Below are 70,178 nucleotides of genomic sequence, written 5' to 3'. Positions count from 1 at the left end.
TAGTAGACAGGGGTGGTAGGTAGACCAGTGTTAGTAGACAGGGGTGGTAGATAGACCAGTGTTAGTAGACAGGGGTGGTAGATAGACCAGTGTTAGTAGACAGGGGTGGTGGATAGACCAGTGTTAGTAGACAGGGGTGGTAGGTAGACCAGTGTTAGTAGACAGGGGTGGTAGGTAGACCAGTGTTAGTAGACAGGGGTGGTAGATAGACCAGTGTTAGTAGACAGGGGTGGTAGATAGACCAGTGTTAGTAGACAGGGGTGGTAGGTAGACCACTGTTAGTAGACCGGGGGGGGGGTGGGATTCTTTTCACAGAGCTGTGTACATTAATCAGACAACAATCACACAGTTATACAAAGAAACATCATTAATAAAGATGGTCAACACAACTTTGCTGTGAGGGACAACACAGTGCCACAGCCAGTGACAGTCCCTGAACTGACACACCCTCTCAACATTCCTTGCTGTTTGTCAAGGGACTGGACTAACTGGTTGGGCTTAGTAAAGAACTTCTGTGAAAGAACAAATGCTTGATTTCACTGTTCATTTGGAATGCATGTCCTAGTCCCTAATATTCACCTGTTCATTTACATGTCCTAGCCACTAATATTCACCTGTTCATTTACATGTCCTACCCCCTAATATTCACCTGTTCATTTAGAATACATGTCCTAGCCCCTAATATTCACCGGTACACTGAATTTGCGTTTACCATAAAAATCAAAAGAAAGACAAAGAGTTTGACTTTGGCTTCTCATTCAAATTGTGAGACTTGGGCCATCTCGTTACAGTCAATGGGAATTAAAAATCGTTGTCCTATAATTGTCCTCTATCAAGCACAGTTGTATGCTGTGTATAACAATCATCAAAATGTAGGTTGTCGAAAGGGCAAATTCATCATGATAATTGGAAAAGGTTGCTCTAGCTCAGGAGTGCTTTGGATAAACTGCTATATAAGTGCAGTCCATTTACCATTTTATGCTGTGGTTATGTGGTCTGCTTGGCCATCATTGGAGTAGCATAACGTAAAGGGTGCATGCATGGGTATTATTTATTTACCATCCTGACCTCGCGAGCTGACATTCTGTTCCACTCCACTCCGATAGAGAACCGTTTTGGCCCAGTCAAAAAATGACTCATGGGCACATCAGACTTCTAAGAGGAAATGCAAACAGCTGGGCGGGTCTGGTGTGACGACAGTTAGGAGCGGTTGACGTTATCAGATGGTTCATTCTATCTGCTGCCAAGTATTTTTGTAAGTGCCTGCCCTTTTCCAGACAGTTTCCAATGGAGGGTTTCCAGATGGTCAAGCAAAGCAAACAATCTGGTGCGTCAGGTTAGCGTAGAGATGTGTAGCCACGGCTATTCTCTATGTTTTTTTTAATGCAACGTTTGATATAGGCTACAAACAACAAAGGCAACAATATGTAGATAATGTAGGCCTACACGTCAACATATGAGCAGTATTAAACAAAGAAAATAAACAAAGTAAAAAAATATATTAAAAAAAATACTTGACCCAAAGAGGTTACATTCCCCCTCGATGTCACCGACATTGTAATCTAACTAAATGTAACTAAGGGCGGGGTGCCCCCTAGTGGAAATCCTATTGCTCACCTCCGCTTGCTCTCTGATGAGTTGCCATGGCAACTGTTCAGCATGTGCCCACAAAACAAGAGCTTCACCCTCCACGGTGAACAGCGGAGTCCAATTGACAAGGGAGAGAAAGACTCACACATGGGCGGCTCAGGAGGTACTATACTGTGCTGAGCTAGCCTATCAGCCTGTGTCTTTATGAATCATATCCTGTGTTTAACTGCCCAAGTATTATTGTAAACATATCATCTAGTTATCTGAGTGACTCAATGAAAGAAATCTCGGCCTGCTCTACCTGTCCTCAGAATATGAGGCTTTTAATGGAGATGAACTTTGCCGTCTGAGGAGAAGACTGTGGAGAACTTCCTTGGGCAGTGATGCATGCAGGGTGTCCTCCTCCTCTCATTAGTTTGACTGTTTAAATTAATTTATTAATTAATGTATTTAAATTAATTAATTTGTTGACTGTGGTAGAACAGTAGATCATGACTGTTGACTGTGTGGTAGAACAGAAGATCAAGGTTGTTGTTGACTGTGGTAGAACAGTAGATCATGGCTGTCGTTGACTGTGGTAGAACAGTAGATCATGACTGTTGTTGACTGTGTGGTAGAACATTAGATCATGGCTGTTGTTGACTGTGGTAGAACAATTAGATCATGGCTGTTGTTGACTGTGGTAGAACAATAGAGCAGTGGCCCAACCCCATGGCTGTTGTTGACTGTGTGTTTGCATGGGAAATCTTAATAATCACGCCCAGGGTTGTACACCATAAGTGAATAATTATAGTGTTTATGTATGTTAATGTATGTCATCGTTGTTGGAAGTGGAAAGGGCATGTGCATGAAGATAGGAGTGTTATTTCAGAGTTGTGGTGACCCCTTAAAACCAACAGGTGGTGCTACATATCCTGCCCAACCCCTATGTCCCAGTCCAAGCCTCTGCTGCTCCAGTCTTGTGCGATTAGAATCACACCTTACGTAGCAACAGATGTAAAATCTTCCATTGGCTGATGAGCGATTATTTAATGTCATGTCTTTCAGTGGAGGGGAAGCTGGAGGTAAACACCCTGCTGTAGCAGCACTGACTGGCCCTGAGATGAGGGCAGGAATGAGGAATTTTGAAGAGATACAGACAGATAAAGCCATTTCTGACCATTGAAATTTCTTTCTGGACTTCAACATTATTCATACACTCAGGGGGTGATTGGGTTTCTAAGTACAGTAGTGTTTGACCAGGTACGCATACACACATTCATACTTTACAAACACACACACACAAACAGACATGCATAAACCTCCGCTTTCTTTCTCCCCCATCTCTCTCTCTCTCTCTCTCTCTCTCTCTCTCTCTCTCTCTCAAGTGTTGAATTAATCCATGAATGCACAGAGAGAACCACAAAATGGCTGTTCAAAATCCCCCGAAAAACAGATTGCAAAATATAATACATGAATTGCAAAATGTTGTAACAAACTAATTGTGAGTAAAACAAAAAATTATTGGCCTCATATTATACTTGGAAAATGTTGAGCATGTTTCTAATGTTGGCTCAAAGTGATCATAACAGCTGGCCATCAGTGAAATTATGTGAAAATATTTACAATTCACAAATGTCACAAAAAATAACACTCAGTGAATACAGTAAAAACATACCATAAAATTACTTTTGACCACTGCTATATACTATTGTATGTAAAATAACAGCTCATAAACATGAAACATATGTAAAAAAAACAAAAAAAACATTGCTACTTCCACAAAGTGTTACAATTATTAAACAATCCATTGCCTTGGGGCTGACATGAGGTTTCTATGAGAACGACTTGACAGTCAGTGTCTTTATACAGTCATTTTCAATGTGGGCCAAAAACGCCTCCAGTTGTTATATACTGTAGGTACAAATATGTTGTTTTAGTTCAGCTTCAGGTTTCTACAGTACTTTTTCTTTGCTGCTTGACTCCTCTGGACACTGCTTGTCAGCATTCCTTGGTTTCGGTGTTGGGTAAAGAGTCCAGCCATATCATTCAGTTTCACTTATACTTCTCTGTGTGCAATAGGATCATGTCTTTGCAATTCCATGTAAATGTCAACCTCATCATGAAAAAATAAAGTTATACTATACATAACGAAATCACTTTAAAATATATCATCAAGGTCTATATTTTGGTGTACTGAATTCATCTGATCAGATCATTTAAGAAATTGCATATTTCCACCCATTACAACAGGTATCAGAGTAATTAAAAAATAACATTTTCAGTTAACCTAATTGTATGAGTTGTTGAAAGGGCATAAGGGCCTATTTTTTCCACTCACACGGGTTCCACAGCCTCTCATGTGGTGATAAGGGGCTTGTAATGCAATATGTATAATATTGGGTCATTTGAGTTCATCCCTTTAACGGTTGAGCCATGTCAAGATGACGCGCTTTTACAGGACAGCCAATGTCACGTCCGTAACGTTTTTCAGCAAAAGTCGTTATAAAAAATATATTTTACATGCAATATTGCCCAAACTTTCTGTGCAAAGCTAACTTTCACTGATGTCATATATGCATCATATAGTTGTTCTAATCTCTTTCTAAATGTGTATTTTCTGCGTTACGGATGTGACCGTTATGGACGTGACATAAACCCCAACATTGCTGAGCGCAGCTTTCCCGTTAGAATCGCAAATAAACAAATTGCCAGTCCCGTTATAGCTTATTACACATTCTGGCTGGCATGCAGTCTCGACATCAGTTAAGTAAATTGTTATGATTTATTTCAAGTGAATGTCAAATTTGAGATCATTCACCGCATTGTCTATCATGAAGCATTTGTTAGAAGAAATGTTACATTTAAGAATTCCCACCGCAATGTCCATGAAGCATTTAGAGAAGCTCCCGTTTACCAAAATGTAGGCTATGATTAATGGCTACGATTATAAGGTCCATCGCATTGTTAAAACCAGGCCAGGTCCAGCCTGGCTTATGTGCGTGGTTGGCTTGTTTCTGTTCAGGACTGGTCGAACGGAAAGGAAGCTAGTCACACCACTGATAGCTGTGAATTGAAATGACATGAAATAATGTCTGATAAATTAAGATGGGTCTTGTCGCCTGAACACATCAGTTCCAACGCTTCCAATGCTAATCCAGCACAATAAGAGCAGGATAGCCAGTTAGCTCATGAAATCGCAACAAATAGCAGCAGCTTCCATAACATTAATGGTAGCGGTCAGTAGGGCTGTCGGGGTGAAGAAATGTCCCCAGCGGTACAAAAGGGTGGCGTTCAACCGCGGTATTATTGCGCTATTTTTTTTTCTTCCCCCCTGTGCTTTATAAATGAGATTTTTATAGTGTGTACTGTAGCCTACCTCTTATTTGTTTCAATACATTATCAAACGAAAACATAGGCTGCATTAAATAAATACTGTAGCAATATCAGTCAATCAATCAGAATTTTATTACAGTAATGCAATGGTGCCCTATAACACAAACAGGCAATACACAGAATACAAATTTAATAATAAAGCAAAATAAATAGGCTATAAAACAAATATTCTTCTTTTATGAAATGGTTACCAAAGAAAGACAAACTGTAAATTAAAGTAGGCTCTAAAAAATAGGAAAATCCGAACCATTTAGCCTATAATTAAACAATAGCCTAACAATAATACAATGAAAGACTTCTCTAAAGCACAACTTAACTTGTATGGTAGAGTGTAGGCCTACATGAGAAGGCACTGGCTATACTGAATTAGACAGGGGTTTTCATGTCCTTGTTGCACTGAATGAACACCAACATATTTACTTTGTGTGGTTTCAGTGAGGATCGGAGTGGGGTAACAATGTTACTGGCAGCACTAAACTCTCTCTGAAGATGTGTTGTTGCACAAATGCACATATACTTGCGCGCGACTTTAGAGAGCAGGTGAAATCTAGCTTTGTTTTCGCGCCACCAGGCGAGGGGAATCCCCGTTGGGGTTGAGTTGTTTGGATGACAGAACTACGCTACGTGCTAGATCTTCTTCCATATAGCCTTCCTCTCGCAATGGACTCGCAAAGTGTAGTAGGCCTACCTGCAGGTGCCATAGGCTACAGAAGGCATGCGAAAACCCTTACATTTCAAATAGTAGGCTAACCTTTGATTCACTGGTGATAAAAATCATGATTGACAAAAGGAATTAACAATCAGACCTCTGAAAGATGTTATGAACCTAAATCTGTTCAGAATTATTATGCACGGAATCATAAATACCTCAACATGGATTGGAAGCGAAATTGCGTCTATTGAGCAAAAAAACAATATGCGTGTCCCATTTATTTATCACTTATCTACACAGCCTACTGACAAGTGTAAGGCCTGATTGTAAATACATGCTTCGGAAATTGATTTACAAATGGAAATAAATGCTTTGGAAATTGATTAACAAATTTTGAATATCTGTCTCAACTCCGTGTAATGCTGAAGACACGGCCTGTCGGAATGGTGTGTTTGTTTAGGGTAGGCTAAGTGAGAAAAAAGCAAGTCCATACCTGATATTTATTTGACAGCTCTAATGGGAAAAGCCTCATGAAACATAAGAACAAAATGAAAAAACGTTAGTTACCGCGGTTGATGCGGTCGTCTGAGGAGTAGCACGTTTTTTTTCACAGTATCGCAGTCGTGCAATATTGCGGTAACCGCGATAGCCCTAGCGGCTAGTGGCTAAAGCAGTTACACTGATGATTCCTGTAACGTTAGCTATTTTGCTGCAATTGGTTCAACTTCTGTTTCTGGACAAAGGTAAGAGATAAAACGATTGGAGTGAAAAGATGAACGTGTGGAGGTTTGGGGTATAGTCCCATAAAGTCATCCCCACCAGGGCCTTGAACCCCCGTCTCCCGGGTGGGAGTCCTATGCTTTCACCGCTACTCTACTTGTGCAGTAGAGATCGGCAGGTTGATTTTGGTGTCCTTCTTTATTTTGGTGTGCTGGGACTACTGCCTCTTGTGGTGCCAACAGAGAAATGCAGGTCAACATTGACCGGAGGGAGGAAGGGATAACCAGACAAACACTATTCTAGGTGTGTTGGCTTACAGCCATGCACCAAAAAACACTGCCTCTTGTGGTAGCAACACAGAACTGCAGGTCAACAACCCGACGGAGGGAGGGAGGGAGGGAGTGACAACCGGACATTTGCTATCTTTGGTGCGTCGCCATGCACAAAAATGCACTTAGACACAATCCCCTCAATAGCCTACTATTTTGGGAAAACGACTGTCTTTTTTTTGTCACATCCATAACGCATGCCTTTTTGTCATTTTTTTTAACTTAAAAATATTTTTGAATTTTAATTTTTTTACCATCTGTTCTCCCCATTGTGTGGTCTGAGAATATGCATTACAAATGTAAATGTTCTAAAAACTTTAGTTTTACTGAGACATTTTGGTTGTCATTTTGAGTGCGGATGTCACATCCATAACGCTGGAATTGCCCTTCAGTTGTTAATTGTGTGGTGTATTTTCACCATGTTGGCAAGCGGTAATTTAATACAAACCACGCTAGGCAGGGAGTGTAGCATGCTTCACTTTTGGTTTAGTATTTTGTTCAGCACTGTGGAAAAATCTGTGAAACTGTGAAAATGATGTATGATTGACTGTTTGAATAATGCAGGGATATAATTTGATAGATTTATGATTGATGGTTTGAATGATGCAGGGATATTATTTGATAGATTTATGATTGACGGTTTGAATGATGCAGGGGTATCATTACGTCCTGTGTAACGTGTGGGCTGACCTTTGATGACCTCTAACCTGTACGGTGCAGTGTCCTGGTTAAACAAACACACAGAAATTATATTTCATATACAGTATACTCTCTCACACACACACACAAAAACACAATTAGAGGAGTTGATGTAGCTTTCAGTTATACACAGCTTCTCTTAGTAACTGGTGATGGAAAGAGTCTGAAGCATTTCTATAACATCTGACGATATTCTTCTGTCCAAAGTCGCTCAATAGTTTTATGGTTTCAATATTTAGGGACTTCTCCAGACTGGATTGTCTGGACAGGTTGGTTTCCAGGTTCAAAAAAAGAAATAATTCATCAAATAATTCAGAACCGAACAGTCAATGAATGCAGCTTGTTTCCAAGTTAGCTTCAGTGTGATGGATGTGAAAACTTGTTGCTTTTTCTCTGCCAGCCGGCCTGCCTGTGTGTCTGTCTGTTTGTCTACCTGTAAAGTCTTCCTGCCTAATATAGGAGCTGGATAAGTGGGTGGAGGGGCATTGAGGTGCACTTAAGCTGTTATGACCCCTAAGCCAAATAGGAGGTGCTACATATCCTCCTGCCCACCCCTTATGCCACAGTGCACGCTTGTTCTGCTCCTGTCTTGTGTGATCAGGATCACCTCACCTAGCAACACATGACATGGTAAGAACAACTCTCACATAAAATCTGCCATTGGCTGATGAGAGATTACTGAAGTGAAAGTGGAGTTGTGGGACTTTCCAGACCTTGTGTCTTTCAGTGGAGGGGAAGTTGGAGGTAAACACCCTGCTGTAGCAGCACTGACTGGCCCTGAGAAGAGGGCAGGAATGAGGAACAGGACAGACCACAGAACATGGAACAGACCTCTGTCATATCATCACACAGTGCAGAAACTCACACCATGGTGCAGGTTGAAGAATAGAGAAATTAAAATTAATATATCAAAATATCAGTCATTTTGAAGAGATACAGACAGATAAAGCCATTTTGCCGCTTGAAATTTCATTTTAGTCTTTTATTTATATTCAAGTCTCTTTGTGGACTTGTTCAACAGTATGCATACACTCAGGGGGTGGTTGGGTTTCTAAGTACAGTAGTGTTTGACCAAGTGCACATATTACCATCAGATAAAGAGTTTCCTGCACCTGTAGACTATGTTCACAGTGCACATGACTGTTTAAGACTACAACTACTGCTGGTTGGTTGATAAAGAAGTTTGGACACATGGCCAGAATTTAACAAAGAGACAAACTATAACCATATTGTCTCTTTACTGTATACACACATCCATACTGTACACAGACACACACACACACAATCACATACACACACAATGATGTGGATAATGAGGATCTCAATGCAAAGATTTCCATGTCAGAGATCCTGAGAGTGATTATCAGAGCCAAACCAGGGAAAGCTACCGGTATTGAAGATCTACCAAATGAGGTTCTGAAATCACCTCAGTTGATCCAAATAATCTTTGGCTTATTTAAAAAATGCTTTGAATCCAATAATTTACCATCAATCTGGCTCAGATCTGTTATAAATCCTATTCCAACCAGAAGGACGATCCCAGAGTCCCCCTGAACTACAGAGGGATCCGTTTAATGAAAACGGTTTATAAACTATATTCCACTGTGCTTAATGAAAGGTTGACAACATTTCTTGAAAAAGAACATTTACAAGTTGAAGAACCGAATGGTTTTCGTAAGAAGAGGGCCTGTATTAATCATATTTACACTTAAAGTATAATAGTCAGAAATAGATTACAGGAGAATAAACCATAACATAAACGAGAAAAAACAGAGGTAATGCATTTTAGAAACCCATGTACAATGATTAGTAAGTTCCAATTTTATTTTGTGGAAAAAAAGTTGAACCACACAAAATACTACAAATACCTAGGATTATATCTGGATGAATACATTCATTTTTTTAAATGGCACAACAGTTCTTTTGGAGTCAGTCAGCAGAGCACTTGGTGGAGTCATAGGCAAAACCAAGATGCTGAGAGACATTGGGTTTTCTACATTTACCAAACTTTATCAGGCTTGTGTGTGCCCTGTGTTGGACTATGTAGCAGAGATCTGGGGTTATAAAAAATTACCCTGTAAGTGAAACAATTCATAATAGGGCCATTCGTTACTTTCTGGGGGTACATACATCGACTCTAGCTGTTACTGGAGATATGGGATGGGAATCCTGTGAAGGGCACTGGAGTGTTTGTATGATGAGGTTGTGGAATAGGTTGTTGGGAATGGATGATAACAGATTAACTAAAATAGTGTTTGACTGGGACATCCAAAGAAATGGTGCACGGGCAAGGGATCTGCATGGTCTGTGTGTGAGATTAGGATGTGAAGGTGTGTTTTTCAATATGGTAAAACTTGACTTTAATACAGTTAAAGATCTGGTGTCACTTGAATCAAGAGAGAGATGGGTTTCCGGCATAAGGGGCAAGCCAAAACTATGTACCTTTTGTAACGGAAAATTATGTTAAGTATAACCTGTCAAAGAAAAAGAGGTGTTTATGTGCCCAGGTCAGGTCAGGTTTATTGCCTCTCCATATTGAAACAGGTCACTGGGTGGGTACCAACGAGGAGGATAGACTTTGTTGTTTTTGTGCTGTCAATGAGTTTGAAAACAGAATTCATTTTGTTTTGTATTGTCCTCTCTATCATGACCTACGACTGATGTTTGATAAAGTTAAAGAGAAGAATGTCCACTATATGCAAGACACAGATATGTTAGCATGGTTGTTTGAACATAAAACATATGCAGTTGCTGAATTTATAGAAAAAGAAAGATGCTATTGTACAGATGAGCCTCAGCTTGATATAAGAGTTTGCTGAGATAAGTTTGTTGTTAGAGTAAGTGTCTGTAACGATTTATTATAATTGTACTGGAAGTGCTGAAATGGTCGAGCATCGGTGTCTTGTAATCCTGTATGGGATGGGCCACGTGTGTGGCACGTCACGTAAATAAACTATTCATTCTTCTTCTTCTTCTTCTTCTTCTTCTTCTTCTTCATGTGGGTTAGATGTTATATCCTCTCCCCGCTAGGCTCGGGCCGAGGGTCTATCCTTTTACCACCCCGAGCCTGGGTGAGGGGTCACCCGGGCTATATATCCGGGCACACCTCCAGGAGCCATGTCACCGTTTCGTCATCGACAACCGTCAGCCCATGCATTCCGGTGGGTGTCCAATATATCGGACAGTCCTGGATGACGTGTTCAGCGGTTTGTTCCTCAGCGTCACACTTAAAGGGGAGCAGTAACAGCAAAATCAAAGTTGATAAGGTGTTTTTTCTCATATTTAAATATACTGATGTGAGGAACCTTGATTAAAACCTTACTGATCAATGAATATTGAGAAGAGAAATCTTTCTGATGTTTATTTAACAGAGAATAAGCATATATCAAAACACAATACAGCAACCAAGCTTTAGGCATGGTCCAATATATATTTGACACATAGCTTATTACAAAACAGTTATGTAACAGGAATAGACATTTTACCAGACCGTGACAGCAGACGAGCAGACTATGACGTGGACAACAGGTGGAGCTAGCATGCTAACATGCTAGCTTGCTAAGCTAAGCTAAAGCTAACAGCTTAAAGCTACAAAGCTTACCAAGTTAATGAAGCTAATCAAGCTGACACAATTAATAAAAGCTGCTCTTCACATCCGTTGTCTCCAGTTTATATATTGTTTACAGTGGGTGTGGCCAGCCTGCCTGCATGTCATGGACAGTAATCAGTTCCAACTTGTGATTGGTCATTCTAGGTTGTCCCTATCAGGAGCGACAAGTCTTGTATTCTGCCGCATCAACCTGATCCCACATCCAGATTAGACTCGGGGACTGACCTATCTCAAATGTCTGATTAAGCAACCGTACAGCTGTTTGTTGACGGCTCTTTGCTGACCAAGTAAATTGAGACCCCTCTGACCTTTCCTCAACTTCTATGACCTATTAGGTCACAACGTTGGGCAGCTTATCTAAATATACACTGATATCAGCCACTAGCAGAGCACGAATCAAACCTTATATGGTTTACTGAAACTGGTGGCATTCTGTCTCAAAAACCCCTTTACCGAAACCACATCAATACCTTGTAAATAAATTAAGCAGAAAAAATAATAAAAACTTGAAATAAATCACACTTCCAACATCGACATTTACATTTGTTGCAATCAGAGCACAGCCATCTTTGAATTACGCAATCGACTACATCATTGGCATGGTAGGCCAGCGCTTGACAGCTGAATTCTAGTTTGAACTCTTCTCTAACTTTTCAAAATTTGGCATGGTGACCATGTTGGCATGGTCTTTTGAACTCGTGAATGTACTGTTATACTATGTGTACAAAAATTAAGCCTCACCCACGCCGTTCTGGGTAAGTCCATCCTGGGAGGGGATGGACCGCGGCCAGGATGAAATCACAGAGTGTGCAGGTGGTTGCTTCCCACTCCGAATGCCAGATGTAATCCGCCCATCCTGCCTTACTGATGTTAAGATCTCTGCATTGCTGCAGGAGATCCCGTACGGCAGGCACATAAGGGTGTCTCGACTTGAGACGCAGAGGAGGCTCCGGGGTGGGTCTAGCGATTCATCCAGACAGATTGATGAAAACAACCGTTTCGCGGCAGAAAATAGATTTTTAGAAGCTGCATTCTCGTTGCCCCGATCACCGCCATTACATGGATATACTGGCTCGCGCTGGATTTTACATTTCTTCTACAGGCCTCCGAACTACACCAAAGTGATCTCGGTGAGTCAAACGTCTTATAATATGTCGTAAATAAGGTCCAGGTTGTCAAAAACGAGCATTGTCCTTTAAGTCATCAAAGTGACTTGATCTACGGTCGATCTCCAAAGTCAGAACTCGGCCTGCTCTTGTGGGAGCAGCCGGTCGATGATTGGTTTGACGCAGGCGTAGATAAGACGCTCGAGGATCTTGAAGGGGATACATAACAGAGAGAGATGGGGCGGTAACTTCTGGGGTCCCCTTCAGGCTTGTTCGGCTTAGGGATCGCGACAACTAGGGCTCTTCTCCAGATTTTGGGGATCTTGTCGCAAGCAGGAAGAGAGGAATGCTCTTAACCAGGACTTCAAGAAAGGCGCAGCATGGAGTATAAGCTCCGGGCAGATAGAATCAGGTCCCGGAGCTTTCACTGGCCTTACATGCTGGAGGGCAGAAGCAAACACCTCTGGTGTGAGTTCACCAGAGATGTTACCACCGCTAGGAGTTGTGGCCTTCCAGAGGTCAGACACTTCTTTTGCCACGAGACGTGACGATCCGCGGTCTTTGCCCTCGTATGTCCCACTTTTCACAAATTGTCATGCGATTTTGTTTGCAAAGATGGGGCAGTGATGGGGAGAGTGTCTAGACCTACCAGTGAGGTTGTTAAGGATGCTCCATGCCTTGCGGCTGGAGTGTGAGAAGTCGATGGAGTTAATGGCCTCCTCCCAGCGCTCTTGTCTCCTTCCGCTGAGTCTAGACAGCAGGGCTGAGGCAGTCTGTCTGACTCAGCTCCTGTGGGGGCCCGGAGGAAGGCACAGTAGAGACTCTCACACTCCGCATCCCAACACTGTTTGTAGCTATGGATTTTTTGGCCGCTTTCACCAGTATGCCGCAGAGTTCAACGCCTTGTCCACGTTGTTGGTGTTAGGTGGTGGGAGGCACCTTGTGGATCTATGGGTAAAGAGGCAGTAGCGTTTCCAGTTGGCCTTTTGAAAGTTCCATCGCTTCATCGGCTTGCTCGAGGTCCACAAGTTTAGGCATGGTTATCAGCGATGGTCGATGTTGGGACAGAGGGAACTTTCCTAGCATGCGTCTATCAGGAAGCCGGTTATCAACGCCGACACTCGGGAATGTCAAGTCAGGATTCGTCCCAGTTTTCCAGCTACCTGAGACAAAGCTGGCTGCGCCCTTGGGATCATACAACAGGGCCAGGTTGTTTGCAGACTTCGCTTCGCTTATGGTGGTTAATCGCAGCTACTGACCAAGAGAAAATGTCTGCCTCGCCACGAATGAACTATTCATTCATTCATTCATTCATTCATTCATTCATTCATTCATTCATTCATTCATTCATTCACACAAACAGATATATATAAACCTTCCCTCTCCCCATCTTTCTTTCTTTCTCTCTCTCTCTCTCTATCTCTCTCTCTCTCTCTCACTCTCTCTCTCTCTCTCTCACTCTCTCTCTCTCTAGTGTTGAATTCCACCATGAATGCACAGAGAGAACCACAATATGGCCATTCAAAATCCCCAAAAAGACAGATTACTAAATATACTACAGGAATTGCAAAACACTATAACATAAAGTAATTGTGAGTAAAATAAATTATTGGATTTATATTATACAAAAAGTCTTACAATAGGACTGACTGGCTTTAATAAAAAATGTTGAGCATGTTTCTAATATTGGCTCAAAGTGTTCATGACAGCTGGCCATCAGTGAAATGATGTGAAAATATTTACAATTCACAAATGTCACAAAAAATAACACCCAGTGAATACAGTAAATACATACCATAAAATTACTTTTGACCACTGGTATAGATTTACTCTTGTATGTAAAATAATAGCCCATAAACATGAAACAACAACAACAACAAAAACATTTCCACTTCCACAAAGTGTTAAAATGATTAAACAAGTTTTCTATGAGAATGACTTGACAGTCTATCTTTATACAGTCATTTACAATGTGGGGCCAAAAATGCCTCCAGTTGTTATATACTGTAGGTACAAATATGTTGTTTTAGGTCAGCTTCAGGTTTCTACAGTACTTTCTCTTTGCTGCTTGACTCCTCTGGACACTCTGCTTGTCAGCATTCCTTGGTTTTGGTGTTGGGTAAAGAGTCCAGCCATATCATTCATGTTTCACTTATACTTCTCGTTGTGCAATAGGATCATGTCTTCAGTTTTTAATTGTGTGGTGTATTTTCACCATGTTGGCAAGTGGTAATTTAATGCAAACGACGCCAGGCAGGGAGTGTAGAATGCTTCACTTTTGGTTTAGTATTTTGTTCGGCACTGTGGAAAATTATGTATGATTGACTGTTTGAATTATGCAGGGATATCATTTGATAGATTTATGATTGATGGTTTGAATGATTCAGGGATATTATTTGATAGATTTATGATTGACAGTTTGAATGATTCAGGGGTATCATTTGATAGATTTATTCGACGGTTTGAATGATGCAGGGGTATTATTTGATAGATTTATGATTGACGGTTTGAATGATGCAGGGATATTATTTGATAGATTTATGATTGACGGTTTGAATGATGCAGGGGTATCATTGTGTCCTGTGTAACGTGTGGGCTGACCTTTGATGACCTCTAACCTGTTCGGTGAAGTGTCCTGGTTCAACAAACACACAAAAATTCTATTTCATATACAGTATACTCACACACACACACACACACACACAAACACACACACACACACACACACAAACAATAGTAGGAGTTGATGTAGCTCTCAGTTATATGCAGCTTCTCTTAGTAACTGGTGATGCAAAGAGTCTGAAGCATTTCAGACTCTTTGAGCATCTGACGATATTCTTCTGTCGCTCAATAGTTTTATGGTTTCAATATTTAGGGACTTCTCCAGACTGGTTTGTCTGGACAGGTTGGTTTCCGGGTACAAAAAATGAAATAATTCATCAAATAATTCAGAACCGAACACTAAAGGAATGCAGCTTGTTTCCAAGTTAGCTTCTTCTGCCATTGGCTGATGAGAGATTACTGAAGTGAAAGTGAAGTTGTGGGACTTTCCAGACCTCATGTCTTTCAGTGGAGGGGAAGCTGGAGGTAAACACCCTGCTGTAGCAACACTGACTGGCCCTGAGATGAGGGCAGGAATGAGGAACAGGTCAGAACACAGAACATGGAACAGACCTCTGTCATATCATCACACAGTACTGAAACTCACACCATGGTCCAAGTTGAAGAATAGAGAAATTATTAATTATTAATTAATAATTCAAATCAATAAATCAAAATATCAGTCATTTTGAAGAGATACAGACAGATAAAGCCTTTTCTGACCATTGAAATGTTGTTTTTATTTAAATTCTGGTCTCTTTCTGGACATGTTCAATGTTATTCATTCACTCAGGAAGTGGTTGGGTTTCTAAGTACAGTAGTGTTTGACCAGGTACGCATATTACCGTATTACCGTCAGATGAAGAGTTTCCTGTACCTGAAGGCTGTTGTTATGCCGATTACTGTTTTAAACTGACTGTACAAATTACTGTAATATAAACTATAACTAGCCTACAGCTGGTTGGCTGATAAAGAAGGTTGGACACATGGCCAGAATTTAAAGACTTACTGTAGGTTAGAGGATAGGTACTTTGCCACAGTTATTGTTGTTTTAGGGAGGAAAACATTTGAAATAATTCATCAAATAATTCAGAAAAAAAGACTTAAGGATAGCAGCGTGTTTCCAAACAGACATACAAACCTTCCTCTTTCAGTCTCTCTCTCTCTCTCTCTTTCTTTCTCTCTCTCTCTCTCTCTGTAGGGTTGAATTCAACCATGAATGCACAGAGAGAACCACAAAATGGCTGTCAAAATATAAAAAAGGCATTATTAAATAAATTACATGAAATGCAAAACACTGTAACATGAAGCAATTGTGAGTAAAACAAATAGACACAACAAATAAATTGAGGATCTGCCCCTGTCAAGTGAAGTGGTGAGTGCTACCATAGCCTCCATCTTTTGATGTGCTGCTTTTGAGATGTATTTATTATTATGTATGTATTTTTGGTTTAGCTCCACACGTCATTTTTTCTGGGAAGGCGCGTCCTACTCTCCAGTTGTCAAATAAAGATGTTTGTTTGTTTGCTGTATCATTTGATTGATATATGATTGACTGTTTGAATGATACAGCCATATAATTTGATTGATTTATGACTGATTGTTTGAATGACTGCTGTGAGGCGACTGTACTACTGCACCACCTGTTTGAATGATTGACTGTTTTGAATGATGCAGGGGTATCATGTGATTGATTTATGATTGAATGAATGATACAGGTGTATCATTGTGTTCTGTGTAACATGTAGGCTGACGTTTGATGCCTTCGGTACAGGTCCTACAGTAGCTCACCAAACACACTGAAATTATATTTTATATACTGTACACGCACGCACATACTGTACACACATCTTCTGGTAGCTCCAGAATACGTTGTTCATGATCAGCTTCCATATGCCCACATACCCTCCAGAATAGTTGTTGTATAGATAGAAGCCTTCCCCTAATCTTTGGAGCTATAAAAAATCTGACAATATTCTTCTGTCCAAAGTCGCTCAATAGTTTTATGGTTTCAATATTTAGGGACTTCTCCAGACTGGTTTATCTGGACAGCCTGTTTTCTGTGATACAGTATCAGTGAGATTCTCATCCCAACAGTTTATGTAAGTGGATAGGAACTTAGCCCTAATCTTTCTTTGTTGTAGTTTTCAGGGGGTAGATTGATTCAATTATGTGTTTTGCCAGTACTTGAGCTATCATATTAATGTAAAAAGGTAAAATAATTAATTGAATAATTCCGTCATGCATTCTCACTTTTACATGACAGCCATTAGTCATCTAGTTCTACTATAACTAATGCATATAATCAGCCACTTCCCTAATGGCGTTATAGGCTTCATGTTATACTGTATACTTTCAAGTCCCCATCAATCTGATGATCATTATCTTCTTTTTACATAAAGACCTTTATGTGAGAAGCCTCTGACACCCCAAATCTATGTATTCTATCCCTGCGTTACCTGCTAAGTTCTCATTCACTGTGCATTTACACTACAAGCCTGAACAGCCATATGAGCGTCTACCTAGATACAGATGATGAGGCTGGAAATGACTCATCTGATTGGTCCAAGAGTCCTACACAAGACCGTTCAGAGAAAATAAATGTTCAGTTCAGTGTATAATTCAAGTCTTCTCAGTTCTCCTCTCTTTGAAGTCTGAACATGAAGGGGTCTGGAGCTGTCCTCTTTCTCTCCTGTCTACTCTGTGTCAAAGCACAAGGTACAGTAAATGCATCATATTCATATTCAATTAATTTATTAACTGGTTAAAAAAAGTTTTCTTACTTATAGAATGGTCATCAATATCAGCTGTAGAGATCAACTGACTAAGATTAAAGTAAACAGGTCAAATAAAACCTGTGAAATTCTTTCTCAGGAATTGATCACATGACGGATTATGTCTTGCTATGAATGTGTACAGCTTCATAACTGTGTTGTTTTCTGTCTCTTTTTCCAGTGATGCATGATGATGTGTATCTGAGTGGGTGCTCTGATACAGATGGAGGTAATATGTATGGACTAGATGGTGAAGAGCTGTGGTATGCAGACTTCTCCAACAAGGTGGGGGTACCGGCGTTCCCTAAATTTGCAGATTCAATGAGCTTCCCTGGATTTTATGAAGCAGCGGTGGGGGAACTACAGATATGCAGAGCAAATTTGGCCACCGCTAGAAGCGCTTATAAAAACCCTACAATTACACAAGGTAAGAGAAGACACAACTCTTGGTCAGAATGTATCTATGTTCAACAGCACAGAGGAAAGGCAGAACTGAGTGATGATTAATGTGTTCCTCTACAGACCCCCCCCACAGCACCATCTACACCAAGGACGCTGTGGAGCTGGGGCTGGAGAACACTCTCATCTGTCATGTGACTGAGTTCTACCCTGCGCCTGTGAGTGTCACGTGGACCAGGAACGGTGAGAAGGTGACAGAGGGGGTGAAAATCAGCACTCCCTACCCCAACAAAGACAACACTTTCAACCAGATCTCCAGGCTGACGTTCACACCTGAGGAGGGAGACATCTACAGCTGCAGTGTGGAGCACAGGGCCCTGACTGAGCCTCAAACACGGATGTGGGGTGAGGACTCATTCACCAGCCTCTCCTCAATAACAGCACTACTAGTGTAGTATCTGACTCACATTACGATCAATATTACTACAAAATCAAAATAAAGAGCTGTGTGTGTGTGTGTGTGTGTGTGTGTGTGTGTGTGTGTGTGTGTGTGTGTGTGTGTGTGTGTGTGTGTTGGTCCCCAGATGTGGAGGTGAGCCTGCCCAGTGTGGGTCCTGCTGTGTTCTGTGGAGTGGGTCTGGCGCTGGGGCTGCTGGGAGTGGCTGCTGGAACATTCTTCCTCATCAAAGGAAACGAGTGCAACTGAGACCACGTCTAGGACAGATGTAACTGAGACCACATTATGACATGGTCCTCTTCTGTAATCATCATTACTCACAGTATGTGTAGAAGAAATGTTTGGGACTTAATCTGGGCACTTATGTATTCCGATGTACTGCAGTTGATGCAAATAATTACTGCTTCAAACGTATTAACCACTGTCATGCTGTAAAAAATATATATATATATAAAAAAAAACTGCTTTTTTGATATGCTTGAGTTACATGTAAGAGATGACACGACTATCACACATTAAATGCTCCGCTTGTAAGTTTTATTGTTGTCTTATACTAACAATAAATATGATGCTAACACCAGAATTATGTGAACATATTAAACTATGCCAAAGACAGTTTTGCTCATCATCATTTAATGAACTGCTTTCACAACATTTTGACCAATTACATGCTTTGCTTGATCAATAAAACATTTTTGGTGGAAATACATCATTGTCTTTCGTCATAGTGTCTCAGGTTTGTAGTTTTCACACAGAAACACTTCCCCAGATGCAAACGTTTCCAGAGCTTGCTCTTCGACATCAGTCCCTCCCATATTGTAAACATGAATTATTTTCCCAGTATCTAATTTGATCCCAAGCACACGGTCCATAAGCAGATAGGCTTACACACATTGTGACATAGGCATAGCACGGATCAGCTCAGCACTTGTTTTGCTGAGGAAACCTTGCACGACTGGCAAAATGGCTTCTCAGGATGTTGTTGATTTGGATCTAATTGGTTAATTGAGTTTTAAGTGGTCAGTTGATACCTGTGCTATTCCTTGTGCTGCACTATAAAGAGATATATCTGTCTGTTGCTGTAACACTGTCAATATGGTTGGCATGGCTGAATTTAGGAGAACTGAGTGTGACAGCCTGAAGAGCCAAACATGATGAGTAAACAACGCTCTAACTCAACACAAAGTAAAACTGAATTAAATGTTTGTGAATGTTTAAAAACAATGCTGTATTTATGTAAATGACTTTGTTCTGATTGAGAATTAACTGTTAGTGGCCAACCATACAGTAATAATGAAAGTACAAAGTTTGACCTCTGCCTAGCAACATGTGACGTGTGTGTTTCTGAAGCAGACATTGGTTTGTTTGGTTAAGAGTCAGTTTATTTTCTGAGTGCTCTGCTCTCTTTCATCTAGTTGAGAAGTTGAACGCTGTCCTTTTCAACTGTGTTTTCCATTTGCATGGCTGTGGTTCTGTCCACGCAAAAAGGTAAAAATAGTAGGTTGCTATTTGTCCAATCACATCAACCATAGAGCTGCAAAATTTCTGCTTTCGACATAATTCCTACGAATAGTTCCTCTGTACTTCCTCACCTGGGTGGGATTTTTTTTCATTGTTGTTTTCATTATGTATTTCCTGTCCTACAGAAAGTTACCATCGCTTGAGGTTCATTTTATAGTAGCTATTTTAATCACTGATATTTTGCTTCTCTGTCCTCCTTGTCTCACCCCCTTTTCTCCCTCTCCCTCTCAGGACTTCATTGCTGATTCTGCCGTTTGGTCTAACTTCATTGCTGTACTCTGGCTCAAAGAGATATGGTTGGATATCACTTTCTAACAGTGTGTTGTGAAATACTACATCTCCTTCCTCTAAATCTGACAACAAATTAAATATGGAAAAAAGGCTTTACATTTGGGTGGAGCTATGGAGGAGCAGGCTGCAATGCATCATGGACTTTGGAGGCAGAGAACTGTGAACTGTGGTGGACCCTCTGTTCAAACACATATTTCTGTCAAAACACATTTCTCAAGATAGGGATATCGCAAAAATATAAGGAATGGCTTATTCAAGATACGTACTTATTCAGGATTCATGTATAGCTATTGGACAGTATACAATTGAAATGTATTAACGTATACAGATGCATCTCAGAAAATGTGAATATTGTGGAAAAAGTCGGTAAAATATTTCAAGCCTTTTTTGTTTTAATCTTTATTATTGTACTGTATGTTCATTTATACACTCAATACTTGGTGGGGGCTCCTTCTGCACAAATTACTGCATCAATGTGGAGCGTGGCATGTAGGCAATCAGCCTTTAAATATTTCACTACATGTGTACCGAATCTATAATATATGAAAGTTTCACTTTTTGAATTACATTACAGAAAATAATGAACTTTCTACAATGTTCTAATTTTCTGAGATGCACCCGTAGAACCCATTTTTACAAGCTAAAGAAAAGTGTCCTATTTACTCCCATTGTAAAGAAAGGCGTTTTATGCTTGTGTGACATCATACCAGCTGTATTTCTACCAACGTTATTGACCATAACTCTAGACACACTTGGTAACTGATAGAACATCGAGATGGACAAAAGAATGCAATATAACATTCAAATTGGGTGAATCATTCCTTTAAAAACGGTGCTTTTATTTAAGGAAGGTTAATGAGGTTTCTCATCTGACAAAGTGAATTAGGTCATTAACTGTTTTTGTTCACATTTTTGTTGCTTTCTTTTATCTATTTTTTTTGGGGGGGGTGTGTGGGAATGATCACTTCTCAATTCCTGAGCCAGTAGGAAAACAGTTAAATAATAATAACAGAGTGCATAAACAAGATCTAGACATCATCAAAATAAAAAACAGCTGTTCACAAGAGTCTCGGACAGACGTTTAAAGGTGGGTACAGTAACAGACAAGACTGTGACAGATGGATCTGAAAAGGCACTATGCAAACATGTTTTGAGATACAGTATCAGCCATATGAATGCAGTCCTTTGGTATCAAAGTATGGCTTACATTTACACATTATCCTGGAAATCAACAAATGGGCAGATATTCAAACAAGAACATGACAACTTTGCACCTTTATTCAACACACCCACAGAGAAAACCATAACAAAATATTCCAAAGGTAGAAAAATAGACACCACATGTAGTAACAGTCACAGGTGCTGTTGGTATCACAGCTCTACCTTGTCATTCTGTAAGTCTGATGTTGATTTAGGGTCAGTTTTAGGGACCTCTGGGACCTTTTTGACAGAGTCTTTCTTTGTCTTCTTTGTGGCCGGCTTCTGCTCCTTTTTGTCTGCTTGTTTCGGTTTTGTTTTGACAGCCTGTTTGCCGTTTGTTTTCGTTGCAGGTTTAGCTGATTTGGTCTTGTCTGACACTTTGCTCTTTTCTTTATCCCCTGCAGTGGCCGTCGTTTTAGCCGTACCTTTAGCCTTTGAGGCCTTGGACGGTTTGGCTTTAGTTTTGCTTACAATTTTCACCTGGGATTTCTCTTCCACTTTAACTGGCGTGTCCTCTGGCTTCTCTGCACTTTTGTCGGTGGGTTTTTCAGCTTGTGATTCTGTGGGTTCCTCAGGTTTCTGGTCGTCTGGTTTGTTGTCTGGTTTGTCTGCCTGTTCCTGGATTGTGGGTGTGGCCTGGTCAGGAGCTGTGACCTCAGGCTGTGGTTCTGAGGTTTCTGATTGGTCTGCTGGTTTGGCTTCCACCCCTTCATCTGTTACTATGGTCTGCCTGAACTCTGCGTCCAGAGGAGCAGACAACATCTTCAACAGCTCCTGAGCCTCGATCCTCTCCTATGGACAAGCAAATAACAAGACAACGTTTACTTGAATCAGTCTATGGCCATACAGAACATACAGAGCACAAATATTTAGACAGACCAAAATAGTGAGCAAATGTGTGTGCTAGTGTACCTTCTCCTCGTGGATGGGGTCCAGAGTGAACCAGAGGGCGAGAGCACACCGCTGACCATTAGTGACCGCTCTCACACCATGGGGGTTCTCCTTTCCTGCTCCGAAGCCAACCACACGACCACACTGGGGACGCACGGTTGCCTGGGGTGGGGTGGGGGCACAGTCACCCACAATAACACTCAAGATATAACAGATGAACAGTAATGGATAACTTTATCTTTTTAAAGGTGCAGTGTGTAATGTTTGGCGGCATCTAGTGGTGAGGTTGCAGATTACAACCTATTGAATATAATTACATGGTGCAACATTGTGGCTTCGGTGGGAAGGACCCACTCCCTATGTTGATATAAAGGGCTTGTTCCAAGGTAACAAAACAATAATGAGGCTTATTTTCGTGGATCACACCCTTATGAATATTATACTCCATTTCTGCCAAGTCCACACAAAATTCTACCCCTTTAAAAAATCAGTTTGTATAGGTGAAAAGAGCCTTACCGTGATGGTTTTAGCATCCAGCTCAGTGAAGATGAAATCTCCTCCTTCGAAGTCATCATTCAGGTAGAGGATGGCACTGAAACATGACAACAAAACTCTGTGAAATGGAGTGGTGCATGTTGGAATATGAAGTGTGTCCAGAGAATAGTTTATTGCTTGTAAATTTTAGCATGTGCGCGGTTCTTGTGACTGTACCCACTGCATGTACCTGTAGTCTCGGTGTGTGTATGCAGGAGGTTCTTTAATGCACTCGTTGATCTCTGACACCAGTAGGCAGTTGTCTGCATGGACGGGGTGACTCAGGTCCGTGCGGGCCTCCTGCTTCTCTGCATGGCCAGATCATAACAGACACATCTGGCTGTTGCTCGATTTAGGTTACAAGGCATTAAATTGCAGAAGGAGCTGGCGTCCCGGAGTCTTTTATGTGCGTTCTTGGCATGTTTGCATTATTGACGCCACCGTAGCTCCTCCCTCTGGACTCACCGTCAATGGCAGAGCGGCACACCAGGTGGGAGTAGGAGAAGTAGAGGGGCGTGTCCAGGCGGAAGTAGGAATCCAGAACCTGCCGCACCTTCTCGCTCATGTCGAAAAACAGACGGGCGCTGTTCAAAGGAACCTTGCCCTCCTGTCCCAGCTGTGAGAGATGACAACAAGACAGTCAGCAAAATATAAAACAGTCTGATTCTATATTGGACGGCCTACCGATGGGCAGAGTGAGGCCCCTGGAATGAGCCAGGGTTGAGGGCTGTGGCTTTGTGTTCGGTGCTGGGCCTGGGTGAGCAGCTCACACACCTTCAGAGCTTTGAGGACAGTGATCCCCTGGAACATCTCACTCGGGGAGTGGGGAGACGGACGGCCCCTGTACCCATCACCTTTCAGCGCTGCCGCCTGGGAGTGACACACGTGACAAGGTCAACACACACGTGCGTGCGCGTCAGGCACACACATACAGCACACACTCGTGTCAGACACACACATACAGTACACGCACGTCAGACACGTTCACACTACCGCTGTCACTGCTTACATTGGAGAGGCGATGGAGCTCCCTGCATTCGTCGTCTGTGATCATGCCATCCAGAAGCACGCGCTCCGTCCCGTTCAGCTGCTTGGACGTCATGGTAACCTTGATGTCATCATACAGTAGCGGACCACCTGATATGTGTGTGTGTGGATCGGGGGGTGGGGGGGTTAAATTGTCACGAGACAGTGATAGAAAGGCTCCTGTCATGATCAAAGACGTTTAACCTCTCATTTCTCTCTCCATCCTCACCTTCTCGTATTATGCTGGCCATGTCTGACGAGTCCTTGTTCTTCTCCTCCACCAGAGTCTCGATCTCCTTCATCAGATTACCAATCTCCTCTGTGATCCTCGCAGCCGTCTCCCTCTCTGCCCTGGGAGGTGTGCACATCAGGTGTGTGTGTGTGTGTGTGTGTGTGTGTGTGTTTGTGTGTGTGTGTGTGTGTGTGTGCCCGCGCGAGCGTGTTTGTGCATTTGTGTGTGTGTGTGCGCGAGCGTGTTTGTGTGTGTATGGTCTTACTTCTGCTTCTCTCTCAGCTTCAGGGGCATGACATCTGCTGGGGTCCATGGGTCCTAAGATGGAGAGTGAAGCACCTTTAAGATCAAATCTGGAATAGTACCCTCATTCCCCATGTACTGCACCATGGAACAGGGAGGGACAGGGAGGGACAGGCAGGGACAGGCAGGGACAGGCAGGGACAGGGAGGGACAGGGAGGGACAGGGAGGGACAGGGAGGGACAGGGAGCGACAGGGAGGGACAGGGAAGGACAGGGAAGGACAGGGAGGGACAGGGAGGGACAGGGATGGACAGGGAGGGACAGTGGAGCAGACGACAGGTTCACCCACCGGATCAACAAAAGTGATTCCAAACACTTCATAGCCAAAGTAGAGCAGCTCTTTCTCCAGCAGGGACTGATGGATGTACTGTTTCACCACCTAAGGACGGACAGACAGACAGGGTTAGGACATGGGGCCCGGTGTGTAACTACAGCCAGGGGAGTTGTGTCTGAGGGTGGGTGTGTGTGTGTCTGATAGAGCGTGTGTGTGTGTCATACCTGTCTGGCAGAAAGGGTGGCTGCCTGGTCCTCTCCCAGCACTGCAGAGTAGTAGGCCAGGTTCTGGTTCATCACCTCATCCTCAGGGTGGAACAGCAGGAAGGTCTTAGCGCACTCTATAGCATCAGCATACTTCTCGCCTGCAGGGACGGGGGGGGGGGTGAAGGAGGATGAGAGATGAGGGGAGGAGGGGGGGGCAGACAAAGAGATGAGGAGAGAGAAGCATTTAATTTTTTAACACTTCTCATTATAACCCCGTCGTAGACATGACGGTGATGAGGAGGCTGGTGACGGCGATGGCGCGGCAGCCTTACTGTTGTAGTAGGAGAACTGGAGGTAGTTGAAGTGGGACGGGAGGAAGTCCTCGAATGGTTTGTCTCTGCCTGCCGTGGACGCCAGCTCTACAGAGCAGCGCTGCTTACAGTTCAACACCTGGATGTAGTGGTCTGGGGCGCAGACAGAAACGGGGAATATGGGTCAGTCGACAGGTAAATACACAGTATTTACATAGACATTCTGAGCAGTACACACACCTCCAGACCTATAGGTGGCGGTAATAAGCACATCGCCTTGTTAGTGCTAGGTGTTATTCTCATCACCGAGCAGAAGGGGAAACAGGGCTGCGTTCAGAATCCCATACTTCTACTTTTTATACTACCAGTATAAAACCACTGCAGCTGCCCAAAGTACAGTATGTACTTTGCACGCAGTATGCATAACTGGGACATACCATTTTGTCATAACATTGCACCTTATAATTTGCCCACATCCGTCGCAGTCCCTAAAGCGACATTCATCCACAGCTGTCGCAACTTGCACATGTCACATAATTTCCGCTGTGCAATGGATTGTGGGTCAGAATAGCCATAAAAGTCTGCTGGCTTGCATACTGCAAAATACGACCATATGTAGTAGGACATCCTGTTATTTTTGCATACTATATAGTATGCAAGTATGCAATTCAGAACGCAGCCCAGGAGTTCCGTCTCAATAGTCTGACTCTGCGTGGCTTCCTCTCCTCACCTCATTCCCTTCGTCTGTACTGATGTGATGGACTACAGGTGGACCTTTTCTGAGCCCTGCTGCGCGGCCTCACCTGTTATGGACTGGAACAGGTCTGAATGATACTCCATGTAGTTGTAGCCGTCGTAGTCATAGGCTCCCTCGCACAGCACTCGGCACTCCTTGTCCGCGATGAAGTACTCCTCCACGGCCGCCTCGAAGTGGTCGATGGCCAGAGCGAAGGAGTCGGCGCTGTAAACCCTCTTGCCCTGCAGGAACTCCGCCTGAGAACACACATGGGCCGGTCAGCACAGCGTCCACACTGGTTCTGATCCGCAAGGACCAGGGAGCGGCGGTACTGGAGAACACACTGCTGAGATCAGGACTCGGTCCTGAGGTGATTCTGTGTGTCGCTGGGAGAACTTTGTCTCAGTCTCACCATGTGGGGTCTGGCCTCCAGGTCCTTGAAGTCCTCCTCCTGTACCCCGGCCATCATCTTGTAGTAGTCCAGGTTCTGTCTCATCTCCATGTGGTCCGGGTTGGCCAGGAAAAACGTGTTGGCTGCTGCCACAGCCTTATTCAGCTTATTGATCTACACCGGTCAAAGACATATTCTCATGAAGCACTTAAGAATAGATGAAAAAAAATTGAGTAGAATATAATACTATCCCAGCATGTCTGTCTGATACAGACAGAACATCTTTGAATGTGCTGTAAACCTCTGACGTACTGTCATTAGCCATCTGGCCCAGATCCCCAGGATGCACCACATTCACCAGTTCAGTTCAGTGAACTTTACTAGCAAAGCACGGGATTATAACGTTTACACGTTACATATTGCCAAAACAATTTGAGATGACCATCAGTGAACTATATCTCTAGCCTAAAACTTAATAATTGCAGTTTTATTTTTAATTATAAGAGAAAACGCTCCACATAATGTGCACCATACAATGATGATGTAACGCATTATTTTTACTTATTTGACTAAAGGGTAATATGGCTTTAAATGACTCCCAAATTAGATAGAAGTAGGACTCCACCTAAAGACGTGGCATGGGCCGTCTTGGCTTGGGGGTTGGGATACTAGTGCAGGGAGAGGTTTGAATGAAACATATCCTATAAAACTGAGCAGCAATGAAGCCAAAAACATGCATGGGCCTCATTCATAAGCATTGTTTTTAGATCAGAGGTGCCTGACATGCTATATAATGCAGATTTTTTTGCACATATTTTGTTTGGTTTATAGGCAAATGATCGACATCTACAGATGCTATTATGCTGTTTAGGTTTTACTATCCTCTGCATCCAAACCATTGTGCGGCGATAGGCTTATCACGTTTACCTTGAAATAGGCGACTTGAAGGTAGTTGTAAGGGCTTCTCTTTCTAAATTCAAGTTCCACTGCTTCACTGACTTTGTGGACAGTAGATGGTCCAATTTTCGCACTTTCGCAGGAATTCACACAATCAGCCCGTTTCAAAATTTTCTGGAAGAATCCAAGGTCCTCCACAGAGTCAGCGCCTGGTATCGGCACACCAATGCCGGGCAGGGGCTCGTCGAAAGCAGTCTGGTTGGCACAGGTTATCCGACAGTAAGCCTTCACCTTTCGGATCGCAGCCTTGTTCCGAAGCGCCCTCTCCATATTCAGGATGACCGACATCCAGTCTCCCCTATAATAAGCTTCCACCGCCGTATCGAATAAAAAATCATAAGGCTCCAGAATAATATTACTACTAAGCTGCTCATCTGACATGCAAAATGGGATGAGGAAAACAACTAAAACGACTAAACGGCACTCCATTCTGAAAAATGGGGCCTGTACGTGGGACAGCAGCCTGGAAAGGAGTAGCCAGCAGTGAGAGGGGCTTCAAGTTTGGCCGGGGGGAGCAAACTTTTCTGGAGGTGGAGTTAGTAGACGTGCGGCTGAGCAGCCTCTGTGCGCCCTGCACTAATAGCGTTTATCCTAGCAAAAAAGAGATGTGTACTGTATTAAAGTATTTTTAATAAATATAGCGTGACGTTTGATATTCGTGATATTGACATATATATTGACATTCACGGTCAAACACGAGCCCGAATTTCTGGTCCGATTCGCGGCACGATAAAGTTGGCTACTGACTCGCAGTTTCTGGTTGGGGTTTTCCAGATTCAAAATGCCAAAATGCCTATGGAAACGCCAAATTAGGATTAGACCAGGTCCAGATCAAAAACCGCATGGTTTACACCTGTTAAACCTGCACTAGATTATCAAGTAGACACAAGGGACTCATTAACATGCAGTTTCAGATTAGTGAAACCATCCTATTTGTGAAAGCAAGATAAAGGACAATTTTACTCTTTTTCACAAATCTGAAACTTTTAATGATCCCCTGGTCTCTACTTGATAATCTAGTGCAGGCTTGGCAGGTGTTAATTGTGTTGTTTTTGATCTAGGGTTGGTCTAATGTGGTCTAGAGGGGGGGAAAAAGAGTGAAATCTTTTTCTGTTTTTCACAAATAGAATAAAGGTTTTACAAATCTGAAACCAGGTTTTAATGAGCCCCCGGTGTCTACTTGATAATCTAGTGCAGGTTTGACAGGTGTAAGTCATGTGGTTTTTGATCTGGACCTGGTCTAATGTGGTCTAGATGTGGGGAAAAAAGAGTGAAATCACCCTTTTTCTGGTTTTCACAAATGGGATAAAGGTTTCACAAATCTGACATTGGGTTGTATTGAGTCCTTTGAGTATACTTGATAATCTAGTGCAGGTTTGACAGGTCTAGGTAATGTGGCTTTTTATCTGGACCTGGTCTAATGTGGTCTAGAGGGATGGGGGAAAAAGAGTGAAATCGCCTTTTTTCTGGGATAAAGGTTTCACAAATCTGAAACTGGATTTTAATGAGTCCCTGGAGTCTACTTGATAATCTACTGCAGGATTAACAGGTGTAAGTCATGTTGTTTTTGATCTAGGCCTGGTCTAATGTGGTCTAGATGGGGAAAAGAGTGAAATCATTCTTTTTTCTGATTTTCACAAATAGAATAAAGGTTTCACAAATCTGAAACTGTGTTTTAAAGAGCCCCTGGCATCTACTTGATAATGTAGTGCAGGTTTGAAAGGTAATGTGGTTTTTGATCTAGGCCTGGTCTAATGTGGTCTAGATGGGGAAAAAAGAGTCAAAACTGCCTTTTTCTGGCTTTCACAAATTGGACAAAGGTTTCACAAATCTGAAACTGCATCTTAATGAGTCCCTTGAGTCTACTTAATAATCTATTGCAGGTTTGACAGGTCTGGGTAATGTTGTTTTTGATCTGGACCTGGTCTAATTTGGTCTAGATTGGGGGGAAATTACCCCTTTTCTGCCTTTCACAGATAGGATAAAGGTTTCACAAATCTGAAACTGTGTTTTAATGATTATTTGGAGTGTACTAGTGCAGGTTTGATAGGTGTAAAGCATGTGGTTTTTCATCTGGACCTGGTCTAATGTGGCATTATGCCATTTTTAAGGTGGACTGGAAAATTCCAATGAGAAACTGCGAGTCAGTAGGTCAACTTAATCGTGCCGCGAATCGGACCCCAAATTCGGCCTCGTGTTTAACCGTGAATGTCAAACGAATAGCACGAATATCAAACGTCATTCTATCTTTACCACGGACGCCCTATAGGAGTAGTTGTTTAAATAATTATTCAAGTTTGATAGGCCTCAATCACATGGTAGGCTGTTTAAACTATTTTCAAGGAATGTTAAGTAATTAATTAAACAATTAAAAGGCAATAAATATGACAAAATAACAGGCAAGATCATCGTGCTGATTTCTTATTTATTTGTGAATTTGAATCTGTAATCTAGCCTATTTCACAATGAAGTGGAATTTCATCTCTATAGCCTAACTACCTACAGTTTACGGTGAGGCTAAACCATGGAGGTATGGGCTAACCACTTTACTAGCCTACTAGTCTACTGTTGTTGTCCTTTAGTGGCCAATGGGAAATCCGTTATAATAAATGTTTCCCCAGCACAAATTGTATATCAAACCTATAGTTAATTCGGTTGAAACGTATAACTTGGAATTGAACTACACATTTCCAGTTCTTTTAAATAAGATTCGCCGATATTCGTAGCCCCAGAATATTATTTGTGATTATTTTTACACAGGCAAAAGTATGACGTACAGTTGTCGGCTCTTATGGAGACGTAGGACCCTGAAACTCCCCCCAGAAGGATTCGACAAACCAATACATCCATGGGACAAACATTCACCGGAGCACGGTTACAACTTGAAGAGAAGTAAAGCGTGCAACATATTCTTGCAACAGAAAGAAAATGGACAGAACAGTAAGCCTTCCGAATCAACCAGACAAAACGACCAAAGGTAACCCTTATCTAAAAGCCAATGTGTAACCTAATGCATTGTCTAACATTCACCTTTAGTGCTACTGAATTAAAGCTAGTTTGAAAGGAAATTGTCGGCCCTTTAGGTAGCCTAGAAATAACCCAATATCATTATAAACGATGCCTTCGTTTTATTGTTGAGCCTATTTTCTAATGATTCCTGATCTCAAAGCTGCCTTGCACGATAGTAGCCTAAACATAAACAGCTGTCATTTGTAAAACGTGAACTAGATGCATCCAACACAGAAAGTGTAACCAATCACACCGGCACGAGTGCTGGGCATGAATATTTGTAATCTTTTGGCGACAGATTGAAAGGTTTGACTATTAAGGGGGTTACAAGTTGATTACAATTGCAATAGAAGATTAGATCAGTCATCAGATAGCCCTATGTTAGTGCAGTTCCCTGTGTATCAGACTCGAATATGATAACACCTTCCCCTCAGATATGATGTAACACAGTCCACTCAGATATGATGTAACACAGCCCACCTGTTTGTTTTCAGTGACGTTGGTGGAGAGCAGCAGTAGCCCCAGTGGCCTGGCCCTCGTCAGCTCTTACCAGACCAACAGGGTGGGAGACCCCTTGGACCTGGTGGCTCTGGCGACACAAGTGCAGAGGGTAGGCTCAGGCACAACAGTCATATTCATTCACAGCCCCAAACTGTTAAAAGTGAAGCCCACAACAAAAACATGCATAGAACTAACAATGTAATTGCCTTCCTTCTGTGTTTGTTTTCTAGGGAGACGATTTTGTCAAAGCTAATGCTTGCAACAGATTGACTGTGATCGCTGATCAAATCAGATACCTGCAGGAACAGGCCAGAAAGGTGAGGCTCAATGGTGCATTGCCAGAGTCTTTCTATGACTGTGGCTCTGTGAAAGCTGATGTGTTGAGCTTGTTAGATATGCCTTTATGATATTATATGCATAGGAGTTGAGTCAGGCAGGATAAAATTACATTTTCAATACTCTGTTCAAGAGTTCAATACACTGATTTTGTGTTTCTCTCTCTGTAGGTCCTGGAGGACGCCAAGAAGGATGCTGAACTCCATCACGCTGCATGTAACGTCGTAAAGAAGCCAGGGAACATATATTACCTTTACGAGCGCCCATCAGGCCAGAAATACTTCTCCATCCTCTCCCCACAGGTTGGTCGTCTACACAGCCCTGTATAGACTAAGAATAAACAAGGCTATACAAACATGGCAGAGGACCAGATAATCATATATCTAAGACATGTCCAAGTAGATTTTTAGTGGACAGCTTCTGAGAAAAACCTATTTGTGGACACCAATGAGAATCCGATAGGATTTTGTATCAGACGCTGATTGGCTGTCAGATAGAGCCGTGCAGAGAGACTGATTTGCGCTCTGATTGGTCACTGATCGCAGAGTTCCACTTTTCAAGTATTGCTAGCGAGCTGTCTGTAGCATAACTGGCACACAGTGTGATTTACTTGGGCTTTCTTCCACTTTAACTCTCACTTCACAGAGTTTTTACTACACAAACGGCAAGGTGTATTACCTGAATGTTTTTGTATTTTGTTCATATGCTCCAGATTAAATAATGTTCAATTGCCGCTGGGTTTGAAAGGTAGGCTAACGTGCTTGCTCTGCCCTTCTGCCAATGTTTTGTAGCGCTTGACTCCAGACAAGGAAAAGATGAGAAAAAATTGTGTATTATTGAATTAGCATTTTGTTTGCAATGTTCTGTCATCTCAGGGAAGCCCTCCGTACAGTAGAGGGCATGCTCTTACACGCTGAGGCACATGTGGTGTATACTGTGTTATCAGTTGGAGGAGCTCAGTGTCCAAAGTCTGCATGTGACCCTAAGGTTGTTGATGTCCTCCGAATGGGAAAACTGAACTAGTTTGAGGTGGAGTAATCCTGGCTATGTGTGTGGGAGTTCAGTTGTGTAAGCATAAATACAGGGGGATACTGTATGGAGAGGTAGAAATGAACGAAAACAGGCCACCTATTCATGTAAATATATGAAAATAATTGGCTGTTTTGTGTGCCTGCCAAACCCTGAACCTCTGTTTTATGAAGCTGACAAATTTTGGTGCCTACTCTTCATTTACCCTTGCATTTTTGAATATTAAGTTATGTAACTATTCTTTATCTATCTCATCTCTAGGAATGGGGTTCCGGGTGCCCTCACAAGTTTGTTGCTGGTTACAAACTTCAGTACGACATGTCCTGGACCCCCCTTGATGAGGCGCAGAAGCGCGACGCAGAGATGGGCATTATGGACAAACTCCTCAACCAGCAGACAGCCTTGCCACTCTGCACAGAGCCAAACTTTGAGGGCCTGACTAAATGAAGGAGCAGGACAGTTTAGAACTGGACGAGACTGGAACTGGACGAGACAGGAACTGGAACTGAGTGGCTGTAATGGTGTCAATGAACATGAAGGGTCAGATGTACCGGGCTGCTTCAGACTCTTATGTACTAAATAGTTTTGTATTGTTTAAGGGTTATGTAATCATCTTCCTGGCACAAAAGCATGGTTTTCACACAGATTTTAAAGTTTTCTGCTTTTATGGAACATATCTGCAACTGAAACCTTCATATCTATTTAGATGAAAGGTCAACAAATGAAATATGTGGAATCTCTCAGGTTGTACAGTAAATGTGGTCCCACTTTGGGTTTAACAACACATGATTGTAAACAACCTTCTATTCAGTCTTGAGCTGAGTTAGTCAAACTAATTGTATTCTTTAAGACAAGATACTCAAGGGAGAAGAGTGGAGTGTGTCCCAAGTAACTCGGATGGAATGATTCATTCAGTCTTTATTTTGCCAGGTTTTCATGAAAATAAAAGTATTTTTAGAAATATATAACAAATAAAGTCAGACTTTTTTTTGTCTAAGTTGTTTCTTTATGTACAATAATATGCAAACCAAACTTTAGCCCAATACATATTACAGGATATATTAGTTATTTGTTCAAGTACTGCAGTTGTCTAAAATTAACGCTGAAATTCCACTGACTCCGGCTGTGGTGCGTTCCTGTCACCTTACGGTTGACCACGGCCATTCTAGCCAACGATTGTGTTTCCGACAGATGTGCTGCGGACGTTTCAGAAGAGCCCCAGAACCAGCTCGCCGCAGAGCTCTGGGAAAAATAGACACCGGGTCTATTTTTGACGGATGCCACCTCTGGGACGCATCATATAGTAGTAGAAGAAATGGTATATGGGTCCCACCCCGTGCCTGTCAAAATATCAAACAAAATGCTCGCTCCTTAAATGCAACTGGTGCAGGTTGAAGCCGTGTAGCGGACGGAATAAAACCTGAGTGCATTTGGAACCCCACCAAACAGTCAGTGGAATTGAGGCATTAAGATTAAGTCAGCTAAGTAGCAGTCAAACTTAAGCACAGGAATTCAGGTCATTTGTAAACAAACAAAATAATGGCTATGAAGACTACCAGCCCAATATGTCTGCGCAATTAAACAACATACAGTAGGCTTGTGTGCGCAAAGTGTGCGCTATACATAGCAGTTTGATGAAAGTTTACAGCTGTAATTTCTGGAAAGTTTACAGCTGTAATAACAGTACATAGAATCATCCCATTATTGGCAAGTACAATTTAGCTGTTAATTTAATCATAAGGCCTAACTTATGCAGTATCTTCTTTCACCCTTAGGCTGCGGTGTGCTGCTCTCTGGCCACCATCTTCAGGTAAGAGCCTATGTAAGGGAGAAGCTTCCAGTTGTCTGTGGCGATATTGACCTGCACAGCGTCCTCCTCTGTCCTGACCTTCAGCAGGATGTGAGACTGTGGCGGGAGGAAAAAGAGCACCTTCCTCTCGCCCGGATCCTCATCTGGCGGGTCAAAATCAGAGATCAGATACGGACGAAAGTGCTTCTCTATCAACGAAACCAAGGCCGACGCCCCCAGCTGGCAGCAGAACAGGCTAGAGGCGTTGTCAGACGAATCTCTCTCCGACTCCCCGGAGCCCACCTCCTCCCACATCCCCTGGAACAGCCTCCGCTTGTGTCCCTCTGCCCAGGTCAGGGGTGTAGGCGGGGGCAGGAACACCTGAGGGAAAGCCACCCGGAGGTCTGCCAGGGCAGTGTGCCAGACGTGCCCGTCCCGGGTGGTGAAGACGGCGCTGGCTCTCAGGGTGGTGGGGTACGGCTGCCTGGGCCGTAGCCTCAGCCTCACCACCGGGGGCTTCCGCTCTCTGAACAGACACGGCACGCTGATGTCGCTCACGTCCTCGTAGTGGCCGTCCGTCAGGTCAAAGTGCAGGCGGATGCTGAAGAGCTGGTCGAACCTGGGGTCGCGAACTTCGGCGTGCGCCAGCTGGTACAAGAGGGTGATCTCGGAGGCAAAGCCGGGGGTCTGGAACTGGGCTCTGTACTCCTCCAGCTCCCTCGTCCCCAGACCTGGGGGGCTCTCTGGGCTGTGATCTGGTTCGGGGCTTGGATCGGGCTGTGCTTCACTGTCCGGTCTGGGGTTCATTTCCCTCTCTGGTTGACGGCTGTCCAGTTTGACCAGCCTCAGTAAGAGTGTCCCTGTGCGGTGTACGGTCAGACCGCTGTTCAGGTCTTCAGTCTCGGACACGATGACCGACATTGAGCGTGCTTTGGTCTGTCGGCCCCCCTGTCGCCCCCCCTGGGCTAACACAGACCCCAGCTTCTCCCCGGAGAGGGTGGTCAGCAGGGTGTAGTACAGACGGGCGTGGTCCTGGATGTCGGTGTCGCCGTAGTGACAGGTGAGATGCTGCAGGAGGTCAGCCAGCGGGGTGAGGAGCGCGTCCAGGCTGGGGTGCAGGAGCAGACGTCGACACACCCCCAGCACGCCGTTCCCTAGCCGCCAGTCCCCGCCCACACACAGGGAAGAGGAAGTGACGACACTGAGCAGGAAGCTGAGGGTGCTCTTCTGGGGGACCTCCCTCTCCTCTGCCACGCGTCCGAGGACCTTAAGGTGCCAGCGGAAGTGGCTCAGGGTGAGCTGGGCCAGCGGGGCCTCTGTGATGGCCCTCTGCAGGGCCCCGAGCAGGCCGGCGGCCCAGCCCGACCCCTCCAGCCTCTCCTGGGCGCGGTCCGCTAGGTTGACCACGTGCGGGGCCAGCCGGGTGTGGCGGAGGTACAGCGCGCACAGCCGTCGCGTCAGGTCCTCCGAGTAGCGCTCCATGTGGCGGAAGTGGAGGAGGAAGAGGAAGGAGGCTCGGAAGAAGGTCACCACCATCTCCCTGCTGCCGTGGTTCTCCACGATGCGGAGGAGCGACGTCAGGTGGTCGTACAGGTAGGCCAGGCCCCGCCCTCCCTCGCCATCGCAGGCCTCCTCCCCCTCCTCCAGGTACACCAGGGACAGCAGGTGGAGGCGGGCCAACATGCTGGAGCTGTCATTGAACACGGTGGGCGCTAGGGCGGCAGCCAGCCGGGGCGTCAGCTGCACGGGCAGGCTGTCGTCCCAGTCCCCGCCGCTGATTGGACGGTTCTCCGGGAAGTGCAGGATGCAGTCCATGTAGAAGAGCTTCTCGGGCGTGCCCTTGAGGGGGTGCTGGGACAGGCCGACCAAACGCTTGAGGAGGAAGGCCTCGTCCTCAGCGCTGAACAGACTGTCCGTGAATGCAGCCTTCATCAGCAGAGTGGCGTGGAAGAGGCAGACCTATGGCGGGACAGGGAGAGATTGGGGTTAGGCTACACGATGAAATGAGTCTTGGATAATTAATTGGCTGAAAGAGTCCTCTGTCACAAATTAGTACGAGCACTGGTATAGCAGTTGTGCGTCGTCGTCGACATGTCCTAAAGACGACTCACCTCTGACGTGCCCAGTAGACGGAGCAGCTGAGCTTTAAAGACCGCCGGGGAAACAGCAGGCACCATGGCCACCACCTCCACCAGCCCTCGCAGCAGTGCAGCCTGGGCCACAGGAGTGAGGAGGTAGGACTCCTCCAGGAGAGAGGAGAGCAGAAAGCGTAGCTCCTTACAGTCCGGGCCCGTCTGGAGGGTGGGGGCCCTGCCCGTGGGGCTGAGGGCGAGGGGGGAGAAAAAGGCTGTTTCTGCGTGGGAGCCGCCGCCCAGTACGAGCTCCTCGTTCCCCTCCAGCACAGCTTTCAGCTCGGCAGCGCCAGCTCCAGTCTGCTGGGTGAGCAGGTACACGGCATTCCTCAAGCCTAGGGCATGGAGCCCTGCATAGGCCTGGTGAAGCCTGGAGCTTTCCTGCTGCCTAAGCCCACTCAGGAGCTCCAGGCGCTGGGACAGCAAACATGGGCAGCAGGCCTCCAGCTCCCGCAGGCAGTCGCAGGCCGTGGCCCGAACGGCGCATGCTCCGGCCCCATCCCTGAGATCATTGGTGTCCTGGACTATCCGCAGGAGGAGGTCGAGGAAGTCTTGGGAGGCATGCGACTGTGTGCTCACGCATGACGAGCAGAGCAGCACAGAGGTGAGAGCCAGGAGGGTGTGGCAGCGGAGAGTGAGGGACTTGGGAGGACACTGGGCAAACACTGACATGAGCTCCAGGGCTGTCTCCTCCCCAACTGAAATTGAGGGGCATAACAGCGTAGGATGCTCACACAGTGGGGACAGCAGCAGGACCTGGGAGGAGCAGAAACAGTTGATTTGGATCCAGTGGTCCAAAACGAGGTCCTCGTCTCATTAAGAGTATTATAGCCTAGCTAAGTAGTAGCAAGCTATTCGGGAAGCTGGTTCTCTTACCTTGACATTATCGCTGGCCCTGTCGTCTCTTAGTTCGCGTAGTAACTCCGCGAGGAAACTCTCCGATGTGGTGCCGGACTGCCAAGACAGGAACTCGGACGGACTGCGTAAGAAGGCTGCAATTCTCTCGGGCCAGTTTGCCGCCATTGTAAATTTAGCAAGGTAGCCGCGGTCAGGGCAGGCACAAACAGTTCCGTGATCAGCAACTCAACATTGTTGAGACAGACAACAAGGTGGTTTGTAACTAAGTGTTTGATTGAAGCGACTCTTTCAAACTCATCCAGAGCTCCGAATGCTTGTTGTCATGCATTGTTGTGCGGAGGACCTTTAGCTAGTAGTATAACTAATAGCAACGTTAGTTGCCTGTCTCATGTTCAATCGCAACAACACACGAAGAAAGCAGTTTACCTACCTACCTACAGTACATTTCGTCCTGAGTGTCATAATATGGTCAGCTGATCATGTGCTTCTTCTTCCTTTTCTGTGATGCATTTGATAATGTGTTTCAAAATTAAAGCTGCGTCTAAAAGATAAAGGTACCCCTCCTCGACTCGAAATACGTAGATCCTGAATGAGAGGCTTTTATTCTGAAACATTCTGAGCTCAGCTCAACATTGCAAGTGTAGGACATTCGTAGCATATTATCGTAAAAACATGTATACATTTCTTCTAACAAACTGTAAATGATAATAGCATGCACCTTTTTATCAGTGAGTTCTAGTTATCTATCATATTAGAGCCAATTCAATTCCCAATTTCCTCCAGCCCGGTGGGTGGCGCAGTAGGCAAACCTTACTATAACGACGAAAAGGGAACGGGCCAATCAGATTACTCTGTATTATTCATAAAAAGGAAGTAGTTCCAACGCGCCCAAAACAAAATTGCAACGGTACACGATACAACAATAGTATACGGCAGCGTATGCTTTTCAGTTTTTAGCTGATTTCTACATCCTCAAATTTGCCTGTAGCCTTGGAAAATGACAGACAACACCTTCCCACTTTACAAGGTGGATGCAATCGTAAACTTTTTTCGCACGGAAGTCCTCACTGGTCAAGAGGCAAAACATTTCTCTAAGAATGACCTCATCCCAAACCCAAATGTAAGTTGTAAAATGTTGTAAGATTATCGACGATAGCAGCTAATTAGTAGGCTAACTAGTTAAGAGTTTGCTCCCAAACATGTTATCGGCGGTTGAAGCATTGTTGAACTGTCATCAGTTGAGTTGCTGTTAACATAGCTAGCTACCTCTGTTAGAAATGATGGAAATTACATTACGTTCTCCTGCTTGCAAGTTAGTTGGTTTTGTTTTCCTCCCTTACAGCCAGATTCAATCCGGAGACTATACATGAGATTACTGCAGCTCCTCTATCGCTTCAAGCCTGAATGTCATTCCATGGTATGTGGCAATGTAGTACTACCCAAACACAGACTTGCTCGTCTTTTATAATTTATCATAGGAATCATGGATTCCATGGAATCAGATTTTGAGTTTGTTTCAAACAGGTCCCTATGTCAGAGAACAGCCAATATCCAGCCTTAACAGCCATCCTAAGTGTTTATCTGCGAATGTGAGTGTCTGTAGATCCTTAAATATGTGCTCTAGAAAATTACACTATTTCAGTCTTTGGTAGCATTTAACACGTTTTCTTCTGCAGGTGTCAGTTTCTATCCACGTGCTACGTGTATGACTTCAGCCTGAGTGACCTACTGGCCCCAAGTAAGTATATAGCTAGCTAATGTGCGATTTGTAATTGAAATTGCTTATCACTGCTCTTTAATAATGTCTTGCTCATCTATCCTACAGAGTTGAAGCGTACCATCACTGTGCTGAGTAGTATCATGAACTTTCTCCACTTCAGAAAGCAGAGGGTGGAGATGGTCCTGGAGCAGCAGGAGAGATTTGTATGTGTATACCCATTGCAGATCATATGTCTGAACGTTCACTTGTGAAATTCCAAAAATGTGATGTGGTTACATAATTTGTCGTCACTGCTGATTACCTTGATTTCTTTGTGTCATAACGTGTTTCTTAGAGGGCAGACATGGATAGACTGCAATTCTACACAAGAGGAATAAAGGATGCTGAGAAGAAGATTGAGAAGCTGACGTAAGTCTTATGTAAGACTTGGGGCTGTAAATGGTCAGCGTGGTACAGCAGCACCTGACTGTCCCTTTCCCTCCTACAGAACTATTCCCCCGGAGCAGCAAGCAGAGTTTAAGGAGCTGGCCACCGCTGTCTCTGACCTCTCCACTGCTACTAAGCACGAGCTACAGGAGACCGTAAGTAGCCATGGCAACACTGAAAACCACATCACCACTAGGTACATCATGAACGAGTTGGGCCACCGTAGCTTTACAGTTCTTTATGCCTCCGCCGGCAAAAGCTGTGGCCAGAGGCATGTTTTCGGGTTGTCCATCCGTCCCATTCTGTTGAGCACTATATCTAATGCCTTGAGGGAATTTCTTCAAATTTGGTCTAAATGTCCACTTGGGATGAACTAATTTGATTTTGGTGGTCAAGGTCACTGTGACCTCACATCCGTCCCATCCTTGTGAACGTGAGATCTCTATTGTCTGGTCCACTTGGATGAATTTGAATTGAATGAATTTGGTGGGAAAAAGATGACATCACAATATGATTTTGGCCATAACTCAAGAATTCCTATGCTAATTATGAAAAATCTCACACCAGTCTCTACCAAAAGCTCAAAGGTCCGTTTCAATGTGACATAATGTTTTGCTTACCTCTGTAGCTGATAAAACAAAATAAATATAGTCTATCCTTGCAATGATACAGCAACATTTATTCATCTAATATTCAATGTTTGGTTTCTGTAATGACCCTAAAAGTGTTCACTACATATATTTTTATGAGTCTGGACATACGTGGATGTAAATTGCAACTTTACTTGTTGGCGGAGGCATACAACCATGAGGCGGTATATGTAGTTTAATTTTTCTCTTTTTTTCCTAGAATGGTCTGAAGGAGCAGATTGCAGAGTGGAAAACAGAAAATGCAGAGAGGTCACAGAAACTGGTAGGAAACAATGGTCTAGTGGTTGTTGTTCCTCACGCCTTTTCATTGTTATTTTATGTTGGTGTGGAACACATCCTTAGATGAAAATCTGCCTCTCCGTTTGTTGGTAAGTGAATGTCTTTATGTCCCTGCCAGACTCGGATGAAGATGGACCTGACCACGCTGAAGGACACCATCGGACAACTCAAGTCTCAGATCGTGGAATCACCAGAGGAGATGAAGACCCAGATGGAGAAGATGAAGGAGAACGTGAAGAACATCAAGCTCTCCATCGTGAGTGGAGAGCCTCGCCTGGGCTCACATTTGAGGTGGGTGGTCTACTGAGCTGAGGTTTAACCGCTCAGACTGGACCCGTGTGTTGAACAGGAGCAAGCGGACGAGAGGCTTGTGGAGCTGCAGACCACGGTGCAAGGTGTGACCCACGACAAGGCAGAGATCCAGCTCATGTACAAAATACTGGACCAGGACCTGCAGGGCAGCATGAACAAGACCCAGGAGCATCATCAGGAGGTACCAGAGCAATCCCTTTAGGAAGCCTCACCATTTCCACCCTGAAGTGAAGATAAATAAAAGACCTGTGTGTATATTTGCGTGCGCTGTCCAGGTCCAGGAACTGGAGGCTCATTATGTGAAGCGTCAGAAGGAGCTGAAGGACCAGAGCACAGAGGAGTCCCAGCTGAAGAGGACATGGGCCATGAAGGTGGACAAGGACTTCAAGCGGCAGATACGCAGGCAGCAGATGAAGGACGTGAAGGAGCAGAAGGTTCACGATGTGATGGGGTAAACAAAGACGGTCACTTTCCTGCGACTAATACCTTAGTTCCTGGATTTAAATGATTTGATGCTATGGTACAGCACGCAACTGCTTTTCTAACATGTGTTCTGGACAATCTGACATGGCGTTGTTCTCCCCTCTGCAGACAGTGGAATCAGCTCCATCAGAAGAGAGAGGAGGTAGCTGACCAGATGCAGGAGATCATCAGAGAGACTGAGCAGTTTCGTAGCACAATGCAAAACCTGAGGGATGGCTGTAACAAGGAAACAGAGAAGGCACAGGTAACCCTGACGACATGTGCTCTCCCTCATGGCTCGTTTACCACTCTCGCAAGTGAAGCATGCAAATGGTGGCACATCAGCTGTTACATTCATCAGACATATTAAGCTGTGGGTAAATGAATGCTTGTTCCAGGATTTACGAAAAAATATGGTTGTAATCCTTTTTGCAGGCTTTGTTGGACAACCTACTGGCTGCCTTGGATCAATTCCATAAGAAGCTAGAAAACCAGATTGTGGAGGGGACCAAGGAGGCAAATACCTATTCAAAAAATCACAGAAACAAGCTATTGAGAGAGACCACACAACAGGAATGATGCTAGTGCCAACTGCTATGTTTTGTTGTGCTTCAACTCAATAGTGTGTTTTGATAACCTCATGCAATGTTTGGTAATGTAAATAGATTTTGACTTTTACTATGTAGTTTCTGTCTAGACTCATGGGGTTGATGTTTGTATGTCTGTCTGTTTGTCTGTATATTGTCAGTGTTTGTATCATTTTATGTGGACCGCAGGAAGACTAGAATAAAGAGGATCTGGAGACGAAGTCAAGTTTTTAAATTATTATTGTTCTTTTTTTTTTTGTCATCTTGATCTTCTTCCCCTTTCCATTTCTGTTTAAGACATGTTTATTTATTTAAAGTTTTCGAATTTCCCCTTTAAGATATACAGGAAAAATGACAAAGCTGGGCTCTACGTATCCCGGCCTGGCTTAACTGGTTGCACAAAAGCCAAACCAGGCTGAGCAGCTGCGCATAGTGAAGCCATGTGCAACTAAAGAGTATGGAATACCAAGAGGGGACACTCCTATTAAGTCTCCTATGGAGCCAATACACCCAGCTGCTGAGCTGGGCCACTGCCATTTTGGACGGTCAAGTTGATTGTGCACTGTTCGCTGTCAGTGTCATGCATTCACCTTTTCATGTTGACACTTTTGTTTACTAAATAGTAAATCATCAGGAATTCCCAGTATTACGATCTGACTTTTTTATTTTATCTTGATGAAAATATACAATTAAATCTGCACAAATACTATACAAGCTAGGCCTACTCATTCTATATAGACTGATACCTGTACAACTACATCCATACAGGTTTACATAAGGTTCCCTTTTTTCACTGAATTTAATTTCCCCAGAAATTATTGTTTCATATTGAAATCTATGTTCATACACATTTACCTACCTACACTTCTATTTCATCAATGTTTAGGTTATACCATATTTACATACCAGCTACACTTGTATTTCATCAATGTTCATACCCATATTTATATACAAGCTATAACTTCGCTAGACTACACATCTTCAGTAATACCAAGGAGCTGTGTCTGGGAGGTATGATGGGAGCAGGCAGGATAGGGCCTGCCTAAGCTTACTATCATGAAGGGGCAAGAAGTGGAACAGGCCATTGAAATACCTGGGAACAATCACTGACAAACTAACCGTGCAGACTACATCTATAAAAAAGGCAAGGCAGTGTCTCCCTCAGGAAACGGAGGAGCTTCAACACCAGTGAACACACCCTGACCATGGTCCACAGGTCTACAGGTCACTCACTGAGTGTTCTCACCTTCAACACCGTCTCATGGTATGGGAACCTCTCAGACACAGAAACAACTCAGGTGGTCAACCAGGCCAGCAAAATCACCAGAGACAAACAACTGCAACTCCAGAACCTATACAATCAGCCCAAAACAACAAAAAACACCCTGATCTATAATGACCCTACCTACCCCCATCATTCCAGCTGTTACCATCTGGCAGGAGACTCCAGGTCCCATTAGCCAGGAAGATGGTTGCAAGAAATCATTTGTGCACTCTGCTGTGGCCATTCAAAACAAGGACATACTATAATACAATAGGCCCCTGCCCCCCTCCCCCCCAAAGCTCAAGAACACAGAACACTATAGATTCATTTTCTGACTTTTTTATGCATTTTTTTATTGTCAGTTTTTATACTGTGTTGCCAGAGTGCCAAATACAAATTTGCATTACATGTACATTTAATGGACAATATATATCTTACAACAAGGCTACACTAATACATGTTTGTTTTATTGCTGACTGATTTTGAGAAATGTTCTGTTTCTCTTCTGGTTTGGCTGAGAGATACAGTGGTTTTCCTCCTACAGGATGTGATGGATTCTGATGCGTAACAATAATTTGACTATGTACAGTAGATGAGTGCCTCTTGTCACTTTTTCCTGTCACAGACCACTCTGTTGCACTCACTCAGAGCCTTCATATTACTGGTGAATAACTTCCACCCATCCATCTGTGTGTAGATCAACCTGTGCCAGGCTGAGCACTTTAAGGCCCTTTTCTCCTAGGTTGAGATCAGTGTACCGTTACTCAGAAATGTGTACCCTGGATTGTCAGGTCAATCTGTGGTCAAGATGTTACACTCTTCACAGTGACTATACTTCTCTACAGCCTTACAACCTATATACTGTACCCAGATATGTAGTATGGTGTATTGCCATCATGGTCAATTTTGTTTACAGGCGCTGATATCGGTGGCATCATCACACTCAGCAGGTCCAGCACACGCTGTCGAAGTACATCCTCAGTGGGGTTAACATGAGATGACAGCACAGCATCACTCATCTGAAAGAACAAAATACATACAAATCAAGTCAAAATTGAATGTATCATTACATCTATTACAAACTAGAAAGTACATTTCCTGGAGAAAATGTGAGGTGGGCTAGCTGCTGCAGTTGTATGTAACAGCTACTGCTAGAACTACTATGGACCAGGCAATCTCCATGCACCCACCGGCGAAGACTGTGCGTCTCTAGCCCAATCAGGGGCTGAGTTGTGGGGTCTGTGGTGTGGACAGTGGCATGGTGGTGAGACTCCGCCCCCTCAGGTCAGAGCTGGTCGAGGACAGTGTACCCCTCTCCGGGCCACCTACTCGCCCGCACCGGTGAAGACCATGTGTCTCTAGCCCACTCAGGGGCTGAGTTGTGGGGCCGTGGCGTGGATAGTGGCATGGGGGTGAGACTCCGCCCCCTCAGGTCAGAGCCAGTCAGGGACAGTGTAGCCCTCTCCGGGCCACCTACCTGACTCAACTGGTGAAGACCGTGTGTCTCTAGCCCACTCAGGGGCTGAGTTGTGGGGCCCGTGGCGTGGATAGTGGCGTGCTGGTTAGGCCCCGCCCCCTTGGGTCACAGCTAGTCGGGGACAGTACAGTGACCTCTGGGCAATGTCAATGCATCCACCAATGAAGACTGTGTCTCTAGCCCACTCAGGGGTTGAGTTGTGGGGCCCGTGGCATGGATAGTGGCGTGGTGATGAGACTCCACCCCCTCAGGTCAGAGCCAGTCAGGGACAGTGTACCCCTCTCCGGGCCACCTACCTGACTCCACCATGAAGACCTCCGGGTAGTCTCCTTGCACCCACTGGTGAAGACTGTGTGTCTCTAGCTCAATCAGGGGCTGAGTTGTGGGGTCTGTGGCGTGGTGGCGAGACCACCACGCCACCACGAAGAGAAAGAAAGAAAGAAAGAAAGAAAGAAAGAAAGAAAGAAAGAAAGAAAGAAAGAAGGATGGAAGGATGGAAGGAAGGAAGGAAGGATGGAAGGAAGCAAGGATGGAAGGAAGGAAGGATGGATGGAAGGAAGGAAGGATGCAAGGAAGGAAGGAAGGAGGGAAGGAAGGAAGGATGGATGGATGGATGAAAGAAAGAAAGCAGGATGGATGGAAGAAAGAAAGATGGATGGATGGATGGATGAAAGAAAGAAAGAAAGAAAGATGGATGGATGGATGGATGGATGGAAGGAAGAAAGAAAGAAAGAAAGAAAGAAAGAAAGAAAGAAAGAAAGAAAGAAAGAAAGAAAGAAAGAAAGAAAGAAAGAAAGAAAGAAAGAAAGAAAGAAGGATGGATGGATGGATGGATGGATTAAAGAAAGAAAGAAAGAGAAAGAAGGAAGGAAGGAAGGAAAGATGGAAGGAAGGAAGGAAGTATGGAAGGAAGGAAGGAAGGAAGGAAAGATGGAAGGATGGATGGATGGATGGAAGGAAAGGAAGGAAGGAAGGAAGGAAGGAAGGAAGGAAGGAAGGAAGGAAGGAAGGAAAGATGGATGGAAGGAAGGAAGGATGGAAGGATGGATGGAAGGAAGGAAAGGAAGGAAAGGAAGGAAGGAAGGAAGGAAGGATGGAAGGAAGGATGGATGGAAGGAAGGAAGGGAAGAAAGGAAGGATGGATGGAAGGAAGGAAGGAAGGAAGGAAGGAAGGAAGGGAAGAAGGAAGGAAGGAAGGAAGGAAGGAAGGAAGGAAGGAAGGAAGGAAGGAAGGAAGGAAGGAAGGATGGAAGGAAGGAAGGAAGGAAGGAATTATTATTATAAGAAAGAAAGAAAGAAAGAAAGAAAGAAGGATGGAAGGAAGGAAGGATAGAAGGAAGGAAGGAAGGAAGGAAGGAAGGAAAGATGGATGGAAGGAAGGATGGAGGATGGATGGAAGGAAGGAAAGGAAGAAAGGAAGGAAGGAAGGAAGGAAGGAAGGAAGGAAGGAAGGAAGGAAGGAAGGAAGGAAGGAAAGAAGGAAGGATGGAAGGATGGAAGGATGGATGGAAGGAAGGAAGGAAGGAAGGAAGGAAGGAAGGAAGGAAGGGAAGAAAGGAAGGATGGAAGGAAGGAAGGAAGGAAAGAAGGAAGGAAGGAAGGAAGGAAGGAAGGAAGGAAGGAAAGATGGATGGAAGGAAGGAAGGAAGGAAGGAAGGAAGGAAGGAAGGAATGAATATGAATGCTACCACAATAGTCATAAAAGGGTGCCTGTACAGAGAGCCTGCACGTGTCCCCAAATTCAAATCCCAACTGACACTGTGAGCATCCTCTCATTCACTTCAATGGAAAGGCATGTCAGATTCAGACAGCTCTCTCTCAAAAAGTATAAAGGTCACAGCCTAGATATTGACACCGTAGGAATCCTGAGAAAATGCTGAACATTTTAGGATATGATATGTCCGTGTAGCTTAAAAACTGTAGGCATGGCGACGAGTTAGAAAAAGGGTAAAAATGCAAAATTAGCAGCTCAAAAGGTAGAGTGTGGGCCCATACGTTTCAATGGAGAGCGCAGTTGCCGAACAAATCGTCATACCGTGAAAACTATAAGTCACACAGCTTAGATACTTATATTGTACGAATCAGCACAGTTGTGTGAACGTTTTAATGTAGAATATGTGTATGAGCTGTTAAAACTGTAGGAGCGACAGCAGTTTACAAATTGTGTGAATATTTTCAAAGCAACAGCTGCCACCACTCTAAAAACATAATGATACTGAACATTCCACCAGCAGTTTCAATGGCACAAAAATGACTAATAAAAGTTAAATTACTAAAAAACTATAAAAAATATAAAAATCTGAATACATCCGGGAAACAGCTAAAGACGATGAACATTTTAAAGTTTGAATGAAGTTTCTAGCACAAAGTATGAAGAAGTAGTTAAGGGCCAAAAAAGCGGGGAGAATAATAATAAGAAAGAAAGAAATAGTGGGAATATCACAAATTGGGCTAGCTTTTACAAGCTAGCCCACCTAATTAATCGATTACAAGTGAATTGAGCGATACCAATGAACCAATAGCAGGGCCTGAGCGGAATAGCCCTGCTGTAGAGGATCCTCAAGGTGCTAATCTTAAGTCATAATTGTCAAGACATGCCACTCCTCTCACCTGATATCATGGGAAAGTGGTCCTGGCTGCAGCTGAGCACTCCCCCTGGCCACCCAGATTCACACTCTCAGGTTTACTAGGGGTGATGATGGAACAGTCCATTGGCTCTTCTTGATGGGTAATCAAACACATTGTTTTATGTTTTTGTGTTTTTATCATTGTAATACATAAACAGTGTATAGAGTAAAAAAAGTCAAGTTGATATCTCCTTCTCCTCTCTCTCTCTCTGGACCACTGAGAGAGAGTCAGGGAGAGAGAGAGATGTCCTCTTCTCTCTCTCTCCTCTTCCCTGGCTCGGAGGAGGAGGCGGTGGAGGTGGCAAATTATAAAAAATAAATAAAAAATTATTTTTATAATAAAACCTGATTCTGATTCTAATTGTAAGCTATAGTGTTGCTATTAAGATATCCATGTTAGCATATAGGAGTACTGTTACTATAGTTAGGCTACTGTTACTTCTGACTTCCACTGTGTCATCAGCTGCTAGCCCCTCTTCCCAGAGCAACCGACGTATTTTCAACCGGAGGTTTCGCGTCGCCCTGATTCAACCAGTTGTTATGCGGAATTCTGTGACCAGTGACCAGATCCGGTGGTCACTGATTTCCGCGTGTTAATACACCGACATCTGTGATCACCGAAATGTGTGACCATGACCACCGGTCACAAAATCCGATGGTCACACATTTTGCGATGGTCACAAATTCACCGTACTAGTAATTAGGTAGGCTACATAATAGGCTACAACCCCCTACCTGCTCCTGCCCCGGAGTCTTTGAAGAGGAACGTGCTGGTGTCGTCTGGGGTCTGCCTCTGCCACCGGTCCACCAGCTCATCTATGAAATGCTTCTTCCGACCGTCTGTCCCCTGGAGGAGTTCACCTACATACTCAGCTATCTCCTCTGCATTGTTGATAGCTAGAATATACCTGAGAACAAAATGAGTACCATATAGCTGTCATTAGAGAAGACAGCCTGTACTGTAGTAGGCTACAGCTAATCAGCTCCGTGCATTTACTGTATGACTTTCACGCAAGCTTGCGCTTTTAGACCACAAAGTCACACTGCCGGACAAGGAAAACACAGAGACATTAGCTGGGCCTTATTCAGTTTTAACAATAAAGTAGCCTACTGTCAGACAGCCTCTCACTGTGTAACGCTGCCTTGCATAATGGACAAATTTGGGGGGTTGGGGGGGCGCGGGTGTGTCACTGTTTTCAGAGGAGAGGCCCACATTGATGGAGTTTGGGAACCCATGCCCTACGCTAACTAACTCCTTGGATTGTAATCATTCGGTTTCAGTGGAGTGGTTGGCGAGTGTAGGCTATTTGTGGGCTAGCGGCTAGCCTACTTACAAATTCAGTTGGTCAACAATTGTTTGCCACCTTCGCTCCCTCTGTTAGATTATGTATTTTCTTTCTTTTTTATGAGGTGTTTGACCGCCTCATACGCCTCCATCCAAAGCTTTTGCTCAGTTGGTTAGAAGTATGCCTCATAGTGGTCGTTGCTATGGTGAATTTGGGATCTGCATCAGTGATTAATATCGAGGTCTATTTGAGGAAGTTGTGTGCGCACACTTCACAGGATTAGCTACCCTGGCTTCTGCTCATCCTGGTTTGGCCTTTGTGCAACCAATTAAGCCAGGCCGCTCTCATTGGGATATGTCGAGCCCAGCTTTGTCATTTATCCTGGATATCTTAATTCTTCTTTTGTGCAACAGGCCCCTGATTTGCAGTCTTCATGTTGACTGGATGAATTCAGCAGCAGGTGACAGTCCATAATGGCGGCAACTTTACGCGAGCGCCTTCTTCAGGTGGGTGCCAAAAATTCACCTAAGTGTCCTCTCTTGGCCTTCCATACTCTTTGGTGCAACTAATCCTGTGAAGTGCGCGCACACGGCTTCCTCAAACCTCGAGGTCGATCACTGATTCCCTGATGCAGATCCCAAATTCACCATGGCGACGACGGCGCGTGCAGCATACTTCTCATCAACGGAGCAAGAGCTTTTGATGGAGGCGTATGAGGGGGTCAAGCACATAATACAAAGGAAAGGAAATACGGCAATTATAATCAAACAGAGGGAGCGAGGGTGGCAATCAATTGCTGACCAACTGAATGCGTAAGTAGGCTAAGCCACAAATAGACTCGCAAACCACTGGTACTGGAACCGACTGAAACAGTCGTAATTACAATCCAATTAGTTAGTTAACATCCCCGAAAATTATTAAATTTACTGGACATGCGAGTAAAATGATAGAGAATGTACCCCCATATCTCTGCTGTTTCAATAGCCTACATGAAGGCTATTCAAATGTGTGTGTATAATTAAGTCTGTCTGACGGCAAAATATAAACACACACACACACACACGGTCCATGATGAATTTACTTGGCCATATATATTCTTTCAATATACACACACAGAATAAACATGACTGGACCCAAAAGAACTTGGCAACAAGTTAAGATCAAGCACAAGAACATCCTGCAGACTGGTAAGTGCCCTGACAAATGGTTAACAATGCAAGTTAGGTGTAGCCTACATTGTACCCAGAAGGTGCCTGCTCACACATTGTCTGAACTGATTTTAGCAGTCAAGAAAAATACCCACAAACAGGAAACCGGGGGTAGTTCACCAAAACCCAACCTCACCCCAGCAGAGGACAAGGTCCTACACTTCAACAAAGGGAGGCCGGTGTTGGAGGGGATCCCTGGGGGGACAGCCACTGACTCTTGTCCTTCCAAAGATGTCACCCCTTTCATGCATGGTACATCCCTTCATCACCAATACACATGGGACACAACCAACCATTCATATGAAGCCATGTGCACTGTCTGACTTTGGCTTGCCTTGCAGTGTCCGGCAACACAATCACCCTCATAGATCCACCAGCACCAGAACCACCAACACCATTAGCAGACCCACAAGCACCAGAACAGGCAGATCCGGTGAGTAATCCATCAAAGGCATAGTCTTGTTGACTACCCCCAATAGAAATCCTATTGACTGTGGCATAGGCCTGGCATGTTATGTCGACTAGCTTCAATATGAATCCCATTGAATGTGGCAGGGTGAAGGCACCAGTGTAGCAGCCGCAGCAGGAGATGATGATGATGATGATTATGATGATGATGATGATGGTGATGATGAGACCCTGCCCCTGGACTCTAGAAAGCCTGAGGTACCATGTCAAGCTTGTGGAAGTACTCATTCAGTCCACAATGGGTGAGAGAAGTCATGATGTGGTGCCCACACAAAATATGATTTCCATTTCCTTTACAGGACCCAGACGCTGAAAGCCAGCCTGGCACCATGGTGAGTATAACTGGAAGGACATCCCCCATCATGCGCAATCCCTGCTGTGCTAATCGATGTGTTTCACACAGAACTCGCACACTGTCAGACAGCTCTATGCCACACACCTGAAGCGGCAAATTGAGCTGGCGGATGTGCAGATCCAGTACAAAAAGAGGAAAATGCAGGACATGTACCTTGAAACAGAGATCAAAAGACGCACCCTGAGGAAGTTGGACCTTGAAATAAAAAAACTGGAGCGGGAGGTAAGTTATGCCCAGTGGAGAGCCCTTCAATGCACACTGTACTGTGTGTGAAACACATCAGCATGGCTCAATTATCCAGCTCTGGCAAAGGTTAGCAGTGTCATTAGACTGTCCGTGACGACTAACTAATCATTTGCAACTGGTGAGCTGATGAGAAATGGCTGTGATAAGGGCGCAAATATGTTCCCAATGTAATTAAGTAATGCAATAGACTATATACTATGTATGAAGTGTTCCTCCCCCCACAATGGCGTGTCCTTTCCTGGAGGATGTGATGGATGAGGAAGCACTGGTGCTGAGGAGAGCCTTCCGACGAGAGAGGGTGTTCCAGGACAGGTCAGACCCGATGGGCTTTCCTGACAACCACCTCTATGAGCGCTACAAGTTTTCTGGGGATGGCATCCGCTACCTCTGCAGACTGCTGGGGCCCAGGATCCAGCACCGCACAGCGCGGAGCCACGCCCTAACCCTCCCACAAATGGTCTGCGTGGCCTTGCGCTTCTTTGCATCTGGCAGTTTCCTGTATACAGTGGGGGATGCCGAATATTTCAACAAAGCCACAATTTGCCGTATCGTCAGGAGTGTAACTCTGGCGCTGAAATCAATTGCACACATCTTCATCACCTTCCCTGGCCACAGAAGACTGTGCTACATCAAAGATGAATTTTACAGTATTGCAGGTAGGAGGAATTACAGATTACAAAGCAAGTGTTACACTATCTTGGAACAGTCACAGTAGGGATACTCATTGCTTTGTGTTACAGGTTTCCCCAATGTCATTGGTGCACTGGATTGCACCCACATCAGGATAAAATGCCCCCCGGCCAATGAGGGGGATTTTGTGAACAGGAAATCCTTTCACAGCATCAATGTTCAGGTGAACATGACCTAAGGATACAACTACATGAACATTGTGCATTGCATGTGATGTGCATTGGATTGGTTTAATGGGCTACATCTCATTGTTTCAGATGGTCTGTAATGCCGACTACACCATCAGCAACGTTGAGGCAAAGTGGCCTGGCTCGGTCCATGACTCCCACATCTTTCACGCCTCTACAATTTACCAGAGACTATCACAAAGTAAGACACATGACCTCTACTGATATCCACTTTAGACATCATGGCTGTGTCAGGAATGTCACTCTGCTATGGGATTGTGATGAATCCAGTCTATGTTGACAGGTGAATTGACTGGTGTGTTGCTGGGTGACAGAGCGTATTCTCTGGTGTGTTGCTGGGTGACAGGTGAATTGACTGGTGTGTTGCTGGGTGACAGAGCGTATTCTCTGGTGTGTTGCTGGGTGACAGGTGAATTCTCTGGTGTGTTGCTGGGTGACAGAGCGTATTCTCTGGTGTGTTGCTGGGTGACAGGTGAATTCTCTGGTGTGTTGCTGGGTGACAGAGCGTATGCCTGCGAACCGTTCCTGCTCACCCCCTTCCCAGACCCAGAAGCAGCGCAGCAGGCATTCAACCACGCCCATGCCAGGACGAGGGCCCGGATAGAGACGTCCTTTGGCCTCCTGAAGGCACGCTTTCAGTGTCTCCGCCACCTGAGGGTGAGCCCAGAGAGAGCCTGCGACATCACTGTTGCCTGCGCTGTCCTCCATAATGTTGCCTGTTTGAGGAGGGAGAGGGCCCCCAGAGTGCTCCCAGATGTGGACTGGGACAATTCTGCTGTTTTCCCAGATGACAACAATGGCAGAGTGGTCAGAAACCAATATGTTTTACATCATTTTAGTTAAATTGGGCCTGCAATAGAAGAGTGGTTAGAGGCCGATATTTAAAAGGTTATTTCAGTTGACTTGGGCCTATTTTATTGTTTGTGCTTATTACACTACGCATGCCTGTACTGTATATGGGTAAACTAGTGAGTTTATCTTTTTTATTTATATACAGTATACAGGTGGGCTACTGCATTTATTCATGTCAATATTCATTTGTGGTATATGGATTTGTCTTACATGCACATGTATCTCATTGTGCACACAAGCAGAGTGCATTGTATGCATACAGTACCTTTGTAAATGTGCATTTATTCTTGGGTTGTGTGGTATGCTTTGTTTCTGTGCTTTCTATCATGTACAGCACTTTGTGACTTCGGTTTTCAAGGATTTTGATGGATGACAGTTTACTTACCTATTTGATTTATCTTTATACAATAAAGGACCATGCATGTTACTCTTCCTTGTGTATTTTATTTGCCATTGATGGCACACAATTTGAGGTTATCGGACCCGTCTGTCCTAAGCTGATGCCCAGTTGAACCCTTTGGTGAATAATATGAACAGCTTAGTCAACACAATTATAACAGACAATGACTAGCACATAGAATTTAATAAAATGTATGAATATAGGCTGAATAAATGTAGAAAAATGGTCACAATATTTAAATAATAACAGTAGGCCTACTTCACTGGATATGTAAAGAGCAGTGGAATAACTAATGAACACATTGGTTTTCAAACGGAGTGACTGAGCTATTGGATAAGATTGATAGATCCTGGCTCTTAGCCTGGTCTGGAGCAGGCTAGCTCCGCAGGATAAATCTCCATGGTGACTGATGTCATAACAAATGTGACATGCTTTCATGTAACTGGATCACGGCTAACGTCAGCCAGGATGACTGGGAAATCAGTCAGACAGCTTAATCCCCTCCCCAGGTTTTGTGCAACGGGTCCCAGGAATGGATTCTGTGTTTATAATTTTATTTCCTTGTATACAAACAACTGAATACAAGTTCGGTCAATTGAAAATATTGACAGTCATACCAAAATAAGTGTTTTGTCCAGAGATACATCTGATCTCAGAGGTATAGTATAGATGAAAGAGGCATGTTTGTATATATCTTCCACAGCCTGTTTAAATGAGGAGCCTTCATAAGGCTACTGCATCAAAAAGTCATTATTTACATTCTGTTTGAGACAGATACAAAAGGATAGCACAAGATTATTCCATACTGTAACACATGAGTACAATACAAACGCCACATGCTGAACATAATCCTTAGCTTGCATGCTGGTGTGGGTCAGAGATTGCAGTATTGTACAAATGGTGAGCGCCATTTTGAAGGATAATGCCCCTTTGTTTACAGCCTCCACAAACTGTTCTCCACAGTAGGGTTATTGACCATGGATCAAACGCTCCCCTGAAAACCGTTGCATTCTGAGGAATTATATCCTACTTTACATTATTTAAACGTAATTTAGATCCTCAAAATTAATCTACGTGATCGCTACGGTAATAATTTCACATTAGGTCACAATTCTACATTGACAAGAGAAAAATAAATGTTGAATTAAACAAAATTATGTGCATGTGTTGCTCATGGACAGTACTGTATATTCTACTAGAAACCCGTAGCTCTTGACAGACAAGCAGGCTTAAAGAAAATAAGAGCTAAACATACAGTATAATACAGAATGTACACAGTTTGAGTCGACAGTAACCAGAAATGTTAGTGCCTAGTTATTGCCTTATAGATAAAGAGCTGTCAAGCCATCCTCCTTTGAGCTCAGGTATGATCTCTCCAGCAGGTGGCAGGCTTGGTCAGCAGGAGATGACCAGAGCGTTCAGGGACTGACGACTTTGTGTTCGCTCCAGCTGGGCACCGGAGGACAGAATCTCACATGCGGCCAGCTCATGGTAAAGAGCGTTGAGGACCTCCAATATGTGGGCTTTCCCTGTTAAAAAGGCAACAGATGTGTATACAGACAGAATTACATTACGGGCAAGCCTCTCCGCAAGAAAATCTAATTTAAACCTATTTATAACTTTTACAACTTGGGGTCTTTTTGTAATTCTTGATTATCATGTTTCACAATGGCCATATCCAGTTTATTGACTCAGTGTAACAGCTGTTCAAAGCGGTGCTTCTTACCATGTTGAGGGTCGCTACAAGACTCCAGAGTGCTGAGCAAGATCTTCCCCAGCGACCTCCGGGACACATTCTGAAACCAGAGAGCACTCCTTACACGGTGGCCAATCTATTAACAGGCTGTTAATTGGGTGATTATCCAATGAAGGCTGAAAGTTATGTAACTAATGGGACGAGATCAGCTTTCAGAACCCTTATGGTTTATTCTATTTGAGAGAATATAAGGTAGGGGCCTATTCGTGAGGTACTTTTTGAGGTACTGTTATGTACCACTCTTTCTTCATTCAGCAGAGTTGAGCTAAGCGGTGGTTGGCTAACTGGCTCTCTACTGGTGTACAGCAGCAGGCAGCCGTGTCTGACTGACCAGGTCCCTCAGCTGCTGCAGGAGCTGCAGAACGTCCACCAGTTTCTCCTCAACCAGGGACAGACGCACCCTCTCCGTCTCCAGCATCTGCAGCTCCATCTGGAGCATCTCCGTCTCCTCCGCCTTCTGCTGCAACTCCTGGACCAGCGAGTCCTTCATCTGGAACGGAGACGCAGGCAAACACGGGGAACCGCGTCAGCTTACACAAACTCACACGCGCCTCAGTCCGGGCGCGGCCTGTAGCCCGGCCCCACCATGTAAACAAACCCTCGCGTTCGTACGCTCGTTGAAGCCGACCGGTTTGGAGCCACCGGCTACGCGCACAACATCAAGGTCACCCCACCGTGTATGTTCCCGTCTGGTGAGCTGCTACGGTACTCGGCTGTATCCACAGGCTCTCATTTGCAATATTGGTAAGTGTCGTGTAGAGCCGGGGGTGGGTGTTTCCGTGGTCAGCCCAGTGAGAAACAGCTGCACACACAGGGTGGCTCAGCACCCAGGGCTGGCTGGCCAGGCACGGCCTCGGGTTGGGAGGGGGCGGAACCAGGGCCGTGCCACTCGCTGCGGTTTCCCTTTGAAGCCCTGTGCTCTCATAACAACCTCAACCCGGTCCTCTCTAATCTAATTTTACACCATGACCAGAGCCCCAAAATGACTCAATAATGTGAAGGCAGACAAAAACATTCTGAGAACAGCTATTGATGTAAGCGTCTCTGGCGGGTGCCAGGCGGAGCAGCAGAGGCGGTGGTCCGCGGCGGCCCCCCTACCTACCTGGTCCGTGTCCATCTCGGCCTTGCGGGCCTGGCTCTCCTTCATCTCCAGCTGCTTGTTCAGCCTGGTGACCTTCTCCAGGAGCTCCACCACGGCGCTGCGGCTCTCCTCGCTCCGCGGGCCTCCGAAGTGAGAGAGCAGCTTCTTCACCGCCTTCTCGTCACACCTGGGGGGGAAGATGTCACGTTTTCAAAAATGGCCCAGGGCTCCCCCGAAAAAAAGATCTAATCTCAAACAGGACCTCCCCCCGGCTAAATTAAAATGAGGCTCATTGATTTCATTCATAAAGTACAAAGTGTTTCGCAGTCTTAAAAGCCTAAGCTTGTCATGTCTGACTTGCGCACGCCTTTGCGCAGGCGGCGGCCGTCGTGGACGGCGATGCCGTTTCGGCCGGGCGCGGTGAGAGGCGGGGTTACGGCACCTGTCTCCACAGCAGGACAGCCTGGTGAGGATCGTCTTCACCTCGTCCACCTGCCTCTGCTGCTCTCCCGTCCACTTGTCCTCCTCCTCGTCCGACGCGGCCTGGCCCTCCACCGAGCGGAACAGCTGCTCCTCCGCTGGCGAAGACACAACAGCGCCACAACGCCCCGTTACGCCACAGACACAAGCGACGGCGGCACGCACAGAAGCCCGCGGTCTAGCCCCAGCGGCCGGCCGTTAAGACTGGAGGGAGGGCGCGGTCTTACTGTTGTCCGGGGTGGTCTCGGCTCGCCCTGTAGGAGACCGCCGGTCATGCTGGGAGTCCGTGCAGCATCTCTGCGCCGGTCTGCCGTCGCCGCCGCTGACCTGCTGCCCTGCTCTGGCGCTGCCTGGGATTTGTAGTTTGGACAGCTCCGACCTAGAAGAGGACGAGGAAGTGCTCTGTGAAACACGGTGTGTTATTGTTAGCTACACACGCGGACTACAAGGCTGGATCCCGGGGGAACTTCTTGCTTTACATTTTCACAGAGGAACAGTGTTCTGCACTACTCAATCCAAGGCCAGGGCTCACACAAATAGCGCATGAGTAACATGACAGTGTATAGCTAAACACATCAACAACGGCCATGATACTTTTTATAGGGGGCTTTGTGATATAGCTCTCTGGATATGGGCGGAGTAATTGAAGCCAGGCATTGCATCTTTAAGACATTTTCACAGTAAAGTGGGTCAGTGAGAGAGTTGCCCCTCAAGTTTCAACGGGTTTGGCTACAAGTTGTGAGGGGAATACAATGACTGACAGCTGGGGCATGATGGAAACCTAGAGAGAATGAAGGACATCATCATGAAGTTTGAAAGCACCTACATTGTAACCTACAGTACATGAAAAGAAACACTACTGCAGCCTACAGTCATTTATGTATCTTTGTTGTTTTGATACACATTACAATTAATTACAACATTTCATAATCAATTTAGACTGCAGTTCTCTCTGATCAATCATTTTGTAATTATTAAAATGTTCCAGCTTTCCTCTGCTTTTGTGTTGGAGGAAATACGATAGGGGGCCTTCGTGAATCACAGAATAAGTGTTTCCAGATGACAATGTCTTGCCAGGAAAAAAAAATCAAGAAAAGGTTTTCAGCTTGGCTCTGTGAAAAAAAAAAACTCAGTCAAGAAGCACTCATGCTTATATTCTTCTGGCACGAGGCAGACCAACTACAGAACACTGACCAACTACAGAACACTGACCAACTACAGAACACTGACCAACTACAGAACCAACTACAGAACACAGACCAACTACAGAACACTGACCAACTACAGAACACTGACCAACTACAGAACCAACTACAGAACACTGACCAACTACAGAACCAACTACAGAACACAGACCAACTACAGAACACTGACCAACTACAGAACCAACTACAGAACACAGACCAACTACAGAACACTGACCAACTACAGAACACTGACCAACTACAGAACACTGACCGACTACAGAACACTGACCAACTACAGAACACAGACTAACTACAGAACACTGACCAACTACAGAACACTGACCAACTACAGAACACAGACTAACTACAGAAATTTGACCAACTACAGAACACTGACCAACTACAGAATACTGCGAGAGCACAGAGCAGATACAAGCCCACAGAGGGGAGTAATGTGCAGTGGAAGGTTAACAACAGCGGCCTGGTGTCTGGCAATCAATCAGAAAGGGCGGAGACATGTTTGAAATATGGAGGCCGTGGTGGAGGCAGCAGGAGGAGGAGGGGGGTGCCCCAGGCCTGTGAGGACCCCCAGCTGCACAGGGAGGGGGAGGCCGGGGGCACGCAAACACACAGCCTAGCTGGTTGCCATGGAGGTGCCGAGACTCGGGAATGAGCGAGCCAAGGGCCTTTTCAAATGCTGAGCCCGGTGTGACTAATTGCACTTTAATTGACAAGAGAAGCGGTTGGAGGAGAGCTGTGGCCTGGCTCTGGTGAACACTGTGGGCTGCACATGAAGTCTCTGCCTCTGGCTTTTGACATGGGGCGGGGAGAAAAATGGTGCCAACTTTGTGTCTTGTGAGACAAAAAGTACTTGTACAAACAGTAAGTTCTCCTTTGAGATTGGGGGAAAAGAATGGATGTGCTGCATGTCAAGCTAAGACTGGTTGAAGGGGATTAGGATTGTGTATGTGAGTAATGCTGTTTGAGGAGTCCACTTCCTGCGATGGTTTTCGGGATCAAATGTATACATGGCGAGTAGCGCGAGAGAGCTCTGTGGTCGAGCTGAACGCGGAGAGGCGGGAGAAGGCGTCTGAAGCTCTCCAGACACCTGAGAGCAGCCCAGACATCCTGGATAGCGGTTTCACTGTGGGATCCAGGAGACATGCTGTAGACAGCCTGGCCACCTCTCTCTCTCTCACCGACACAGACTGGGAACAAAGCCCTCACCAGTGGCTGATGGAAAAGTAGCATCGGCAGAAAAGTCGATATTTCTTATTGCTGGAGGAGAGAAAATAAAACATCCTAGAACGTCTGATTCTCGTGATAGAATGGCGTAACGATTGTCAAAGTTAATGAGCGTTCAAACTTGAAGAGAAATAACGTTAGACTGAAGAAAGTAAGCATGAACTGAACTCCCTATCCATCACTAGGGGTATATAGGACATGTAATGACAACCATAAATAGGAACCAGCATCAACACTCCATACGGAATATGTTAGCACATCAATGCAAACTCTATTTTGTAAGCTTCATAAAATCGACCTACAGTACCTAGCATCATGTGCTAAAACACCAGAAGCAGCAAAAGGCACTGAATTTTTCCAATTTCCTTGGAGACTGGTTGACTTTAATGGAGTGATTGGTGGAAATAAGATTCTCTAAGACATACTTCTCACGTTCTTGATTATTGGAATCTGGAGATTCAAAGCAGAGTTTATAAAACGAAACCTGAGACAGGCTTCAACGCTATGGCTTCTAGAGCCAGTGTAGCATCTTTTATCCCGGTGCTCCCAGACTAGAAGAGCAGGGCTTGATAATCAATTTAATATTTCCTGAACTGTCTGCTGCGCTGCCTGTTCCTGTATCTCTCCAGACTATTGCTTCTTGTAATGGATGAACCTCTTGTCTCATAATTCTGAGCCTCGACCTAGAGTGATAAGTCTCCAGACAGTATTCGTTAAGAAAAGTTCAAGCAACTGAGTTATCTGTAAGCTTATAGACGGTGCAATGCACAGACATCTGTGTCTGAGGAGACATCTTGTATTTCAATGACCCAACATTAAGTATCAATGGAAGGCAGTGAGCAGATGTTCTCCGGCCTTGGTCAGTGTATAGAAGCCAATAGTCCTAGTTGCAAATAGTGCAAGGTTGGATTATTTATCATTGAATGGTCCAACATTATTTACATAAGTCTGGACCAATGTTTTCAGGCCAAGGGGAGTTCAGCTGTTTGTGGTTAGAGTCAGGACACCAGAGTACTTCCTGTGTTTACCACAGCAAGGGCTGATTTTGAACCTTCGTCCGCACTGGCCCCTGACCTACCCCTCCCCCACTCCACAAAAAGCTGTTTCTTTCCTCAGGTGTCACCCGTCAGTGTGAGCGAGTCTCCTGTCCATCAGTCCACAGAGGTTACAAGTGAGGGCATGCAGCAGACCTGAGCTTGAACTTGGAGTGCTCTCTTTGCAGGGGGCCCTGTAGTAGGCTACGGCTGGGAAGGATGTGTTTATGTGAAGGGTTTGTTTGGAAAGCCGACAGTGATAAATCTATTCAACTGGAATTCTAAAGCCCTGTGGATACACAGTCAGAGGAGCAACACAAAATGGATTCTCTACACAGATAAAAACGTGTTCTTGGTCTAAATTGCACAATTCAGTGGAAACAGCGCTTTATAGTCTGGGACTGGCCCAGACCTTGGTCGGGGAATGCAGTCCATAAAGTTCCAGCCAGTGGGCAAGGTGCAAGTGGACCACTGGAGTAAAAGGCGTTGATGAATTAAATTTCGAAGTCTCCTGTGTGTGATGTATTAGTGCTGATGTCTGCACAGTCGGAATAGCTCCCAGCCAAGAGGAAGGGAGGAGAAGAGGGAAGGGGTCCAAACTGAAAAGGAGCCCACTTGGCCGTGTGGTTTCTGAAGGCTGTTCAACAACAACAGTGAGGCAGGAGAAATACCCTGGGTCTCAGACGTCCCTCGAGTTGAGCGCGGCGGCGAGTATTATTCAAAGGGCGGGAATGCGGAGGCAGCACCTGCTCCTCACAATGCCGCGGCTCTCACACAGCGGCAGATAAACGGCCCACCGGGCCCTTCTTCCTCCAGCTCGCGGGCCGCCACGCAGAGAGCATGAAAAGGCTGGGAGATTATGGCTCCCCGGGGCCCGGCATCCCAGGGCCAAGGGTTAGAGGCCTACGCAGCAGATGTCGGAGGACAGGCCCATTTACATAGAGACACCGTGGAGGCTCACAGTGGGTTTAAACACACACCGCGTTACTGTAAAGGTATGGTTTCAGGGAGCATCTGGAGTGGGGGATCGTCCGAGAGCCGAGCCGAGCCATACCAACGAGAAAGACAAAAGACAAAATTGTGCCAGAGTTGTTTGTCGTAGCTCATCGAGAGAGATCTTGACTTCCCGCCTCCGCCCCGTTCTAGAAAGCTGAAGCGCAGACACAGCGGAGAGACAGAGACGGACGAGTCTGTTCCTCTCTTGTGGGCCTTGAAAAACATGCCCTGCGATCCATGAACAAACACTCGAGTGTTTGCCTCTTCCTCCAGATGGTAGCTTTTCCTCCCCCCTCCTCTCTTTGTGTTCCTCTCGGGCTGGGCGCTCCATTGTCTCTGGGCCCGGCTAACAGCTCTCTAAAGGCGGAGGCGACTGATTTAGATGCTCGCTACCTTTTGGAGTTAAATGCAACTCCAGAATTCAAAGTTACACTTGGTCGACTCAGCCGTTCCTCATTGTAATAGATTGGGTAGTTCATTCCCGTTTCCCACCCTCTCCCGTCGGCGTGGCGACCCCCATCCCAGTCCCTCTGTGCTCGTTCAGCAGCACCATCCAAACATTATGCAATAGCACGACTCCCACATCTTGAGTTTCAGACTAGCAGACCACATTCGCTTCAAGTCTGTTCCAATTCAAACTAGTCGTGGAAAAGTCTGTGGCCAAATGCAGGTCCAGTTTGTTGTATAACGTCAACTTTCGACAACACTGACGTAGCCTGCGTCCAGCATGTCATGTTGTCCACTTAAGGCTCTGGTTTTGACACAGTTTACAGTAATTTCTGGGGAGTTTGTGACCCCATCTCTGACAGTCTTTAGCATCTCTGAGATCCCATTATCGCCACCCAAAGTAGAAAATGTGATGACTCCATCACTTTTATCAGATCCAGCAACACATGCCTGCACCTCTTATATACGACAGACGTGACATTTAATCTCTCAGGTTCCAGATAACTGTAGTTGGGGACTAGTAGTTATCTGATTGAAAACAATGGTGGTTAGGCCTAGTTTATTACAAGTCCTGGGATGTGTGGAAAGGAGTTAAATCAGAGAGAGCTTTCCCTCATAGGTGACCGGTAGCTTGTGTCAGAGCTTCAATTGAAATAATATATGGGAAAAAAATATACAGTGCATGCATAAGTACTCCTGAAATCATGAAAATACACTGCTTAGATCCAGATAGTTAGAAAATTGATCCAGGGAGAACAGCCAGCATCCTTTTGGCCCCATTAGCTAGTCTCTTAATAGTTGTGTGCCCACTGAATGCCCACAGATGCCTCCTCACCTCACTCTAATGAACTGTCACTTAGAGAAAACCTAACACATCCTAGTCTGGCTCACTCTTGGTAAAACTGCCTGGACTGAGATCCCCACACAGGGCACGCACACACACGCACGCGCACACACACACACACACACACAAAGTAAAAAAATAAAAAACAAGATCCGGTCAGTTTACCCAACAGGGTGTTGATAAGCAAGTGCCTTTTGGTGAAAGTAGGCTATTTATGGAGACTGGTTGCTAGGTTCCATCGGAGGGAGCATTAATCTGTTATTGTGAGGAGAGGGCAGAGTGAGAGGGCGGCTGAAGATTGATGGGAACATTCAGCCTGCTTAGGCCTAAGCTCAATGGAGAGGCAGACCTATTGTGGAGCTGAATGAATTATTTGGCTGAAGAGTATCAATGGAAGGGGGCTGGAAAGGACTTGTTGGCACAGCCTTAAAAGTTTGCATAGATTTGTAAGTTTATGGTTAATGGAGTACTGTGTCTGCAAAACATGTTTCAGAGTAGGAACCGGCAGGAACCGGCAAAGTTTTAGGGGCATGTTGAGTGTCTTTACACCCGTACATTTTGCTATAAGAACTCCAAAATGTTGTCCTGAATATTTGCACAGGCATCTGCTCAGGGTACCAACTCTTCTTGTCATTAGCTACAGGACAAAAACAGACAGGGCACACACACAGAGCTAAACACGATATATAAGCACACAGCTTTGTGTTATAAAGTGCAGTTGCATATTAAAAAGTTAAACCGCTCATAGAAATGAATAGTTTCCAACAGTAGCGGCACACAAAACAGGACCAACTTACCACACACGTTGCCCATTAAACCAAACCCAAACAAAACAAGGCTGGAAATCGGGATAGCAAACCACATCAAGCATACTTAAATAGCATGGCGCAGTTTTCCAGGCATGGGTCCAAAGGTAAATAGGGAGTCATTTTATTCAGGGGAGAATTATAATTTATTATGGTTCACTTTAACCGCTGAGACCTCCATAATGCAATAACAAAGCTCTATGTTCTCACGAGGTAGCACATCAAAGGAGAGTTAGACCACGTACAGTGCCCTGGGAGGTCACCTGTCATGTCGTCTTTTAGATCTCGGTGTTGTATTACTTTGAATAGCGAGATGTCAGGCTAGTCCTTCCATCAGAGATGCTGCAATGCTGCAATCACAAGCCTAAATGTCGTAAGAATCAGGTTTCTCTCTTTTCAAATTCCCTGCGTGTCCGTAAATACCATTGCAACACGGTTTATTAACCACTGCTATAAAACACAGACATTAGAAAGACCTGCTGAATGAATTTTCTGGTGATGTGATGCGTCGTGGTTCTATTGAGGGCAGTCTTTACCTGTAGTAGAGGAGATCATCCTCCAGCTGCTGGACGTGCCTCTGCAGCACCGGCATGTGGCTGGCTTTGGCCTCCAGCTCCTTCACCTTGCCCAGGCCACTGAGCACGGCCTGTCTGGCGTCCTCCACCTTCCTCCTCATGTCCACCTGCTCCCGCTGCAGGACCCTGTTACAGTCCCCGATTGCAGCCAGAGCCTCCCTGGAGCTCCGCAGCTCCTGCGCCAGTTTCTGGTTCCACTGCATGGCCTCCTCCATCTGGTCGTCCTGTGAGCTGCGGATCAGCTCGACCTCATGGAGGAAAGTCTTCAGGCTCTTCAGATTGTCATAGCTGCTGGTTTTAATGTGACCGCGAGGGGTCTTCTGGGCGGCTCGCTTCTGATGGGCGATGAAACAGCCACCTTCTGGTTTGTGTTTCGAGTGACTTTTCCAAAGTCCCACCTGTGACAAATAGGAATGCGATGGTCATTTGCATGAGCAGATCACAGTCAGAAATAGATGTGCTTTGTATTTGTGCAAAACTGCAAAGCATGTTAGTTACAGGCAGTTACAACTGGCACTCAGTAGGCTAATGGATGTGTTCGTCAGAGCCTGTAGGGCTTACCTGTAGTGCCAAGGAGCGGGCATCACTACTCTGGAGAGCTGCACGCATGTCTTCAACTAATTCTCTGAGACTGGCATTCTCATCCTCCAGTTTTGTTATCCTGTCTTCGGCTTCCTCAAGGGCAACTATTTCCTCGTAACATTCCCGTGTGCATGACCCCATTTGCTTGCAGCCTGAAGCATGTCGTTCCGAGGTGGGAGAGGACCCTCTGCTACCTCGCCCACTGGCGCCCACGGAGAACAACTTTTCTCTCCGCCTCAAAGGGCTCCTGAGACGGATCTGCGTCTCTATATGCTCGCTCTCTTTTCCCACGAGAAGTCTTCCATTCTCATACTGGCACCCTGCTTTGGTGCTGAAGTATCCACACAGTTTTGCATGAAATTGTCTGAAAGTGAACTCGTTTGGCAAATTGTCCAAAATCCCGACACACTCCTCCGAATCGGAGTCTTTGTTCAGTCCTAGAATTTCACATAAAATGTTGAAGTCCTCCACAGGTATCTTACCGTCTCCTTGGCAGTCCATATGATGGAAAATCTCTTGCAAATATTGATCCAACCCTGTGGCCAATACAATAATTTCGTTCTCTACTCCTCGATCTAATCCATAATGATAAGCTAAAGTACTCACTATCCATTGTGTCCTGCGCGCGGGTCGGCTGTATGGATCACTGGTATCCACTTTATCCATCCTGTCAACGTATCGAAACTCCATCTACAATATGCATAAATTTGAATGATCCGACAGGGTATCTGGTAGTGCATGACGTGCCCATGCCCTGCCTCTGACCACTTTGAAAAGTTTGAAGATCATGTAGGCGATCTGAGAGGTTCTGCGCGTATGGGGCGTTTCTTTGAAGTGACGTTTAGCACTGCCCCCCAAATTCTGCTGAAGAACTGGGGGCGACATTCTGTTCTCCTGTATAGACGTAAACTATCTGATATAACAAAAACAAGCTGATTGGAATGAAGAAATATGATATGATTAAAGATAAAAGCTTATTATATAGGCCTATGCTACGAAATACACCTAGGCCTAGTCTACATGCAATAAAAATAAAGAAAATAAATTAAACTTTTACTTGATACATTTGCTAAAGTACACGTTAGCCTACCACCTACATTTTATAGGCAACAGTAAAAGCCTAGGCTACAATATCTTTTAGAAAATGTATCGTTAGTCATAGGCCTGGGCTATATAGGCCTAGGCCAAATTGAAATGGCTGCCTACCATCAACCTGTGGCTGACAAATAAAGCCTTCTGCTTCTTCAGCTCATACAAAACAGACCTCCAAAGTTACGCTAGGCCTATATCTTGTTTGTAACATTATCATTTTGGCTTTTATTATTTTGTCATAACCTCTTTCACGTGTTGATTTGCTACTACTGTAGGCTGCATAATTTGTATGATCAAGTGACGATACTGTATTATACAAAGCATCCTCCTGCTCCCTAGTGGTCATCACGTGGATCTTCTTCTTCTTGATCTCGCTGGCCTCCTTCTCTGGGGGCCGCATCTCCAGACCGTCTGGGACTGACCTCCTCCGCCTTGGTCTCTGGGGGCCGCATCTCCAGACCGTCTGGGACTGACCTCCTCCGCCTTGGTCTCTGGGGGCCGCATCTCCAGACCGTCTGGGACTGACCTCCTCCGCCTTGGTCTCTGGGGGCCGCATCTCCAGACCGTCTGGGACTGACCTCCTCCGCCTTGGCCGCTGTTTCCGCTCTCTCTCCGCTCTATGCGCCACTGAGGTGCGACGCCAGTCAGAAACTTCCTGTAAGTCTGGTATTCCTCCAGGATGTTCATATTTTAACCAGTCGTTTTCTTGATTCCAACCATTTTCTCAATTTTAATCACTGTTTGTTTCTCTGCCAACTTAACATATTCAACTGAATTCTGATCACTCAGTGGTGAAGTTTTCATTGCTTTTCAGTAGTGCTGATCCTCTGGTGCGAGCTGTGAATGTGAATGTCCTCCAGTTTGATAGTCTCCCGTTTAGCAGAGTAGCCTACTGCAGCCTAAACATTTCTCTCTGTTTAGATAAATAGCCTAATCCATAATATTCAAATTCAAATGACCTTTGAATAGGCCTACTTTGAATACCTACACCGTTGCCTTTGTTGGCAGCTGGCACAGGTTGCCAAGGCGACTTGATGCAATGACGTCCCGGTGCATTTTGTGATATTCCGCGAAAGATCGAATGATTAACAAAAAAAAGCCACTCCTGAACAGGACGTAATGGATTAGTTCACGTTGTGATACACAGCAAATATGCCAACTCATGATGTTTTTATTCCGGAAAAGGGAGAGAGAACTATTTAATGGCGCGGATGTAGTTCTTCTAAGTTGTTACAGGGTAGAACAGTTTAGGCTAGCCTACCTGTGTAATTTCTCTGGAAAACAATGAATTACCTGTAGGATTGAATAACACGCCGAGGCAGTTCTTGTATCAAGCAGACAATTAAACGGTAGGCATGGTGGTTTTGCAATGTTTTGATGGGTATAAAATATTTTGAATATGCATGTAGTGTAAATTTAGCCTATAGGCTGGGTTGATCTGTATCAAGTGTGATATTCTAAGAATGCTTCCCACAATACAATATTTATTTTCTTTCTTTTGAGGACTGTCTGACCAATACCAATGCTGTTGTGTAATTGTTCCCCAATAGACAAACTCTCAATGGAAATTAAAGAGCTTTGTGAGGAAACAGATTCCAAAGCAAGCAGTTATGTATCCATACAGAGCCACTCATCAACAGAGTATGACCTTGGAGTTGATACTGACAATGGAGTCTTTGACAAAGACACAGAAAATGTCTTGTCGGTTTCTCAAAGCGAAGTGCAACAAATGGACCAGGACATAGGGAATTCAGAGTCAAGTTCATCTGTGGATAAAAACACACTCCACAGCAAAGATGGCTCCCATCATGTCATATGGACAGTTAGAATCGCCATGGCTATTCCAAAAGGTAAGTACATTTATCATAAAATGTATGAAAAGAAAAAACACGGACAGTTAGCCTAGTACTGTATGACAGGCACATAGAACATATTAATGTAATGTAATTGAATTGAATTTATTGAGGATAGCCCCTAAAGTAATTGCACTGTTTAAGAACAGATAAAAGGGAACAAACTGATAAATCGCTTTGTGGTGTCGCCTGTTCTTCATGTTATTCAGTACTTGATCTCACATTTAGCTGTTTCCTGTTTTAGGAGGGGACGAGGAGCCGGTCATTGCTGTGGAAAAGGCCAAGAAAAAGCCAAAGAGAGTTTTATCCAGTGGTGTTGTTGAAGCCCCCAAAGCGCAGGGCTACTATCACATTGAATATAACCTGCTTCCAGATGACCCAGAGCCAACCAGAGTGGACCTTGTGATGTTTGGGCTTGCAGCAAAGATCTACATGGATAATGAAACCAAGGTAAATGGCATCCAGGTGTGACTGTGTGCTGTGCAGAGAAAGTGATAATGATAACTCCAGACAACTCCACAAGGGCTTTATAACAGTGTTCCGAACTAAGGACAGTTCACAGTGTGTTCCATGCACATTAACTATTAATGAAGGTGTAACACAGGATTCCAGGATACCCCTCTCCATCTCAGGACAATGCTCCACTTACTGTATCATTCTACACCTTTTGTAAAGACAGACTCTCCCTCTCGTTTTACTTGTGTAAATTAAAGGAGTAGTAAAGGGAAAATGCATGTTTAGCCCTGTTTTAAGGTTACTTATGATCATATACAATGGTTCAGATCAATACGTTGACAAAGCTAGCATTTTCGAGAAAGTTGATAATTGCTCTACCACCGTTTTGGTCATACAATGGATGTGGATAGGCATCTTGAAAAATCATTCAAAAACATGTTAAACTCTCGATTTCAAAGACAAGAAGCTCACTGAGGGTGTAATTGGTGTCCGTTGGTGTTCTGACATCAAATTCGCCGCAAAGTATGAATCCTGTAGGGTTTTATTGATCATTTTATGAAATTCATTGACTTGTATTGAAGCGACCGTTGTAGATGTGTAGATCAATCCGCAGAGGGGATTCAGGAAGCAGAACAACTTACGGTAGCTATTGTTATTGTATATGTTGCTAGGCTACCTAGTTTGCGGAAGTTTACACACGTATGTACTGCAACTAAATAGTTATATGCTAAATATTTAAAAAAGCCTTTCCAGGTGAACTAGAATCTTACTTTATGGTGAATTATATGTCAGAACGCCAACTAACACCTAGGTGAGTTTCTTGTCTTTGAAATCGAGAGTTTAACATGTTTTTGAATGATTTTTCAAGATGCCCACCCACATCCATTGTATGACCAAAATGGTGGTAGAGCAATTATCAACTTTCTCGAAAATGCTAGCTTTGTCAACGTATTGATCTGAACCATTGTATATGATCATAAGTAACCTTAAAACAGGGCTAAACATGCATTTTCCCTTTACTACTCCTTTAATACACGTGGCCCATTGATGAAGTGCTCTCCACAGGTGCTTCGGCCGTGGCAGGAGGGAGAGCAGGTCTGGCTGGGCTGGTCTCAGTCTGTCCAAGTCAGGGTCACTAGAGACCTACTTATCAAACTAGCCTCTCACAAGATCACCTTCCGGGTGTGGGACACCAAGGACAGGGTGTCTGCCAAAGCCAGGTATGACCGCCCCAAAGCCTTCAGACTGCCACATTCCAGGAGCGGCGAGGAGTCCGTTCATCTAGGTAAGAACTGTGTTCCTTGCATGGTCAGCTGTAGCATGCTGACATAAACAGCTCACCTGAATGAATCATTTTCTGTGCCAGAGTATATGGCAGCAACACCATAGACTGGCATCATTGTTCATCAAATTTCCCCCCTCACATTCTTGGGTTAAGTAGCGGTTTGTAAGTGTTTGAGGGTTCCGTTTTCAGTGTTCTCTTTGTGACCATTGTGCTGTGTAGAGGGAGACTGAGCTAATGAGTTTCTTGTGTGGAATCTGTGATGGCAGGGGCTACCCCAGACTGTGAGGCGGCGAGATCTGGTAATCCTTCTACACATCTGGGACTGAGCTGCGGTCGGGCTGGGGTCCTCACTCTTATCTTTTAAGAGATCATTATGCTCACGGCTTCATGGGGTGTTGCATTTATCATTGTCTCTGGCTGCTTTCGAAGCTTTGATAACGTGAAGGCCTTGTGAATTACACAAGTGTCATGAGGAATGTTTAAAAAGTATTTGTCTCTTGTGAAAAGCTTTAATTGTCCTCTGAAGGTGGTATCAAGCATATGGTGCATGAGCTGAGAGCAGTCTTTGAGAAGGAAAACCCCAGAACCAGGTCATCCATCAAGAGACGTGTAGATCCCACATCAATGGATTTCAAGAGGTCATCTGAGCTGAACTGTGCAACAGGTGAACGTTCTTTTCTCAAAACCCATTCACTGAATAGAAATCAGAGGGTGCCCTCTTTGGAGCACATTTCACATTGATCGTTGCAGGAGATGCAACAATATGTGAGCTGTATTTCACCTTGTTATTGAACCCCTATGTTACAAAAACAATAATGTGAGCTGTATTTCACCTTGTGAGTGAACCCCTATGTTACAAAAACAATAATGTGAGCTGTATTTCACCTTGTGAGTGAACCCCTATGTTACAAAAACAATAATGTGAGCTGTATTTCACCTTGTGAGTGAACCCTTATGTGACGGTGGAGCCCAGAGCCGCCACCACAGAGGTCACCGCCAGTGAGAAGGTGTCTTCCTCTGCAGCTCTGAATGCAGGCTCAGCTCTCTCAGAGGCAGAACAGCAGTGTGGCCGCAAAAGGTGTTGGCCACCCTCTCTGATACGACACAATACCGTCAATTAATACCATGCCATTACTACTTAGCCTTACTGTACTGATATCTTTATTTCTTTCATTCTGTAAAGCAGTTACATTTGCTTGTATGAGCACATGCTATATAAATAAACTTGACTTTGATATTACCCTACATAATCTCATTCATTAATTTACAATCATGAAATAGCACAACAATCCGCTAGCATCTCCATAATATACATGCACACTGTATCTGTGTGACTTTCAGATCAGCGAGTGGGGTAGAGCAGGACCTTCAGCCAGGAGACTCTAAGAGCACTAAAGCTGAAGGCCCCCAGGAGCAGGAGATGATGGAGACAGCCCCGTCTAAGCCAACACAGGAGAAACCGGCCCTGGACCAGTCCTCAAAAGCACCCAAAGACAAAACCAGCAAAACAGCTCTCCGTATGTGACTTTGACTTCCATTTTGATGTGTGTAGTGTACACTGACAAACCAAACCTGTCAAGACGAGTCACAAATTATGCCATCCCGCTCACAAACTCGTGCTCTCCTTTTCCTCCCTCAGCTCCCGCGAAGAGCGGCTCTGCTAAAGACCAGAACCTGGTGGTTCCCAAGAGGAAGTCCGTCCACAGACCCGCTCCAGAGAACGCTGCTCACATGGAGAACATCAGGAAGAACGGAGTGGCCTCTGTGGAGCTCAGTCTCATTTATCTGCTGGCAGGTACGCTCTCTTAAAAACAACCCTGACTATACAAGCCATCCCGTTTCCTGTTTACAACCTGCATGTTCATTCAACTTGAGGCCTATTTCCTTTCCGCAAGTTGTTTTTGGTAAAACACAATGAGGGCCAGTTTCCATCATCTCAGCCAGCTGTTTAAGTTTAGATTTATTGCAGTCCTGTCCTGTTCTTGCATGTACTGTGTGTATTATCCTTGTTGTATGTACCGTGTGTATTACTTGGGAGTACAGATACAAGATACAGTGTCCGTTTACTGCCTTCCTGGAGGGGCAGTGCTACCCAGACCTCTAATTGGTTAGCGTACGGCACC

The 70,178-nt window shown here is 44.7% G+C and overlaps 6 protein-coding genes across 6 annotated transcripts; 3 read left to right on the top strand and 3 right to left on the bottom strand.

The window, feature by feature from the left end:
• The first annotated feature begins 17,302 nt into the window (after positions 1 to 17,302).
• On the top strand, positions 17,303 to 18,976 carry LOC311311471 (H-2 class II histocompatibility antigen, A-U alpha chain-like). Its single transcript, XM_084441195.1, has 4 exons — positions 17,303 to 17,400; positions 17,638 to 17,883; positions 17,979 to 18,260; positions 18,440 to 18,976. Exons 1-4 carry the CDS (start codon positions 17,343 to 17,345, stop codon positions 18,559 to 18,561), a joined length of 708 nt encoding a protein of 235 aa, XP_084297321.1. The 5' UTR covers positions 17,303 to 17,342; the 3' UTR covers positions 18,562 to 18,976.
• A 1,593-nt stretch (positions 18,977 to 20,569) lies between these two features.
• On the bottom strand, positions 20,570 to 27,644 carry p3h1 (prolyl 3-hydroxylase 1). The gene is made up of 15 exons (XM_084441213.1): positions 27,156 to 27,644; positions 26,250 to 26,402; positions 25,905 to 26,094; positions 25,123 to 25,254; positions 24,809 to 24,948; positions 24,600 to 24,689; positions 24,273 to 24,325; positions 24,005 to 24,126; positions 23,759 to 23,886; positions 23,524 to 23,619; positions 23,215 to 23,365; positions 22,940 to 23,057; positions 22,732 to 22,807; positions 22,237 to 22,377; positions 20,570 to 22,116 (listed from the first exon to the last, which is right to left on the bottom strand). The coding sequence occupies exons 1-15, from the start codon at positions 27,612 to 27,614 to the stop codon at positions 21,496 to 21,498; spliced, it is 2,670 nt and encodes an 889-aa protein (XP_084297339.1). The 5' UTR covers positions 27,615 to 27,644; the 3' UTR covers positions 20,570 to 21,495.
• A 2,382-nt stretch (positions 27,645 to 30,026) lies between these two features.
• On the top strand, positions 30,027 to 32,986 carry cUnh1orf50 (chromosome Un C1orf50 homolog). Its single transcript, XM_084440862.1, has 5 exons — positions 30,027 to 30,162; positions 30,689 to 30,804; positions 30,926 to 31,012; positions 31,202 to 31,333; positions 32,322 to 32,986. Exons 1-5 carry the CDS (start codon positions 30,114 to 30,116, stop codon positions 32,505 to 32,507), a joined length of 570 nt encoding a protein of 189 aa, XP_084296988.1. The 5' UTR covers positions 30,027 to 30,113; the 3' UTR covers positions 32,508 to 32,986.
• Positions 32,987 to 33,130: 144 nt separating this feature from the next.
• Positions 33,131 to 37,265, bottom strand: ap5b1 (adaptor related protein complex 5 subunit beta 1). The gene is made up of 3 exons (XM_084440861.1): positions 36,858 to 37,265; positions 35,961 to 36,737; positions 33,131 to 35,808 (listed from the first exon to the last, which is right to left on the bottom strand). The coding sequence occupies exons 1-3, from the start codon at positions 37,002 to 37,004 to the stop codon at positions 33,832 to 33,834; spliced, it is 2,901 nt and encodes a 966-aa protein (XP_084296987.1). The 5' UTR covers positions 37,005 to 37,265; the 3' UTR covers positions 33,131 to 33,831.
• A 571-nt stretch (positions 37,266 to 37,836) lies between these two features.
• On the top strand, positions 37,837 to 41,267 carry nuf2 (UF2 component of NDC80 kinetochore complex; the record flags this gene model as incomplete). The annotated part of the gene is made up of 13 exons (XM_084440912.1): positions 37,837 to 37,959; positions 38,182 to 38,256; positions 38,364 to 38,428; positions 38,516 to 38,577; positions 38,665 to 38,762; positions 38,894 to 38,967; positions 39,047 to 39,140; positions 39,835 to 39,897; positions 40,033 to 40,170; positions 40,264 to 40,407; positions 40,502 to 40,677; positions 40,818 to 40,953; positions 41,124 to 41,267. The coding sequence occupies 13 exons, from the start codon at positions 37,837 to 37,839 to the stop codon at positions 41,265 to 41,267; spliced, it is 1,392 nt and encodes a 463-aa protein (XP_084297038.1).
• Positions 41,268 to 53,731: 12,464 nt separating this feature from the next.
• efcc1 (EF-hand and coiled-coil domain containing 1) lies at positions 53,732 to 64,035 on the bottom strand (the record flags this gene model as incomplete). Its single annotated transcript, XM_084440841.1, has 8 exons — positions 53,732 to 53,865; positions 54,063 to 54,132; positions 54,424 to 54,582; positions 55,195 to 55,360; positions 55,616 to 55,751; positions 55,881 to 56,032; positions 62,749 to 63,185; positions 63,349 to 64,035. The coding sequence occupies 8 exons, from the start codon at positions 64,033 to 64,035 to the stop codon at positions 53,732 to 53,734; spliced, it is 1,941 nt and encodes a 646-aa protein (XP_084296967.1).
• Positions 64,036 to 70,178: the final 6,143 nt, after the last annotated feature.

The sequence above is a fragment of the Borostomias antarcticus genome, assembly GCF_949987555.1.
Source record: "Borostomias antarcticus genome assembly, chromosome: 7".
Taxonomy (NCBI): domain Eukaryota; kingdom Metazoa; phylum Chordata; class Actinopteri; order Stomiiformes; family Stomiidae; genus Borostomias; species Borostomias antarcticus.
This window is presented reverse-complemented; position numbering and strand designations above follow the sequence as displayed.

What these genes read in the sequence shown, in the direction of transcription:
- LOC311311471 (XM_084441195.1), top strand. Translation starts at nt 17,343, where the DNA reads ATGAAGGGGTCTGGAGCTGTCCTCTTTCTCTCCTGTCTACTCTGTGTC. An exon ending in AAACCCTACAATTACACAAG is followed by an intron (nt 17,884 to 17,978) that starts GTAAGAGAAGAC and finishes GTTCCTCTACAG; the next exon opens with ACCCCCCCCACAGCACCATC. An exon ending in GCCTCAAACACGGATGTGGG is followed by an intron (nt 18,261 to 18,439) that starts GTGAGGACTCAT and finishes GTTGGTCCCCAG; the next exon opens with ATGTGGAGGTGAGCCTGCCC.
- p3h1 (XM_084441213.1), bottom strand. Translation starts at nt 27,614, where the DNA reads ATGGAGTGCCGTTTAGTCGTTTTAGTTGTTTTCCTCATCCCATTTTGC. An exon ending in TGGAGGCCAGACCCCACATG is followed by an intron (nt 26,095 to 26,249) that starts GTGAGACTGAGA and finishes GTGTGTTCTCAG; the next exon opens with GCGGAGTTCCTGCAGGGCAA. An exon ending in CCACCCTTTCTGCCAGACAG is followed by an intron (nt 24,690 to 24,808) that starts GTATGACACACA and finishes GTCCGTCCTTAG; the next exon opens with GTGGTGAAACAGTACATCCA.
- cUnh1orf50 (XM_084440862.1), top strand. Translation starts at nt 30,114, where the DNA reads ATGGACAGAACAGTAAGCCTTCCGAATCAACCAGACAAAACGACCAAA. An exon ending in TGGCGACACAAGTGCAGAGG is followed by an intron (nt 30,805 to 30,925) that starts GTAGGCTCAGGC and finishes TTTGTTTTCTAG; the next exon opens with GGAGACGATTTTGTCAAAGC. An exon ending in TCTCCATCCTCTCCCCACAG is followed by an intron (nt 31,334 to 32,321) that starts GTTGGTCGTCTA and finishes TCTCATCTCTAG; the next exon opens with GAATGGGGTTCCGGGTGCCC.
- ap5b1 (XM_084440861.1), bottom strand. Translation starts at nt 37,004, where the DNA reads ATGGCGGCAAACTGGCCCGAGAGAATTGCAGCCTTCTTACGCAGTCCG. An exon ending in GGGCCAGCGATAATGTCAAG is followed by an intron (nt 36,738 to 36,857) that starts GTAAGAGAACCA and finishes TGCTCCTCCCAG; the next exon opens with GTCCTGCTGCTGTCCCCACT. An exon ending in GTCTACTGGGCACGTCAGAG is followed by an intron (nt 35,809 to 35,960) that starts GTGAGTCGTCTT and finishes GTCCCGCCATAG; the next exon opens with GTCTGCCTCTTCCACGCCAC.